The 72,089-nt window shown below is 44.7% G+C and overlaps 1 protein-coding gene across 1 annotated transcript; it reads left to right on the forward strand.

Moving 5' to 3' along the window:
• Positions 1–11,754: 11,754 nt before the first annotated feature.
• LOC140724524 (growth hormone secretagogue receptor type 1-like) lies at positions 11,755–33,596 on the forward strand. Its single transcript, XM_073038971.1, has 2 exons — positions 11,755–12,645; positions 33,165–33,596. The coding sequence occupies exons 1-2, from the start codon at positions 11,877–11,879 to the stop codon at positions 33,467–33,469; spliced, it is 1,074 nt and encodes a 357-aa protein (XP_072895072.1). The 5' UTR covers positions 11,755–11,876; the 3' UTR covers positions 33,470–33,596.
• The last annotated feature ends 38,493 nt before the right edge of the window (positions 33,597–72,089 follow it).

Consider the following 72,089-nt stretch of genomic DNA (forward strand, 5'->3'; position numbering starts at 1 on the left):
GTGGGGCTCAGCACCAACAACAATGAGACGGCCAACAGAGGGGACGTGCAAGAGCTCGAGGCCTAGTGCCAGCAAAGAATCTTAGCTCCTGTTGCTCTGGAAATCAAAGTTATCTAAGCTCTCAAAGTTCAAAGAACATTTATAATCCAAGTCTATACTATACCGTGAGGTTCATCTTCTTGCAGGCAGCCAGAAAACAAAGAAACACCATCGAATCGATAAAAAATCCCTCACCAAAGAGACAGTCGTACATCTGGTGTACAAAAGAGAAAGAACAAATCGTGAAAACAAATAAAAAAGCAAAAAGAAATCGACAGACCATGAACCACAGACACCTAGAGTGAATTCATAGACTATCACACACACACACACACACACACACACACACACACACTCACACACACACTCACACACACACACACACACACACTCACACACACACACACACACACACACACACACACACACACACTCACACACACACACACACACACACTCACTCACACACACACACACACACTCACACTCACTCACACACACACACACACTCACACTCACTCACACACACACACACACTCACTCACACACACACACACACACACTCACTCACACACACACACACACACACTCACACACACACACACTCACACTCACTCACACACACACACACACACACACACACTCACACACACACACACACACACACACACACACACACACACTCACACACACACACACACACACACACACACACTCACTCACACACACACACACACACACACACACTCACACACACACACACACACACACACACACACACTCACACACACACACACACTCACACACACACACACACACACACTCACACACACACACACACACACACACACACACTCACTCACACACACACACACACACACACACACACACACACACACACACATCATCCCTTGTCTAATTCACGTGCCGCACACATCTTTTCCAGAGGTCAGTTAACCTACCACATACGTGTGGGAGGACACAGAAGCTCGCGGTGACAGGGCGAGTGTGGAAAACATGTGCATGGACAGTGCCAAAGGTTGTGGAGCTACGAAGCAGAAAAGCCTCCTTGCCGGGACTTGAGGCACTGTGTTGTATGGAGAGGTCGGACGGGGGTGAGACTCGGGGTACAGGTGATCTTACAGAGGTGTATCAGGTCATTGGGATGGGGCATAGAGAGTGAGAATACACACGGATTCTGCAGGTGCTAACATATTTGAGTAACACATACAAAAAGCTGGAGGAACTCACCAGGTCAGGCAGCATCTACAGAGGGGAATAAACATCTGATGTTTCAGGACTGGAAAGGATGGGGGAAGAAACTAGAATGAGAAGGTCGGGGGGGGGGGGAGGAAGGAGCACAAGGTACAGGTGAGTCCAGACGAAGGTGCAGGTGGTAGGTGGGATGAAGTAATAAGCTGGGAGATGATAACTGGAAGAGGTAAAGGAAAAAAGATGGAATTTGATAGGAATTGAGATTGGACCTTGGACAAAAGGAAAGGATGAGGGGTCCAGAGGAAAGTGATGGACAGGTGAGAAGGGGTGAGAGATGAGATAAAATGCAGAAGGGAAGAAGATGGAAGCGGCAGGGTGGAGAATTTACCAGATGTTTGAGAAACCAATGTCTTTGCCATCAGGTTAGAGGCTAGCTAAATATCGTATGAAGTGTTGCTGCTCTGGCTTCATTGTGACTGTGGAGGAGTCGACCGACTGAAATGTTGGAAAGTTGAACTGTAATGGATGGCCACAGAGAGATAGATATAGATATATATAGAGAGGGATACAGAGGGAGATATATTGAGAGAGAGAGAGAGAGAGAGAGAGAGAGAGAGAGAGAGAGAGAGAGAGAGAGAGAGAGAGAGAGAGAGAGAGGAGAGAGAGAGAGAGAGAGAGAGAGAGAGATGTGCCAGACCAATTAATTTAGTAATCAGATGGCCATATCTTCCGACTTTCCCCACATTCATGACCCTATCTAAACACCTCTCGAGTCTCTAATGTATCCGCCTCTACCACCTCCCCAGGCAGCACATTCCAGACACCCACCCCTCTCTGTGTAAGAAACCTGCCCCTCACATCTCCCTTCAACTTAACCCATCTCTCACCTCCTATACATAACAAGTGACCTTGCGTCTATGCGGTCCGCAGGTCTGCAAAACAAAGTTGCAGATGCTGAAAATCCGAAATGAAAGCGAAAGGTGCTGAAAGGGTTTTTGATCTGAAGCATTAACTCAGATTCTCTCTTTACTGATGCTGCCTGACCTGCTAAGTGTCTCCAGCAATTGTTTTTCTTATTTATTTCCATGAACCTGTGAGTTCTTTGTACACTCAGTGGCCACCTCCTGTACCTAATAAGTATGTTCATGGTCTGCTGTAGCCCATCCACTTCAAGGTTCAATGTGTTGAACATTCAGAGATGCTCTTCTGCACACCTCTGTTGTAACGCGCGGTTATGTGAGTTACTGTCTGGACATTCTCCTCTGACCTCTTGCATTAACAAAGTGTTTTTCACCCACAAAACTGCCAGTCACTGGATGATCTTTTGCTTTTCACACCATTCTTTGTAAACTCTGGAGACTGTTGTGTGTGAAAATCCCAGGAGACCAGCAGTTTCTGAGATACTCAAACCACCCCGTCTGGCACCGACAATCATTCCGTGGTGTTCACATTTCTTCCCCACGCTGATGCTCGGTCTGAACAACAACCGAATCTCCCGAGCATTTTTGGCACTTTTTAACTTTTAGGCACTGAGTTGTTGCCACACAATTGGCTGAATAGATATTTGCATTAATGAGCAGGTGCACCTGATGAAGTGCCCATGTTTGGTATTATATCTGGATGTGGATGGAATTGAAGTCCGGGGATGAAATCAGAATCAATGACAGCAGTAATAGTGCAGGAGTAATGGATATCCGTCTCCCCAGCCATCGTAGGTGTTCAATGTAAATTTATTGTCCAAGTACATTCTGTATATGTCACCACGTGCCACCCCGAGACGGGGTTCTTGCAGGCACTTTCACTTGTTCACTATGTTCACTTTCGTGCAGACATTCACAGAACAACGGAACCAATGAGACGGACAAATTGTGCAGATAGAACGAGAAGCAACTCAGGAAAAGTGAAATAGATACGTAAATAAATAAATAGTCAACCAATCAAATAAATGAATTAAATACAAGTAATTAAATAAATATATAGACAGGTTATTAGATAGAACTTAGAAATATAGAAACATAGAAAACCTACAGCACAATACAGGCCATTCAGCCCAAAAATCTGTGCCGAACTTGCCCTTACCTTAGAAATTACCTACAGTTACCCATAGCCCTCTATTTTTCTATGCTCCATGTACCTACCCAGGAGTCTCTTAAAAGACCCTATCGTATCTGCAGAAAGACAGACAGATAGAGAGATAGATGGCCAGATAGTAGATAAATAAATAAATACATAGATAGATAGATAATACTGAGAACATGAGTTGTAACCTCCTTGAAAGTGAGTCTGTAGGTTATAGAATCAGTTCATTGATGGGGTAAGTGAAGTTATCCCCCCTGGTTCAGGAGCATGATGGGGTAATAAATGTTCCTGAACCTGCTGGTGTGGGACCTGTTATTAGTCCCATGTTTATGGCTATTTAACAATAAAGCCCCCTGCCCATTGTATCTCGTTAGATACAGGATTATGATCAGATGGTGCACAGATTTTTTCACATGTTGCATACTCTTTCCCTCTCTGCCTCTCTCTCTGACGCTGTGAGAGCTAGCGGGGAACCTATCAGTCAGCAGAGCGCTCTCCCCGGCAGACAGCAGTGGGCTGGCACTCCCTGTTTACCAGAGAGCAGTCTGATCCCAGGCTAGCTTCTACACATCCCTACAGCTCACTTCTCACACACGGACCATTTTGTATGAGGAGTGGACTTTGTTTAAGGAGTGAATGGATGTTTGTTCAGACTCAGTAAACACAAAAACTCTCTCAGCGGGCCAGTTAAAATCTGCACAGAAGGTAAAAACTCGTTGGTTATTGGAGGAGAGTGCCACTTGTCCAGAGATTGAGGTACTCACTATTTCTCATTATTCTGCTTTTACCAAAGTCTAACTGCAACTGTTAGTAAGTTTAATCGCACTGTTAGTTTCTGATTCATGGCATTGCTTTTATTTTCTACCTAATCCATGTGTGGGATTGTTTACCTCATGTGTGGGACTTTGTGATGAGTCTCTCTGCCTCTCTTCAGCTTTGCCTCAATCTCTCTTTCTGCCCACCCTTACATCAGCCTTACCCTCTGTCTCTCTCTCTGTCTGTCTCCAGCTCCCCATTAACCGCTCTGTCTTTTTCACTGGTCCTTCGGTCTATCTCGCTGTTTCTCTCTCTCTGTCAGTCTCTGTTTCTCTCTCTCTCTGTCTTTCTCACTCTCTCTCTCTTTGTCTCTCCCTCTCTGTCTTTCTCACTCTCTCTCCCTTTGTCTCTCTCTCTCTCTCTCTATGTCTTTCCATTTCTCTCTCTCTCTCTCATAAACACAGGAGATTATATAGATGCTGGAGATCCAGAGCAACACGCACAAAATGCTGGAGGAACTCCGCAGGCCAGCAGCATCTATGGAGATGAATAAACAGTCAACGTTCTGGGCCGAGACCCTTCTTCGGGACTGGAAAGGAAGGGGCAGAAGGCAGAATAAGATGTTGGGAATAGAGGGCAGAGTAGTGCCGAGTGTTTATTCGTCTCTGTAGATGCTGCTTGCCCTGTCTCTCCCCTTCCCTCCCCCTCTTTCTCCATCTTTCCCCATTTTTCTATTGCTTTAGTTGTTCAGTGAACATTATTCCACTCTGGGCACTCGGCTTTCTTCCCACATCGGAAAGGTGTGCGGGCTGTCAAGTTGATTGCCCCTGTGGGAGAGTTTGGAAATAGGGGATTTGGATAAGGATGGTGTGAAGGGGATGTTAATGGTTAGTACAGACTCGATGGGCTGAGGGGCTGTGACTTAGCTTTCTTATATCCCTCCTTATAACTCAACATCTTTCCCCATTCCTCTTTCACCCTCTGTCTATCACTATGTGGCTCTCCTGAGGATTTCTATCTTTCCATTCCCTTCTCCCTTTCCACTCTCTTTCCCTCCATCTCCATCCCTGTTTACTCTATCTTGCTTGGTAATCCTCTCTTTCCCTCTCTCTCTCTCACCCTCTTCCCTTCCTCACCCTCTCTCTCGTTCTACCCTCATGTTTCTCTCTCCAGATCCACAGGGTTCATTCACTCTTGCTTGATGCCTCTCCTGTCCTCCCTCTTTCTATGCATCTCCATGTCTGTTTCTCTTCCTGACCCCTCTCTCCTCCCCTTTTTCTCTTCCTCTCTCTCACCTCTTCCCCCTGTCTCTAAACCCTCCCATCCTTTCTCCCCAACTCCCATCCCCATCTCTCTCCCCCTTTCTCACCTCTCCCACTCTTTCTCACTCTCCCTCCCTGTGCCCTCTCATCCCCCTCTCTCCCTCCCCATGCCCCTCTCTCTCTCCCCTCCATCACCTCTCCCTCCCCGTGCCCTCTCTCCCTCCCATACCCTCTCTCATCCCCCTCTCCTCCTTCTTTCCCTTCACCTCTCTTTTCTTTCTCTCTCCAAATCCAACCCACTTTTTTCACTCTTACTTGGTCTCTCTTTCCATACCCCCTTCTGCATCTCTCTATCTCTCTCCTTCCCCACCTCTCCCTCTCCCTCACTCTCTCCCCTCCCCTATTTCCTTTCCCGTCTCCCTCTCCCTCAATATGGGAGTACACCTCTGTAGAGAGATCTGTGTATATTTAAGCTTGTAGTCAGGTTCTTCCTTTACAAACGCAGAATGTGTTGTGGCTTTGAGAGACTCAGCATCTCCCCACTCTGACCCTGAAAGCAGGAAATAGAATTTGAAAGAAAATATTTTGCACCGGGGAGAGAAGGGAAGAAATGAATCGCTGGAAAGGAGGGGGTGCTGGAAACAGAAAAGGAGAGAGAGAGGGAGGGGGAGAGAGAGAGGGGGAAGAGAGGCAAAGGGAGTGAGAAGGAGAGAAAGAGGTAGAGAGAGAGAGGGGGATAAAGAAAGATGGGGAGAGAGAGAAAGTGTGAGGGAAAGAGAGAATGGGATGCAGATAGAGAGAGTATAGAGGTGGAAGAGAGAGAAAGATGGGGAGAGAAAACGAGAGGAGTGAGGGAAGGATAGAGAGGTGAGGAGAGAGGAAGGGAAAGAGAGAGAGGAGGGGAGAGGAAAGAGTGGGAGGAAGAGAGGGCAAGGGGGAAGAGAGAGGGAAAGAAAGTAAGAAAGGGGAGGGAGAGAGAAAGAAAGAGGGAGGAATGAGATAGAGAGAGGGGGTGCAGACAGAGAGAGTATAGAGGTAGGGGAGAAAGGAAGAGAGGGAGGGAGAGAAAGAAAAGAAAGAAAGAAAGGATGGGGAGAGAAAGAAGAAGAGAGGAAAGAGACAGAAAGAGGAGGAGGAAGAGGGAGGGAGAGAGGGAAGGAGAGAGAAAGGGAAAGAGAGAAAGGGAGAGAGAAGAGAGGGAGGGAGAGGAAGAGGGGGGAGAGAATGTGAGGGAGAGAAAGAGTGGAAGGGAGAAAAAGAGTGAGGGAGAGAGGAGAGAGGTGGGATTAGAAGAGGAAGGGAAGGGGTGGAAGAAGGAAGGGGTAGAAGGAGGCAGAGAAGGAAGGAATTGAATGATTCAGTGGCAATGAGAAGAAGAAAAGGGTTGGGTGAGGGAGAGAGAGGGGGTGAGAGGGGTGAGAGGGAGGGAGAGGGAAGGAGAGGGAGAGAGAGGGAAGAGAGGGAGGAGGGGGGAGAGAGGGGGAGAGGGGAGAGAGGGAGGGGAGGGGGAGAGAGGGGGAGAGAGGGGAGAGAGGGAGGGAGAGGAAGAGAGAGGGGAGAGAGTGAGGGAGAGGGAGAGAGGGAGGGAGAGGGGGAGAGAGAGGGGGGAGGGGGAGAGAGGGGAGAGAGGGAGGGAGGGGGGAGAGAGGGGGAGAGAGAAGGGAGAGGAAGAGAGGGGAGAGAGTGAGGGAGGGAGAGGGAGAGAGAGGGGAGAGAGGGGGAGAGAGGGGAGAGAGGGAGGGAGAGGAAGAGAGAGGGGAGAGGAGTGAGGGAGGGAGAGGGAGAGAGGAGGGGTGAGAGGGGTGAGAGGGAGGGGAGGGAGAGAGGGAGGGAGAGAGGGGGAGAGAGGGGGAGAGGGGGAGAGAGTGGGGGAGAGGGGGGATGAGAGGGAGGGAGGAGGAGAGAGAGGGAGAGTGAGGGAGGGAGAGAGGGTGAGGGGGAGAGAGGGGTGAGAGGGGTGAGAGGGAGGGAGAGGGAGAGAGGGGAGGGAGAGAGGGGGAGAGAGGGAGAGAGGGGGAGAGGAGGGAGAGGGGGGTGGAGAGAGTGGGAGAGAGGGGGGAGAGGAGGAGAGAGGGGAGAGAGTGAGGGAGAGGGAGAGAGGGAGGGAGAGGGAGAGAGAGAGGGGAGAGAGGGAGGGAGAGGAAGAGAGAGGGGAGAGAGTGAGGGAGGGAGAGAGAGGGGGAGAGGAGGAGAGAGGGGGAGAGGGAAAGAGAGAGAAACAATTGGAGATAGAGATCTGTGGGCCCAACACACCAATGCAATCACAAGGATAACATGCCAGCATCTTTACTTTCTTAGACGGTTGAGGTTCAGCTCGTCAGTAAACACTCCCTCAGATGAATTATTGAAAGTGTCCAGTCTGCTATGGCAAACCAAATGTGCAGAAACGTAAAGATCTGCCTAATATGTCACAGGCACGTCCCTCCCCACTATCGGTTAGTATCTACAGGAGGTGCTGCCTCGAGAAGGTAATGTCCATCACCTGGGCCACCCCATCTTGTCGCAGCTGCCATCGAGCAGGAAGCGCAGAACACTGAACAACCCTTCAACCATTCGGTTCCTGAACCACCCAGCCCTGATCACTGCAGCTTAGAGCACCAGCACTGCAATCACTGCAGTGAAACAGACATCTTTCTGGTTCTAACTGTGTTGTAAATTGTGTAAAATTTAAGCTTTATTTAGGCTTCTTGTGAGGTTTGCCTATCCGATGCTGAGTGTCTGTGATGCTGCTGCATGCGAGCCTTTATATTCTAGACCTCTTGAAATTAATACTAACATCACATTTGTTTTCCTCACCACCAACTTAACCTGCAAATTAACCTTCAGGGAATGCTGCACAAAGACTCCCATGTCCCTTTGTGCTTCAGATTGAATTTTCTCTCCATTCAGAAAACAGTCAAACCTTTCATTTCTTCTACTTAACTGTATGACCATACACTTCCCAACACTGTATTCCATCTGCCACTCCTTTGCTCATTCTCCTAATCTGCCTAAGTCTTTCTGTAGCCTCTCTACTTACTCAAAACTACCTGCTGCTCCACCTATCTTTGTATCATCACCAAAATTGGACACAAACCCTACAATTCTGTCATCCAAATCATTGATATATACAAACCCCATTTCCAGAAAAGTTGGGATATTTTCCAAAATGCAATAAAAACAAAAATCTGTGGTATGTTAATTCACGTGAACCTTTATTTAACTGACAAAAGTACAAAGAAAAGATCTTCAATAGTTTTACTGACCAACTTAATTGTATTTTGTAAATATACACAAATTTAGAATTTGATGGCTGCAACACACTCAACAAAAGTTGGGACAGAGTTAAAATAGGATTGAAAAGTGCACAGAATATTCAAGTAACACCGGTTTGGAAGACTCCACATTAAGCAGGCTAATTGGTAGCAGGTGAAGTATCATGACTGGGTATAAAAGTAGCGTCCATCAAAGGCTCAGTCTTTGCAAGCAAGGATGGGTCGTGGCTCATCCCTTTGTGCCAAAATTTGTGAGAGAATTGTTAGGCAGTTCAAAAGGAACATTTCTCAACGCAAGATTGCAGAGAATTTAGATCTTTCAACATCTACAGTACATAATATTGTGAAAAGATTCAGAGAATTCACAGACATCTCAGTGCATAAAGGGCAAGGTCAGAAATCACTGTTGAATGCGCGTGATCTTCGAGCCCTCAGGTGGCACTGCCTAAGAAACCATCATGCTACTGTGACAATTATAGCCACCTGGGCTCGGGAGTACTTCGGGAAAACCATTGTCACTTAACACAGTCCATCGCTGCATCCAGAAATGCAACTTGAAACTGTATTACGCAAGGAGGAAGCCATACATCAACTCTATGCAGAAACGCCAGCGAGTTCTCTGGGCCCGAGCTCATCTCAGATGGACTGAAAGACTGTGGAACCATGTGCTGTGGTCAGATGAGTCCACATTTCAGCTAGTTTTCGGAAAAAAACGGGCGTCGAGTTCTCCTTGCCAAAGATGCAAAAGGTGCAAAAGCCAGCATCTGTGATGGTATTGGGGTGCATCAGGTGCCCATGGCATGGGTGAGTTGCATGTATGTGAAGGTACCATTGACTGAGGTGTATATTAGGATTTTAGAGAGACATATGTTGCCATCAAGGCGACGTCTCTTCCCGGGATGTCCATGCTTATTTCAGCAGGACAATGCCAGACCACATTCTGCACGGGCGACAACAGCGTGGCTTTGTAGACACAGAGTGCGTGTTCTTGACTGGCCTGCTGCCAGTCCAGATCTATCTCCTATTGAAAATGTATGGTGGATCATGAAGAGGAGAATCAGACAACGGAGACCACGGACTGTTGAGCAGCTGAAGTCTTATATCAAGCAAGAATGGACAAAATTTCCAATAGCAAATCTACTACAATTAGTATCCTCAGTTCCAAAACGATTAAAAAGTGTTATTAAAAGGAAAGGTGATGTAACACAATGGTAAACATGCCTCTGTTCCAACTTTTGTTGAGTGTATTGCAGTCATCAAATTCTAAATTTGTGTATATTTACAAAATACAATTAAGTTGGTCAGTAAAACTGTTGAAAATCTTTTCTTTGTACTTTTGTCAGTTAAATAAAGGTTCACATGAATTAACATATCACAGATTTTTGCTTTTATTGCATTTTGGAAAATATCTGAACTTTTCTGGAAACAGGGTTTGTAGTATATAAAGAATTGGTCCCAACACAGATCCCTTACTAGTCATTGTCAGCCAACTAGAAAAGGCTCCTTTTATTCCCACTCGCTGCCTCCTGCCAATCAGCCATTGCTCTAACCATGTCTGTATCTTTCCTGTAATACCAAGGGCTCTTAACTTGTTAAGCAGTCTCATGTGTGGCACTTTGTCAAAGGCCTTCTGAAAATCCAATTACACAACTTCCACCGATTCTCCTTTGTCTATTCAGCTTGTTATTTCTTCAAAGAATTCCAACAGATATGTCAGGCAAGGTTTTTCCTTGAGGAAACCATGCTGACTTTGGCCTATTTTATAATGTGCCTCCAAGTACCCTGAAACCATATCCTTAACAATCTTCCCCAACAGCTTCCCAACCATTGAGGTCAGACTAACTGGCCTATCATTTCCTTGTTTCTGCCTCTCTCCCTTCCTGAAGAGTGGAGTGACATTTGTAAATTTCCATTCCTCCAGAACTATGCCAGTATTAATTGATTCTTGAAAGATCACTATTAATGCCTCCATAATCTCTTCAGTCACCTCTTTCAGAAACCTGGGATGTAAACCATCTGGTCCAGGTGACTTACCTACCTTCAAACCTTTCAGTTTCCCAAGAACATTCTCCATAGTAATGACAACTTCACACTCTTCTGACCCCTGACACTCTCGAACATCTGGCATAGTGCAAGTGACTTCCATAGTGATGACTGATGCAAAATACTTAGTCAATGAATCGGCCACTTCCTTGGTCCCTCTATTACTACCTCTCCAGCATCATTTTCTAGCAATCCAATATCCACTCTTACCTCTTTTTTTTTACACTCTATGCATCCGAAGAAATGTTGGGTATCCTCTTTAATATTATTGGCTAGCTTACTTTCATATTCCATCTTTTCCTTTATGACTTTTTTAGTTGCCTTCACTTGGTTTTCAAAAGCTGACTCCCAGTAAACTTTACTATTGCCCTCCCTTTGGCTTTAATGTTGGCTTTGACTTCTCTTGTCAGCCACGGTTATGTCATTTTGCCTTTAGAATACTTCTTTCTCTTTGTGATGTACATATCCTGTGCCTTCCGAATTTCTTCCAGAAATTCCAGCCATTGCTGCTCTGCCAGCATCCCTGCCAGTGCTCTTTTCCAATCAATTCTGACCAGCTCCTCTCTCATGCCTCTATAATTCTCTTTACTTCACCGTAATACTGCTACATCTGACTTTAGCTTCTCCTTCTCAAATTTCAGGGTGAATTTGATCACTTGTCCCTGAGGATACTTTTACCTTAAGCTCGCTAATCAATTCCCATTCATTGCACAAGACCCAATCCAAAATAACTGATCCCCCAGTGGGCTCAACTATGAGCTGCTCCATCTTGTAGACATCCTAGAAATTCCCCCACACGATTTTCTCAATCTCCTTGCATATAGAAATCCCCCATATCTTTCACAACACTGCCCTTTTGATATGCATAGAATGTCAAAAAAGGAGAGAGACAGAGATACAGAGAGAGAAAGATTGAGAGAGAGACAGAGAGAGAGATTGAGAGAGAGAGAGGGGGGAGGAGGAGGGGGAGACTCAGCAGATATGCCCTCAGAGAGACCACCACATGGTCTTTCTGCACCTGCTAAACTTCTCCTTCTCTTGCATTGTAGGTTGGGAGTCCGGACTCTGGGCTTTTGGATGTCTCAGCACTCTATATCTTCAAACTCCTGCACCATTCCGACTCGCCTTGGCTGCTGTGATGGTGAGGTACCTCTCTGTCAGCCATTATTCAGTCTGACACCAGGGAGACATACTTCTGCCATCTCACATCCTAGACTGGAGACTAGCCATGTTCAACCATTTGGCCACCATGAACTGCACCCAGAACTGCAGCCTCCACACTGTGGACTACTTGGATTATGACATTAACCTCTTCTCCACCCCCATCCTGACCGTGGTCACCACCGCTTGTGTTCTGCTGGCGTTGATAGGGATTAGCGGCAACGTTCTGACCATTCTGATTGTGCTGAAGTTCAAGGACATGAGGACCACCACCAACTTCCATCTGTCTAGCATGGCACTCTCAGACTTGTTCATTTTTCTTTGCATGCCTTTGGATTTGTATCGCATGTGGAAAGAGAGACCGTGGATTTTTGGAGATTTGCTCTGTAAGCTCTTCCAGTTTGTGAGTGAGAGCTGCACCTATTCCACGATCCTCAGCATCACTGCTCTGAGTGTGGAGAGATACTTTGCCATCTGCTTCCCACTCCAGGCCAAAATGGTCATCACCAAGAGTAGAGTCAAGGTGCTCATCTTCTTCCTCTGGTCCTTGGCATTCGCCTGTGCCGGACCCATCTTCATCCTGGTTGGCGTAGAGGTTGAGAATGGGACTGACCACCTTCTGACCAGCGAATGCAAGCCAACAGACTATGCCCATGAATCAGGCCTTCTCAGCACCATGGTCTGGGTTTCCACCTCTTTTTTCTTCTTGCCTGTCTTTTGCCTGTCAGTTTTTTATAGCCTAATCGGGAAGAAGCTCTGGAGGCAGAGGAGAGTTGACTTGGCATCCAACATTAGCAACAGGGAGAAGAGCAACAAGCAGACAGTGAAGATGTTGGGTGAGCTGATCTCAGTCTATCTATCCTCAATCCCTCTGTCCCTCTCTCTGGAACTTCCACATGAACCAAAGAGTTCACAAATGATGGAGCTGTTGTTCACCATAGTCAATGAAATAAGATCAGGAGAAGATCAGGAGATCAGGCAGCATGGTAGTGTAGTGGTTAGCACAATGCTTTACAGTTCCAGCAACCTGGGTTCAATTCCCACCACTGTTTGAAGGAGTTTGTAGGTTCTCCTGGTGATCATGAGTTTCTCCTCCAGGTGCTCCGGTTTCCTCCCCCAGTCCAAATGTGTAATGGTTGGTAGATTACTTGGTCATTGCATGTTGTCCCGTGATTAGGCTAGGATTAAATCGGTGGTTTCTGGGCAGTGTGGCTCGAAAGGCTGGAAGGTCCTATTCTGCGCTGTATCTCAATAAATAAATAAAAAGGTCATACTGAGAGAACTTTACCGGAGACTCTCCTTCCAGTGACACCGATCAGACCCTGTGGAGACCTACACAGTCCTCCTTAGACATAACTATAGATTCTCAGAAGGAAGCGCTTTGTTCATTCTGCACTGACTGGCCACTTCTCTCAGTACCTCCTTCACCTGATAAAGTGGCCACCGAGTGCATGCTGCTATAGCCCATCCACTTCAAGGTTTGACGGGCTGTGCTATCTGAGACCTGCTGAGTTCCTCCAGCAGCTTGTGTGTGTGTGTTGCTCTGGATTTCCAGCATCTGCAGAATCTCTCGTTATTAGATGCTGCCTGACCTGCTGAGTTCCTCTAGCATTGTGTGTGTGTGTGTGTGTGTTGCTCTGGATTTCCAGCATCTGCAGAATCTCTTGCGTTTGCACTTTGTGTCCATACTCTTTTCTCGGTTCCCCTTGCAATTCAGCTCAACAAACTGTTCATAATGGCATCATAGAATGTCACAGTCATACAGCACTGAAACAGGCCATTTGGCCCAGCTGGCCTATGCTAACCATCCAGTCCCCATTTACACTAATCCTACAATAATTCCTTTTGGTACACCCGTGTTGGCGTGTGGCCAAGTGGTTAAGGTGTTGGTCTAGTGATCTGAAGGTCACTAGTTCAAGCCTCAGCTAAGGCAGCGTGTTGTGTCCTTGAGCAAGGCACTTAACCACACATTGCTCTGTGACGACATCGGTGCCAAGCTGTATCAGCCCTTGCCCTTCCCTTGGACAACATCGGTGGCCTGGAGAGGGGAGACTTGCAGCACGGGCAACTGCCCATCTCCCATACAACCCTGCCCAGGAGCTTTCCAAGGCACAAATCCATGGTCTCTCGAGACTAACGGATGCCTATATGCCCATCAATTTCCTCTCAATCATCACTGAGTCTATTTCTGTATGTTCATGATCTTCAGCTGCTGTACCCCATCTACATCAAGTTTCAACGTGTTGTGCATTCAGAGATGCTCTTCGACACACCACTGTCATAACACGCGTCTACTTGAGTTACTGTCACCTTCCCGTCAGCTTGAACCAGTCTGGCCATTCTCCTCTGACCTCTCTCATTAACGAGGAATTTTCAGCCACACAACTGCTGCTCACTGAATGTTAATTTTGGTTTTCTCACCATTCTCTGTAAACTCTAGAGACTGCTGTGTGTGCAAATCTCCGGAGATCCAGTTTCTGAGATACTCAAACCACCCCGTCTGGCACCAACAATCTGTCCACGGTCAAATTCACTTAGATCACATTTCTTTCTGATATTTGGTCAGAAGAACAACTGAATCTCTTGACCATGTCTGCATGCTTTTATGCATCGAGTTGCAGTCACATGTTTGGCTGATTAGGTATTTGCATTAACGAGCAGGTATATAGGCGCAGCTAATAAAGTGGCCATGAGTGTGTACTAGCTTAGAATTTAGAATTTTATTTAAATCTTACATCCATCTCGCAATGTGAGGGAATAAAAAATCTTTGCGTTATGACTCCATCGCAATGTACACGCATGTGAATTTAAAAGTCTAATGGCTTGTAGAGAGAAGCTGTCCCGTAGCCTGTTGGTCCTGACTTTAATGCTGAGGTACCGTTTGCCAGACAGAAACAGCTGAAACAGTTTATGGTCAGGGTGACTGATGTCCTCGATGATCTTCCAGGCCTTCTTTCTGCACCTGCTGCTATCAATGCCCTCAGTGGAGGGAGTGGTATAGCTAATATAGTGAGGGGCATTGAAGGTGATTGGAGGAACGTATAGGGGGGACGTCAGTCATGGGTCTTTTACACAGAGAGTGGTGGGTGTGAGGAACACCCTGACAGGGGTGATGGTAGCGGCAGATACACTAGGAACATTTCAGAGCACATGGGTGACAGAAAAATAGAGGGCTATGTGTAATACAAGCATTAGATTAATCTTGTAATATGTTAACGATCAGCACAACATTGTTGGCTGAAGTGCTTGTACTTTCTTGTACCGTTCTATGTCCTATGTTCTGGAGAAGGACAGTGGAGGAAGCAGGGAGTCTACAGAAGGGCTTAGACCGGTTGGGAGAATGAGCAAAGCAGTGGCAGATGGAATACAGTGCAGGGAAGTGTACACTCATGCACTTTGCAAGAAGGAATAAAGGCAAAGACAATTTTCTAAACAGGGAGAAAATTCAGAAATCAGAGGTGTAAAGTGTCTTCAGAGTCCTGATGGCTATCCTGACGAAGGGTCTCGGCCCGAAACATCGCCTGTACTTCTTTCTATAGATGCTGCGTTCCACCAGAATTTTGTGGGTGTTGTTTGAATTTCCAGCATCTGCAGATTTCCTTGTGTTTGGGAGTCCTTATGCAGGATTCCCTGCATAATTTGCAGGTGGAGTTGGTGGTGAGGAATACAAATGTAATGCATTAGAATTGGCATTAATTTCAAAAGGACTGGAATATAAATCCAAGGATGGAATACTGAGGTTTTATAAGGCACTGGTCAAACAGCACTTGAGCAATTTTGGGCCTCTTAACTAAGAAAGGATACTCTGACATTAGAGAGGGTTCAAAAGAGGTTCTCAGTTGTCATCTGAGGAGCGTTTGATGGCTCTGGGCCTTTACTCAATGGAGTTTAGAAGAATAAGGGAGGATCTCATTGAAAACTATCGAATGGTGAAAGGTGAATTGATAGAGTGGATGTGGAGAGGATTCAGTAGGTTTCAATGAGATTCCCCTCATTCTTCTAAACTCCAGCAAGTACAGGCCCAGAGCCATCAAACTCTCTCATATGTTAACCCCTTCATTCCTGAGATTATTCTAGAGAAATTCCTCTGAACCCTCTCCAATGCCAGCACGTCCTTTCTTAGATAAGGGACCGCATGAACAATTGACCTAGTAGCCGATTCGTCTTTGCAATGCGGGAGAAACCTGGAGCACCCGGAGGAAAGCCACTCGGTCATGAGGTGAGCATGCAAACTCCTTACAGACAGCTCATTGCCAGGATGGTACCGGGGTCACTAGTGCTGTGACAGTGTGTGGCCCCAAACCTTTTTCGCGGAGAGTGACAGGTACTTGGAATAAGCTGCCTGGGGCGTCAGAATCCTTACTGGCGTATGTCATGAATTTTTTTGTTTTGTGGCGGCAGTACATTGCATTACATAATAATAAAAATTATAGATTACAATAGAAATATATCTAACAGAGCAAAAAAGAGAAGAAAGTAGTGAGGTAGTGTACGTGGGGTCATTGTCCATTCAAAAATTGATGGTGGAGAGGAAGAAGCTGGTCTTGAAACATTGAGTGTGTGTTTTCAGGCTCCTGAACCTCCTCCGTGATGGTGGGTACAATACAGTGATGGTAATGAAAGTGCTTTCAGGTGAATTTCAGGGATTGGAACAATGTGAAGCATTAATTCCATCTGCACTATGGTGGGCACAGTCTTTATGAGTCAAAGGGTCTTCTCCTATGTGGCATTGTTTTATTTTAGAAACATTGAAAACCTACAGCGCAGTACAGGCCCTTCAGCCCGCATTGCTGTGCCGAACATGTACTAACTTTAGAAATTACCTCGGGTTACCCATAGCCCTCTATTTTTCTGAGCTCCATGTACCTGTCCAGCAGTCTCTAAAAATACCCTATTGTATCTGCCTCCACCACCGTCACTGGCAGCCCATTCCACGCACTCACCACTCTCTGCATAAAAAACTTACCCTTGATATCTCCTCTGTACCTACTTCCAATCACCTTAAAACTGTGTCCTCTCATGCTAGCCATTTCAGCCCTGGGAAAAAGCCTCTGACTATCCACACGATCAATGCCTCTCATCATCCTATACACCTCTATCAGGTCACCTCTCATCCTCCATCGCTCCAAGGAGAAAAGGCCAAGTTCACCCAACCTAATCTCATAAGGCATACTCCCCAATCCAGGCAACATCCTTGTAAATCTCCTCTGCACCCTTTCTATGGTTTCCTGTAGTGAGGAGACCAGAACTGAGCACAGTACTCCAAGTGGGGTCTGACCAGGGTCCTATATAGCTGCAACATTACCTCTCGCCTCTTGAGCTCAATCCCATGATTGATGAAGACCAAGGCACTATACGCCTTCTTAACCAGACTCAACCTGCGTAGCAGCTTTGAGTGTATTCTATGAAGTCATTTTCTATGAATTTCTAAACTTCGCACAGCCTGTGAAGTGCTTTCTGAGGTACATTCGCTCTTACAAGGATTGAAGGGTGCAGTTTTATTCACTGTGGGACCTTGAGTCTTTTCTGTAAGGTACAACTGAGCACCTCTTCATGAGGTGGCCATGTGTGTGAATGGCCACAGGAAAGTTCTGCTCCTGGTCTCTAAGCATCGGTCACAGAGCTGACTTCATAATGGGAACTTTAGAGACTTCAAAATACAAGATTAATTCCCTGAAGTGACATTCTGAAATGTGATTCTAAGTGCAGACTGTTTTAAAGGCTGTGTAACTCTAGAAACAATTAGATTGCTCTCAGTTCTAATAAATACAGAAAAGAATCAGATCATAGAATTGTTATGAAACTCAAAGAGGATGTTTGACCCATTGAGACCATACTAGGTTCTAGTAGAGTCATCGCCTACCCTTTATAGAGTCGTAGAAGAGTACAGCACAGAAACAGGCCCTTTGGCCCATTGGGTCCATACTGAGCCATTTTACACTGTGTACTCCCATTGAGCTGAACCACGACCAAAGCTCTCCATATCCCTACTGTCCACGTACCTATCCATCCTTCTCTTAAACATTGAAACTGAGCTCGCATGCACCACCTGCACTGGCAGCTGATCCCCTTTAAATTTCAAGTTTATTTATTTTTTATTTGGAGATACAGTGCAGAGTAGGCCCCTCTAACTCTTCGAGCCCCAGCGTCCAGTAACACCCGACAGCCCTGATTAAATCCTAATCTAATCACGGAACAAAGACCAATGAACTTACCCAGTACGTCTTTGGACTGTGGGAGGAAACCGGAGCACCCGGAGAGAACCCACGCAGAGGATGTACAGAGACTCCTTACCGAGAACACCAGGACTGAACTCCGAACTACAACGCCCTGAGCTGTAATAGTGTCACGCTAACCTGCCTCACTACCACCGCACCCACAAGGTGACAAGACAAGCTTAATGAAAGTTTAATACAGCTAAATGAAACATCGTTCCTCTGGAACCAAGGGGCAAATCACACCATGATTGCTCTTAGCAAATTTTTCTATAGAAGAGTTTGCCATTGTCTTCATCTGGTCAGTGACCGGAACCGTTCTCAATACTCTTCAGAGATTGTCTGCCTGGCAATGGTGGTCGCATAACCAGGACTCGTGACATGCACCACCTGTTCCCATGGCTTCACGTGACCCTGATCAGGGTGGGAGGGGTAGCTAAGCAGATGCTACACCTTGCCCAAGGGTGACCTGCCGGCTAGCAGAGGGGAGGAGCACCTTACACCCCTTTGGGTAGAGACGCATCTCCACCCGTGCCACACCAGGACCACCAGACTCAAAAATATTTACTTTCCCCAAATAGGAAGGCTGATCAATACCTCCACCTACCAACCCACCCCCAATTCCTTTATCATTTCCTGTCAGTCACATTACGTACAGACACTCCTGTGCCTAGTGTTACTTTATGGACGTATGAACTATCTTACGTATTTATATTTATTCTTTTTTTTATTATTGTGTTCTTTACCTTATTGTGTTGTTTGTGCTGCATCGGATCTGGAGTAACAGTTATTTTGTTCTCCTTGATGCTGGTGTACTGAAAATGTTGGGTGGTGGGGTGGAGATACGTCTCTATCAAAGGAGGTGTAAAGTGTTCCTTCCCCTTGGCTCAAAGGGCTAGAAGGCCCATTCTATACTGTGCCTCAATCGTAAATAAACCTCGAACTGTACAGCACAGGAACAGGCCCTTCAGCCCACAGTGTTGTGCTGACCAGTTACACTGGTAATCAAATGGCTGACTAAACTCATCCCTTCTGCCTACACAATGTCCACGTCCTTCCATTCTCCTTACATTCACGTGCCTATCTAAACACCTTTTACCATGGGCTTAGCGGTTCGCACGGTGCTGTTCCAGCTGGAGGTATTCCAGGTCCAGAGTTCAATCCTGATGCTGTTTGTAGTCCCTATGGAATGTGTGGAAACTCCCCGAGCGCTAGGAGCTTCCTCCCACAGTCCAGAGACCTACCAGCTCAGAAGATTAGCCATTGTAAAATTGTCCCAAGATTAAGCTAAGGTTGATCGGGTTTGTTGGGGGTTGCTAGTGCTGTATGGCTCCAAGGGCTGGTAGGGCCAACTCCTCTCTGTATTGCAAAACTCCCCAATGTTGCTGCTTCTACCACCTCCCCAGGCAGCTCATTCCAGCCACCCACCCCTCTCTGTGTAAGAAACCTGCCTCTCACATCTCCTTTGAAATTACCCCCCTCACCTTAAATGCACATCCTCTGCTGTTAGACATTCCAACCCTGGGAAAAAGCTACACTCTGTCTACCCCAGGCAATAGAACAAAATTCCCCTTAAATCTTTCACCCTTAACCTATGGCTTCTAAGGCGGGAATGGGGAGCTCAATCACACAGGAAGAGATGGAAGTAGGCTGCCCACTGCCACAGAGAGGTTGGACTGAAGAGTGGAGAGAGACTTCAAGGGATTTGGAATCGCAGGAGATGGAGAGGGGAAAGATGAGCACAAGGGCTGCGTGTCCCAACATCATAATGTACAGTATCCTAGGTAACCAGGGAGAAGGTCAGGAGAATGATCCCAGGAATGGAAGAGTTAATGTATGAGGAGTGTTTGATGACTCTGGTCTGGGGTTTTGAAGAATGAGAGGGATCTCATTGAATAATGAAAGGCCTAGATAGAGTGAATGAGGAGAGGATGTTTCCTGTAGCGGGAGAGTCTAGGACCAGAAAGCACAGAGTCAGAATAGAGGGACAGCCATTTAGAACAGAGGGTGGTGAATCTGTGGAATTCATTGACATAGACGGCTCTGGAAGCCAAGTCACTGAGTATATTTAAAGTGGAGGTTGATAGATTCTCGATAAGTAAGGGTGTGCAGTTGAGAGGGATAATAAATCAGCCATGATGGAATGGTAGAGCAGCCTCAATGGGCTGAATGGCCTGACTATGCTCCTATGTCTTATAGTCTTATGGTCCTACATCGTTATGTAAAATATCCTCGGCAAAGCATCCAAATATTTAAGTCTTTCCAGAAGATCACAATTTTGCAGGACTTCCTTTGCATTTAGAGACAGTATATGACCATTCAAATTATGTGGAAAGAAATCTTCTTGTGAATTTAAACTGTATTTAACCAAAGGAAATTATTGTCCACATTGTAGCCAGCCATCTGTCCCTGTGTCAATCCTTGTAAACTTTAATGATTTTTGTGTATTTTTTTCTTGAGGTTAAAAAAAATGTTGGCTTGGATGAACCTTGGTCAGTAGTGTTTGAGCCCACTAGGGCAAAGAGAGCTCAGTCCACGCTGATCCAACGCTCACAGTCAGGGCAAGGACAGTATGACTTAGATACAGACTAGAGATCCCTCTACACTGATCCAGGGCATGCAACATAGAACATACAACACGGAACACGGCAGCACAGTACAGGCCCAAACATGCAAAAAGCTACTTACTGCTGAATGCCTGATGGGGACCAAACGTTAGTGAGCTGCCCCAAATGGACACTAGGAGCCCCTTCACCAGAGGGGTTACACCTCTCTAACAATGACTATTTGACATTTTATTCTCATGACAAAGACTCTATCTACCCTATTGACACTCAGTTGCCACTTTATTATGTACACTCTGCACCGAATAAAGTGGCCACTGACTGCATGTTCATGGTCTTCTGCTGCTGTAGCCCGTCCACTTCAAGGATCGACGTGTTGTGCGTTCAGAGATTCTAACTCCTTGTTATTTCAGCTACTGTCAACTTCCTGTCAGCTCGAACAGTCTGGCCGTTCTCTCATTAACAAGAGGATTTTTGCTCTCAGAACTGCTACTCACTGGATGATTTTATTTATTGTGCCATTCTCTGTGAACTCTAGAGACTGTTGTGTGTGAAAACCCCAAGAGATCAGCAGTTTCTGAGATACTCAAACCACCCCATCTGGCACCAATCATTCCATGGTTAAAGTCACTTGGGTCACATTTTCTGCTATTTGGTCAGAACAACAACTGAACCTCCTGACCATGTCTGCATACTTTTATGCATTGAGTTGCTGCCACATGATTGGCTGATCAGATATTTGCATTAACAAGCAGGTGTACAGGTGTACCTAATAAAGAGGCCACTGAATGTATATTTCTCATAATTTTATATACTTCTGAAGTATATAATTTTATATACATTTGGGCATAAAATAAAATGTATGAATAATGAAATTCCTCCTCACGTTGACTAGGTGAGCATCATATGTCCCAATGTGTGGTTCCCATACTTTTACAATCTGTACCAACCTAACTAAGTGGGCAGATGGAATATAGGATGGAAGAATTGGAAGTGATCTATGTAGAATAATTTTGTAAACCTCTATCCGATCTCCCGTCAGCCTCTGCCACTCCAAAGAAAACAATCCCAGTTTATCCAACCTCTATGCAGGCAGCATCCTGGCGAAGCTTTTCTGCACCCTCTCCAATGCCTCCACATTCTTCTTATCGACGGGTGACCAGAACTCAGTGTAATAATCCAGAAGTGGCCCAAGTAGAGTTATCAGGACTCCCCTTCAGCCTCTGCCATTCCAGAGGGAACATCCAAGTTGGTCCAACCTCTCGTTACGTCTTTCCCCAATCCAGGCAGCATCCTGGTGAACCTCTTCTGCACCCTCTCCAAAGCCTCAACCCCTCACATCCCTCCTGCAATAGGGCAACCAGAATCGCACACAATACTCCAAATGTGGATGAAAATCTGAGAAATAGAAGAGACTGGAAACAATCAGCAGGTCGAGCAGCATCCATGGAGAAAGAGACAATTAATATTTCAGGTCAAAGATCTCCTTTACTTTCCCTCCCTGGAAATACTCAACATGGGTCAGGCCAAGAAGACAGTTCTTTCGAGGAAGTAGTTGTATTACAGGTTGAATATGAACACATCAGGAACCTGAAGGTCCAAAATCATCATTTTAAGAACAGCCTCTTCTCCACTGCCATCAGATTTCTGAATAGTCCATGAACCCATCAACACTACCTTGTTATTCCATTGTTTTTTGCACTTTTTATTTATTTTTGTAAATTTGGCAGCATGGTAGCATTGCGGTTAGCACAACGCTATTACGACACCAGCAATCCAGGTTCAATTCCGTTACTGTCAGTAAAGAGTTTGTACGTTCTCTCCATGCCACATGGGTTTCCTCCCACATTCCAAAGACGTACAGGTTTTTTTGCTCACTTTTCTTTGCTCTCTTTTTGTTTTTTTATGTATCTGTACTTATTTATAGTTTTTATATGTATTGCAATGTACTGCAGCCATGAAACAACAAATTTCACGAAAGATGAAGTGTTATTAATCCTGATTCTGATTCTGTTAGTAGGTTAATTGGTCACATGGGTGTAATTTGGTAGCACGGCCTTGTTAGCCTGCAAGGACCTGTCACCGGGCAGTATCTCTGAATTATATTATTCTTTTATGTCTTGCACTGTCCTGCTGCCTCAAAACAACAAATTTCTTGGCAGATGTCAGTGATAATAAACCTGATTCTGATTCTCAAAGGCTCTAGTCTGGCACCCATGGGAGCTGATGGGTGCTGGGCCAGAGAGTGTCAAATTAGAGAGTTAGGGCCAATCATAACTTCACTCAGCTCAACATTGAAGAGATTCCACAACTGATGGACTCACTTTCAATGACTCTACAACTCACTACTAATTATTCATTATTATTATTTTTTGTATTTGTACAACTTGCTTTCCGTTGCACATTGATTGTTGTATGACTTTGTTCAGCTGTAAATACCTGCAAGAAAATGAACCTCAGGTGACATTTACACTCAGTGGCCACTTCATTAGCACACCTGCTTGTTAATGCAAATATCTAATCAGCCAATCATGTGGCAGCAACTCAATGCAGAAATGCATCATACATGGTCAAGAGGTTCAGTTGTTCAGACCAAACATCAGAATGGGGAAGAAATGTGATCTGAGTGACTTTGACTGTGGAATGAATGTTGGTGCCAGATGGGGTGGTTTGAGTATCTCAGAAACAGCTGATCTCTTGAGATCTTTGCAGGCGTCAGCCTCTAGAGTTTACAGAGAATGGTGCAAAAAAACAAAAGCACCAGTTCTGTGGGCAAAGAAAGCTTTGTTAATGAGAGAGGTCAGAAGAGACTGGCCAGACCTGTTAAAGCCGACAGAAAAGTGACAGTAACAGTGGTGTGCAGAACAGCGTCTCTGAATACACATTACATTGAACATTGAAGTGGATGGGGTATGGTTGAAGACCACGAACATACACTCAGCAGCCACTACATTTCGTGACTCCTGTAACTAATAAAGTGGTCTCTGTATGTAAGTATTTTGATAGTAAATTTGCTTTGAGCTTTGAAACTGTGGTTCCCTTGTAAGGAATCCCAAGTTTAAAGCCACGCATGGGAAATAGTTCTTCATTCCCTTTTCTCCAAAAACAACCAGCATTTCTAACCTCGATTGTTCACCTTTGCTATATACATTTGCAGAAAGCCCTGTTGTTCGGGGATCTTGGTTAACCTTTCTCTGTCCTGTAATTTTCTGCAGTAATCTGATTCTTTGAAGTATCCTTTGACAGCTCATTCATTGTGTCAGGAATTCTCCCAGATGGTTGAACTATAAATACCATGGAGAAAGACTTAATTGAAAGGTCAAAATACCTCTCACTACACTCTGCTTGGTCTCGTTCATTATAAAGGGAGACTATTACTAGCATCAACAATGAATTTTCTTTCTTCTGACGTTCATAGATTTCAGTGATTATTAATGATATTCTTTGAAGGTCTTCTCATGATCTCAACCTCTAAATATTTTCAAATTTTCTTTTCCATATACACACCAATCTTATCCCTTCCGCCCCTGAGCAGAATCAGAGTCAAAGTTCAAAGCACCTTTATTATCAAAGTACATACATGTCACCATATACAACCCTGGGATTCATTTTCTTGTGGACACACTCAATAAATTCATTGAATTATAACCATAATAGAATCAATGAAAGACCAGACCAACTTGGACATTCAACCAGTGTGCAAAAGGCAACAAATCATGCAAATATAAAATCAAAAGAAATAATAATAATAGATAAATAACAACTTATATCGAGAACATGTCTGGTCCCAATCCACTACTTTTTGTTGGACCTTCCATTCAAAAAAAACTTCCCCTTCAGATGTCTTTTTAAAATTCCCCCTCTCACCTTAACTGCATGTCCTCTGGTATTAGGCATTTGAACCCTGGGAAGAAGATATACTCTCTGTCTGCTCTATCTATGCCTATCATTGTCTTATAAACCTCTATCAGATCTCCCCTCAGCCTCTGCCGCTCCAGAGAAAACAACCCAAGTTTGTCCAGCCTCTGGTTACAGCGCATGTGCTCTAATCCAGGCAGCACCCTGCTAAACCTCTTCTACAGCCTACTCACAAGGTACTTGGACAGGTAGAGTCATAGAGCCATAGAACATTACAGCACAGAAACAGGCCCTTCAGCCCATCTAGTCTGTACTGAACCATAGTTCCAATGACCTGCACTTGGTTCAGAGCCCTCCATTCATTTCCCATTCATGTACTATCTAAATGTCTCTTAAGTGTTGAACTCACACCCGTATCTAACACATCTACTGGCTGCTCGTTCTGGAGGCTAAGGGGCTGGTTGACAGGACATACAGGGAGGTAGTTACCTCTTAGGTGCAGTCAAGGGGAAAATTTTTGCCTGACAAATCTTTTGGAATTCTTTGAGGAAATAACAAGCAGGATAGACAAAGGAGAGTCAGGGGATGTTAGTTACTTGGATTTTCAGAAGGCCTTTGACAAGGTGCTGCACAAGAGGCTGCTTAGCAAGAGCCCATGGTATTACAGAAAAGTTGGTTAAATCAGTGGCTGATTAGCAGGAGGCACTGAGTGAGAATGAAGGGGGCCTTTTCTGATTATCTGCCAGTGACTAGTGGTGTTCCACAGGAGTTTGTATTGGAACTGCGTATTTTCACGTTGTATGTCAATGATTTGGATGATGGAAATTGATGGCTTTGTGGCCAAGTTTGCAGACGATGTGAAGATAGGTGGAGGGGCAGGTAGTGTTGAGGAATCAGGGAGTCTGCAGAAGGGCTGAGACAGACTGGAGGAATTGATGAAGAGGTGGCAGATGGAGTAATGTGGTAGAAGGAATAAAGGTGTAGACTATGGAGAGAAAATACAAAAATCAGAGGTGCAAAGGGACTTGGGAGACCATGTGCTGGATTATCTTAAATGTTGAAATTGACTCCAGTACATGGATAAGAAAAGTTTACAGGAAGACGGGGCTAATGTGGACAAATGGGACTAGCTTAGATGGGAATCTTGGTTAGCACGGACCCATTGGGCCGAAGGGCATGTTTCCATCCTGTATGGATCTACCCTTATTCCGTACCCTTACTTTCCCTCTTTCTCTTGATGTTTATACGAGGAAACTGAAAAGCCGAAACTAAGAGCAGAGAACTTAAAATGGTCCATTTATACTGGTGGGAGATATTTAAACAGGATTAGCCCTGTCATAACAGAATATCTTGTAAACAGTATATCCAATTTAATTAGGATGTAGTCTATGCAGGGCTAAAATGATATTTATCACCATCCGCATACTGGCAAGATACAACTGCAGAACTTAGAGTCCAGGAGGAAGATAAATTTTCAATTAACAATTTCCCTAGCAAATCAAAACAAATTAGAGTACATCAGTGGCCACTTTATTAGGTACACCGTACACCTGCTTATTAATGCAAATCTCTTATCAGCCAATCATGTGGCAGCAACTCAATGCATGAAAGCATGCAGACATGGTCAAGAGATTCAGTTGTTGTTCAGACCAAATATCAGAATATGGAAGAAATGTGATCTAAGTGACTTTGACTGTGGAATGATTGTTGGTGCCAGACAGGGTGGTTTGAGTATCTCAGAAATTGCTGATCTTGTGGGATTTTCACACACAACAGTCCCTGGAGTTTACAGAGAATGGTGTGAAAAACAGAAAGGAAAATCCAGTGAGCAGCAGTTCTGTGGGAAAACTGCCTTTTTAGTGAAAGAGGTCAGAATAAAAAGAACAAAATAATTGTTACTCCAGATCTGATATCACACAAAAAAACACAATAAGATTAGATTAGATTCAACTTTATCGTCATTGTGCCAAGTACAGATACAAAGCAAATGAAATGCAGTTAGCAGCTAACCAGAAATGCCAAAGAATAGTGTTATTTACAAAACAACTGTGAATAAAAAGTGCTACAGCACACAAATATAAAAGTACTGAGACAGTACAATATGGGTGCAATACTGCTTAGTGCTGTGATGTGAGGTTCAGCAGGGTCACAGCCTCAGGGAAGAAGCTCTTCCTGTGCCTGCTGGTGTGGGAGTGGAGGCTCCTGTAGCGCCTACCGGATGGGAGGAGAGTAAAAAGTCCATGGTTCGGGTGAGATGCATCCTTGATAATGCTTTTCGCCCTGCCCAGGCAGCGTTTATGGTAGATGTTCTCAATGGTGGGCAAATGGGTGCCGATAATCTACTGGGCAGTTTTCACCATTCACTGGAGTGCTTTGTGGTCCGATACTGGACAATTGTCATACCACACTGAGATGCAGTTGGTGAGTATGCCCTCAATGGTACAGCGGTAAAAGTCTGTCAGTATCCTGGGACAGAGGTGAGCTTTCTTGACGCTCTGCAGGAAATAAAGGTGCCGTTGCACCTTTTTGATCAGGATGGAGGAGTTCAGGGACCAGGTGAGATCATCAGAAATGTGGACACCAAGGAATTTGAAGCTTGATATATGCTCCACTACAGCTCCGTTGATGTAGATGGAGACGTGAGTGTGGCTCCTAGCATACCTGAAGTCCACAATGATCTCTTTGGTCTTCTGGGATTATGCACCCAAGGGTGACTGTTGCTTTAAGTGGCTTACCATTAACCCTTCAAAGTTCTCCAGCCTCACTCCATCTCCCAGACCACGCCCCATTTATATTCTTCGTTCATGGATCCTGGTGTGAACAGAGCGGCCCTCACACATGCCTGAACAAATAGGTGGTAAGTTAGAAAGGAACTGCCTGAAGATTAAGAACACAATAATAATAAAAATCAATAATATAAGTACGTAGCATAGCTTTTTACATAGTTTGGTTTGATGTCCATTCTGTAGGAACAGAATGAGGCCATTCAGCACACCGAGTCTACTCCACCATTCTGCCATGGCTGATCCATCATCCCTCTCAGCCACACTCTCCTGCCCTCTCCCTATAACCCCTCATTCCCTGACTAATCAAGAAGCTATCAACCTCTGCTTTATATATACCCAATGGCTTGGCCTCCACAGCTGCACTTGGCAACAAACCCCACAGATTCATCACTCCTTGGCTAAAGACGTTTCTCCTCATCTCAATTCGAGCACGCACTCACGCGCACGCGTGCACACACACACACACTCCTTCCTTTCCAACCCCTTGCACATCCTGTACTCTGAGCTCTGGAATTCCCTGCCAGAACCTCTCCTCTTTTAAGACCATCTTTAAAACCTGCCTTTTGAGTGAGCGAATCGTATCCAGATTTGATATTTGTTGCTCTGGCAACCAGACCGGATAGGCTTAAGCAGTTCCTTTCTAACTTACTACCTATTTGTTCAGGCATGTGTGAGGGCCGCTCTGTTCACACCAGGATCCATGAACGAAGAATATAAATGGGGCGTGGTCTGGGAGATGGAGTGAGGCTGGAGAACTTTGAAGGGTTAATGGTAAGCCACGTAAAGCAACAGTCACCCTTGGGTGCACAGACTTGTTTTGTGGCCACTGTTACGAATACTAATGGATTCTAATGGAAAATCTTTGGGATTTTGCCAAAATTCCTTAATGTAAGAACAGAATTCTGGAAATAGATGTTCACTAAAGTGTACACTTTATCCCTCAGTAATTTTGCATTGCTTAATGGTTTTATCTAATGGTCTGGAATTAATCTGAAATATTTTCTTTACAAGGATGTTGCTGAGATCGGAAGACCATTCAGGGTTGTGTATGGTGACATATACATACCTTGATAATACATTTACTTTGAACTTTGAGTTAAAGCAAAAGTTTGAATAGGTTAAACTTAATTCCCTGGAGTGCAGGAGAATGAGGGGAGATTTGATAGAGGTAGACAAAATTAGAAGGGTACAGGTAGGGTAAACACAAGTAGGTTGTTTTCCACTGAGGTTGCATGGGACTACAACTGGAGGTTATGGGTTAAGGGTGAAAGGTGAACTGTTTGAGGAGAACTTGAGGGGAAACTTCTTCACTCAGAGGGTTGTGAAAGTGTGAAACGAGCTGCCAGTGAAAGTGGTGCACACAGGTTCAATGTTAGCATTTAAGAGGAGTTTGGGTAGTTACATGGACGGGAGGGGCATGGAGGAATATGGTCCCGATGCATGTTGATGGGATTTGGGAGAGTAATAGTTTACACAGACTAGATGGGCTGAAGGGACTGTTTCTGCGCCATTGCACTCTTTGACGTTCCAGTGTTGGGTTTAATTGTCTCTGGCAGCCAAAAGGGGTGAGGTTAATAGTGGTAGGGTTGCCCTGGAAATTTGTGAGAACTTAACAAGAGGGAATTGCCAGAGAGAAACAAAAGCAGCTGACACAATGAATTGTGATCAAGGACGAATTACTTGTTACACAGATCTACCATTGTAATAATAATCAGCGAGACACAGAAAGATCTGTATTTACTGACAGGCACCTGTACTGCCTCCACGGAAGGACACGTGAACTTACACAACCAACACCTGCATGCAAACTAACTAAGTTTTCCTGACCTTCCATGAACAGTCAGAGAACAGAGAATATATTAGCCATTAAAAATGAATTTCTGCTGCTGGCCACACGTTCTTCGTAGTCCCGTTTCGAATCTCCACATGACTGTGGGGCGACTCACATCCGTGATAGTTGGTCTCCAACAGAGTTACTGCTGCCAAAACACTTGAAGCACCTGCCTTTATATTTATTTCTGACCAATTCAAAGATTGCACTCCGGTGTCCTTGCCTGTAAGACATGTGCCTGACCTTAACACCTTCTTATTGGCTCTGCTCCAGGCCAGCCATTTATTATCGCCCTCTTCCCAGCAAGTGACAATCGGTAATTTATGGCTCTTTGTTCTCAATCAGCAACCAGTTTGAATCAACAACACACACAAAATGCTGGTGGAACACAGCAGGCCAGGCAGCATCTATAGGGAGAAGCACTGTCGACGTTTCAGGCCAAGACCCTTCGTCAGGGCTAACCGAAAGGAAAGATAGTAAGAGATTTGAAAGTAGTGGAGGGAGGGGGAAATGTGAAATGATAGGAGAAGACCGGAGGGGGTGGGGTGAAGCTAAGAGCTGGAAAGGTGATTGGCGAAAGTAATACAGAGCTGGAGAAGGGAAAGGTTCATGGGATGGGAGGCCTAGGGAGAAAGAAAGGAGGGGGGAGCACCAGAGGGAGATGGAGAACAGGCAAACAACTAAATATGTCAGGGATGGGGTAAGAAGGGGAGGAGGGGCATTAACAGAAGTTAGAGAAGTCAATGTTCATGCCATCAGGTTGGAGGCTACCCAGCCGGTATATAAGGTGTTGTTCCTCCAACCTGAGTTTGGATTCATTTTGACAATAGAGGAGGCCATGGATAGACATATCAGAATGGGAATGGGACGTGGAATTAAAATGTGTGGCCACTGGGAGATCCTGCTTTCTCTGGCAGCCAGAGCGTAGGTGTTCAGTGAAATGGTCTCCCAGTCTGTGTCGGGTCTCACGAATTAAAATGTGTGGCCACTGGGAGATCCGAATTAAAATGTGTGACCACTGGGAGATCCCATTCCCATTCTGATATTTCTATCCATGGCCACACATCCCATTCCCATTCTGATATGTCTAGATATATGAGAGTAGAAAGGACAGGCTGGTCAGTGATTGGTTGAACTGGGAGAGGGGGAGGGGTGAACTAAAGAGCTGCGAGGTTGATTGGTGGAAGAGATAAAGGGCTGGAGAAGGGGGAATCTGATAGGAGAGGGTAGAAGACCATGGAAAAAAAGGTAAGGGGGAGGAGCACCAGAGAGAGGTGATGGGCAGGTAAGGAGATAAGGTGAGAGGGGGCAACAGAATTGGGGAATGGTGAAGCGGTGAGGGGGACAATTTACCAAAATCTATGTTCAAGATATCAGGTTGGAAGCTACCCATACAGGATATAAGGTTGTACTCCTGTGGTCTCATCACAGCAGTAGAGGAGGCCATGGACTGACATGTTGGGAAGTCAAGAGATAGGAATGGGAAATAAAATTGAAATGGGTGGCCACTGGGAGATCCCACTTTTTCTGGTTGATGGAACGTAGTTGCCAGGGGCTGGATTAGAAGGTAGAGCGTAAGGTAAGGTTGGACATAGAACATAGAACAGTACCACAGGAACAAGCACTTCGGCCTACAATGCTGTGCTAAATCAATTAAATTAGTAATCAATTGGCCAACTAAACTAATCCCTTCTGCCTACACAATGTCCATACCCTTTCATTTTCTTCACATTCATGAGCCTGTCTAAACGTCTCTTATGTTTCTGCCCCTACCACCACCCCAGGTAACGCATTCCAGGCACTCACCCCTCTCTGTGTAAAAAAACGCCCCTCACTTCTCCTTTGAAATTACTCCCTCTTGCATTAAATGTCCTCTGGTATTAGACATTTTTACCTGGGAAAAAGATGTTCTCTGTACTCTATCTTATTCATATGTGGTTTGCGTCATGTGCCGTAGGCAACCATGCTCCTTCCATGACCATGATTGTTCTTGCCAAATTCTTCTGCAGAAGTGGTTTACCGTTGCCTTCTTCTGGGCCGAATCTTTACAAGACAGTTCACGCCAGCCATTATCAATACTCTTCAGAGATTATCTGCCTGGCGTCAGTGGTCGTATAACCAGGATTTGCGGTATGCACCGGCTGCTCTTACGACCGTCCACCTCGTGCTCCATGGCTTCACGTGATCCTGATCGGGGCTAATCTGGTGCTACACCTCACCCAAGGGTGACCTGCAGGCTAGCAGAGGGACAGGGCACCTTATACCACCTTTGGTAGCAACATATCTCCACTCTGCCACCCATCTACTCTGTCTATGCGTCTCATAATCTTATAAACCGCTATCAGGCCTCCCCTCGGCCTCTGTTGCTGCAGAGAAAACAATCTGTTTGTCCAACCTCTCGTTGTAGCACACACCCTCTAATCCAGACAGCATCTCTTCTGCACCCTCTCCAAAGCCTGGACATCCTTCCTGTACTGGGGCAACCACACCTGTGTACACTCCAGATGCAGCCTAACAAGCTACAACTAACTTCCTGACTTTTGAACCCAGTGCGAGCTTGCCATATGCCTTGGCACGCTGGAGCCGTTCTGTGTGGGTCCTCAGAGGCCGAGGGGAGACCTCACTGACAGTTTTGGAGTTATGCAAGGCACCGATAGGGTGGACAGTCAGTAACTTTTCCCCAGGGTGGAACTGCCAAACACCGGAGGACATGAGTTTAAGATTAAAAGGAAAGGTTTAAAGGTGGCGTGAGGGGCAGGTTCTTTACACAGAGGGGGTAGTAATCAAAGCCCCATTCCTCTGTCCCACACTCTCATACACAAGGATGGCCTCCAACCTCCAGCAGACTCGTAGATTCACAGACGCTGGGACCCGACTTCCTCCGTGGACAGACTGGGACCTGCCTGACTTCCTCCAGCACTTTGTGTATGCTGCTTCAGATTGCACTGTTCCGTTGTATTTGTTATCACTAAAGTTCAACGTTCAATATATTCTGTAAGATACAGGAGCCGAAATAGGCCATTTGGCCCATCAAGTCTGCTCTGCCATTTCGTCATGGCTGATCCATTTTCCCTCTCAACCCCAATCTCCTACCTTCTCCCCGTATCCCTTCATGCCCTGACCAATCAACCTCAGCCCTAAATATACATAAAGACTTGGCCTTCACATCCACTTGCAGCAAAGTTCAATAAGTATCATTAAAGTACGTATGTCACCACATCCTACCATGAGATTCATTTTCTTGCAGGCATTTACAGGAAAAATTTAAAAACTACATTAAAATCAATGAACCACCACACGTACACAGAGACAGTAAATAAATGAATACTGAGAACACGAGTTGTAGACTCCATGAAAGTGAGACAGTAGGTTGTGGAATGGGTTCAGAGTTGCGGTGAGTGAAGTTACCCACCCCGGTTCAGGAGCCCGACGTCAGAGGGTAATAATTGTTCTTCAGCTTGGTGGTGTGAGACCCAAAGCTCCTGAGCCACTGATGGTATCTGTGAGGAGAGGGCATGTCCTGGATGATGGGAGTCTTTGATAATGGATGCTGCTTCCTTCCTCCTTGTAGATGTGCTCCCCTGTAATGGAATGGGTTGTGTCACCTCTTAATGTGGACTTTTCCATTCCTGGGCATCAGTGCTTTCATACCAAGCCATGATGCAACCAGTCAGGGTCCTCTCCACTGTGCATCTGCCAAAGTTTGTCAAAGTTTTAGATGGCATGCTGAATCTGTGCAAACTTTGAAGGAAGTAGAGATGCTGTTGTGCCTTCTTGGTGCTGGTCCCAGGGCAGAACCTCTGAGATGATAAAGTCGAGGAAATTCGTTACGCTGTTCACTCTGTGAGCAACGAATTATGTTGTACCTTGCTGTACATGACAACATGACAATAGTGCCCTCTCCATGACTGAGTGGATTTCCTCCGGGTGCTCCAGTTTCCACCCACATTCCAAAGACATACGGGTTAATTGGTTAACTGGGCATTGTAAGTTGTGTGATCAGGCTACGGTTAAGTAAGTGGGTGTCTGGGCTGGAAGGGTCTGTTCCACACTGTATCCCTAAATAATTAAAATAATTTGATCTGCTCTCATCCCTTGCAGCTGTGGTCATCTTCGCCTTCGTTCTTTGCTGGCTGCCGTTTCATATTGGGCGATACCTTTTCTCCAGAGCCTCTGAGGAGTGGTCTGAGCACATGTACCGGGTCAGCCAGTATTGCAACCTGGTCTCCTGTGTTCTCTTCTACCTGAGCGCAGCCATCAACCCCATCCTCTACAACGTCATGTCCAAGAAGTACAGAGTGGCTCTCTTCAAGCTGTTCCACCTCACCCAGGACCTGAGGAGGACTCTGTCAAAAAGCAAGGACCATAACTTACCGAGCTGGACTGAATCCTCGGGAAGCACTTGACCTCGCAACATCCCCCAGCTGGAAAGGCCACAATGTCCATGCACCTCACTGCACGTAGTAAGGCGGACTCGGTGAGATGGACAAAGTGGTCAGCCATGGGATGGGTGGACGTACATGGTTTTGGTCAAGTCATGTTGTGTCATTGTACGCACAACAGCAACTGAATAAAATAAACCTTGCAATTCTAAGGGATTTCTATCACTTTACCTGTCAAGACCACTTATAAACTCTCAAACTGTTCTTTGTTGCAAACATACACTACACTCAGTGGCCACTTTATTAGGTACCTCATGGCTAATAAGGTGCTCACTGAGTGTATGTTTGTGGTCTTCTGCTGCTGTAACTCATCCACTTCAAGGTTCAACGGGTTGTGCATTCAGAGATAATCTTCTGCACACTCACTCACTGTCGTAACACGTGGTTATTTGAGTTACTGTTGCCTTAATTTCAGTTTGAATCAGTCTGGCCACTCTCCTCTGACCTCTCTCATTAATGAAGTATTTTTGCTCACAGAACCTCCATTCACTGGATGTTTTTTTTTTGTTTTTCGTACCATTCCCTGTAAACTCTAGAGGCTGTTGTGTGTGAAAATCCAAGAAGATCAGTCTTCGAGATACTCAAAACCACCCTGTCTGGCACCAACAATCACTCTGCTGTCAAAGTCACATAGATCACATTTCTTCCCCATTCTGATGTTTGGTCTGAACAACAACTGAACCTCCTGACCACGTCTGCATGCTTTTATGCATTGAGTTATGCCACATGATTGGTTGATTAGATTTTTGCATTAATGAGCAGGTGTACAGATGTACCTAATAAAGTGGCCACTCGGTGGCTGAGCTGGGGGTGGTATGGCTATATCGTGGTTAGCGTGGTTTAGCCCCTGTGACTTAGGTTCAATTCCCTCCACTGTCTGTAAGGAGTTTGTACGTTCTCCCCGTGACCACGTGGACTTCCTCCGGGTGCTCCGGTTTCCTCCCACAGTCCAAAGACACACTGGTGAGTGGGTTAATTGGTCATACGAGTGTAATTGGGCAGCATAGTAACACAGTGGTTCACACAATGCTTTACAGCACAAGCAATCACCGATCAGGGTTCAATTCCCGCCTCTGCCTGTAAGGAGTTTGTATGTTTTTCCCGCGACCACGTGTGTTTCCTCCGGGTGCTCCGGTTTCCTCCCACAGTCCAAAGATTAATTGGTCACATGGGTGTAACTGGGCGGCATGGGCTCGTTGAGACGGATGGGCCTGTTACTGTGATACGTGCAGTGTTCCGTAATACTGAGGCGGAAAAGATTCCCTAGGATGTGGTCAGGGTGCTGATTGGCAGGTGTCTCATCCATATGCACTATCTTTCAACCGTGTGTGGTGGAGATCAGTTGACATGAAAATGCAGGCATTGGGTTCCAATCTCTGAAGGCTGTAAGACCATAGGAGCAGAATCAGGTCATTTGGCCCATCATGTCTGCTCCATCTCCCTCTTAACCCCATTCTCCTGCCTTCTCCCCATAACCTTTCACGCCCTGGCTGATCAAGAAAATTGGGATCAATGTTTTTCATAGATTGATATTCATAGCGTTATACATCAGAGAAACAAGCCCTTCAGCCGACGTATCAATATCCATCTAAGGCATCCAAAGTGGACCAACTCAGACTCTGCAGTAACCATCTCACATCCAGAAGCCGCTCAGGATCTGGGTGATTTTTGGATCAGATTAAAAGATTAGCTTTATTTGTCACAGGTACATTGTAACATTTAGACATCCAGTGAGCTGCATCCTTGGCAATCAATGACCAACAGAGTCTGAGGATGTGTTGGGGGCAGCCCACAAATGTTTCGATGTTTCCAGCACAAACATAGCATTCCCTCAACTTATTAACCCTAACCCGTACATCTCTGGAACGTGGCAGGAGACTGGAGCCCTCGGAGGAAATTCACGCAGTCACAGGGAGGACATACAAACTCCTTACAAACAGCAGTGGGAATTTCAATCTTCAGCACTGCCAGGGGATGTGGCGATTCTGTTCATGATCAACTAGTTTCCAGAAGCACAAAGAAAACTGAGCAGCCATATGGTAGCATTTGGATCGTCAGCACTGGGTCTTTGAAATCAATATGGAGGATGCTAGAAACACTTCTCAGGTCAGGCACTTTGGGAGAAAGAGAAACAGGGTCAACATTTGAGGTCCAGAACCCCTCACCAGAACTAGGAAAAGGAGAAGACAAAGTTCTAAATGGCAAAGGTGATGGGGGGGCGGGGGGGTGGGTGGAATGGATAGGACAAATGGAATATACACTCCGTGGTCACTTTATTAGGTACACCTGCTCATTAATGCAAATATCTAATCAGCCAATCATGTGTCAGCAACTCAATACATAGAAGCATGCAGACATGGTCAAAAGGTTCAGTTTTTGTTCATAATAGGGAAGAAATAGGGAATCAGAATTGGGAAGAACTTTGATCTAAGTGACTTTGACCATGGTGTCAGATGGGGTGGTACGAGTATCTCTAGAAACTGCTGATCTCCTGGGATTTTCACACACAAGTCTTTAGACTTTACAGAGAATGGTGCAAAACACAAAACAAAAACATCCAGTGAGTGGCAAACATCCAAGTTATTGTTGGTGCCAGACAGGGTGGTTTGAATATCTCAGAAACTACTGATCCCCTGGGATTTTTAAACACAACTGTCTCTAGCACTTACAGAGAATGGTGTGAAAAACAAAAATCATCTAGTGTGTGGCAGTTCTGTGGGTGAAAATGCCTTGTTCATGAGAGAGATCAGCGGAGAGTGGCCAGACTGTTTCCAGCTGACAGGAAGGTGACAGTAACTCACATAACCACCCGTTACAACAGTGGTGTGCAGAAGAGCATCTCTGAATGCATGACACATCGAACCTTGAAGTGGGTGGGCCACAGCAACAGAAGATCACCAACATGCACTAAGTGAAAATAGCAGATGTGTCTGAAACTTGTCCTCAAGTTTACCCATGTCTTGACCATGTCTGCATGCTCCTATGCATTGAGTTGCTGCCACATGACTGGCTGGTCAGGTATCTGCATTAACGAGAGTTTTAATGAAGTGGTGCTGAGTGCATACCCTATCCTGGGTTCTAGGTTTATCAGTAATTGGTTTTATTGTTGTCAGATGTTCCAAGGTACAGTGAAAAGCTTTGTTTGATTGCCATCCGTCTGAACAGGGGTTTCCAACCTTGTGTATGTTTATGGACCCCAGGCCGGGATCCCCTGGTAGGTGAAGAAGCACAAGTTGTCTGCCAGTGCAGACTCACACAGCTAATTTTATTTATTTAGAGATCCAGCGTGCAACGTCCTTCTGGCTCAATGAGTCACAACGCCCCTCAACCCACCAGCGTAATCCATCCTAATCACGACACAGTTTACAGTGACCACTTAACCTACGAACTGGTACGTCTCGGCCAGTGGGAGGATTCAGAGCACCCAGAGAAAACACATGCACTTATGGGGAGAAGGTACAAGCTACTGACAGATGACACTGGAATTGAACTCTGAACGCCTAAGCTGGAAGAGCACCACACTAACCGCTGCACTACCGTGGCCCCCGCCGACGTATTGCCCAGCACGCAGATCTATTGAGATACTACCAGCACAGATGGAGAGCACTCTGCCGATTATGTCTGTGCTCACCCACTGGTAGCGATCTCATATTATCCTCGTGTACTATTTTTACTTATACTTGCCATTAGCAGAGTCTTAGAGTCATGTGGTGTGGAATCAGGCCCTTTGGCCCAGTAAAAAGGCACTGGCCCATTTAGATTCTCCCCATGTACTCATCAACTGCCCCCAGATTCTACCACTCACTCTCCTACCTACTTGCTGAGGGCAATTTACAGTGTTCAATTAACCCAGCAACCCCCATACGTTACATCTGAGGTTCAGACCCCTCTGAACATCACACTTCACGGGCCATTGTTGTTCACTGTTACCTCCAGACACAACTAGGTGACCCAAACTTTATTACCTCACACTGAGTTCCATCTGGCACCACTGTGCCCAATCTTCAAGCTTATCTCTGCCCCTCGATCTTTAAAGCAACCATCCTTTACAACTACAGCTCCTCCGACCTTGGTGAGGTCAGCAAACCGGGCCTACAGGCTGCAGACTTTCACACCCAGGCCATTTCCAGAAGCCCCAGTATTCATCGCGGGGTTCACAAATACCATAAGACATAGGAGAAGAATTAGGTCATTCGGCCTGTTGAATTTGCTCCACCATTCCATCATGGCTGATTTAAATCATAAGACTAGGACCATAACATATAGGAGCAGAATACTCCATAAGACCATAACATATAGGAGCAGAATACTCCATAAGACCATAAAATATAGGAGCAGACACAATTCAGCCCATCCGGTCTGCTCTGCCATTACATCAGGGCTGATTTATTATCCCTCTCAACCCCATTCTCTTGTCTTCTCCCCACCCTGCCTAATCAAGAACCTATCAACCTCCACTTTAAACTTACCCAATGCCTTGGCCTCCACAACTGCCTGTGGCAAAGAATTCCACAGATTCACCAGCCTCTGGCTAAAGAAATTCCTCCTCATCTCTGTTCTAAATGGGCGTCCCTCTGTTCTGCAGCTGTGCCCTCTGGTCTTGGATTCCTCCACATCCACTCTATCTAGGCCTTTCAATAATCGACAAGTTTCAGTGACATCCCCCTGTACGCTTCTAAACTCCAGCAAGTACAGGCCTGGAGCCATCAAACACTCTGCATATATCAAGAATCATTCTTGTGAACTTCCTCTGGACGTCCTCCAATGCCAGCATATATTTTCTTAGGTAAGGAGTCCAAAACACAGCCACGATAGGAAACACCCACTCTACATCCACAGATGGTCAGTGTTGGATTATTGGATGCTGTTACCCATGGCAACCAATTTCAAAGAAAAGGGCTTCAATTTTTTACTTCAGTGACAATGAGAAAAATAAATGTAACATTCCTTCACGGGGCACAGGGATCTGAACAAAACTCCACCTGTTCATTCTCCCATCCCAAAGCAGTGACTGGAATGCATACGCACTGTGTCTGTAAGTCATTTAACATCTAAATATTTAAAGCTGCATAACTTCCAGCAAAAAAATTTATCTTCACGATTTGTGGCAAAGTGTCAATGTAGCCGAGTGCTGTACATTTTATTGAAGTACATGTGAAGTGGTTTTGTTGTGAGCAGATCTTTACTAGACGTGCACGTGTCTTTCATCTGCTGGATTCAACTTTTAATTGAATAAATATTCTGAAATTCAACTTCAAATTCTTGCTGATTTCCTCCAGTGCTTTCTCTGTTGCTTCAGTTTCCATCACTGACGTCTCCACCACCCCATTCCCACACCAACATGTACAGACTAGATCACTGCAGCACATTTTTTACTGGCCTTCCAAAACAATCTACTGACAACATTCAACCCATTCAGAACACCACTGCTAGACTTTCAACCAAAACCAGGATGAAGGAACATATCACCCCCTTCCTGCTTGCTCTGCAATGGCTTCCTCTATCTTTTAGAATTGATTTTAAAGTTCTCTTACTTGTTTTTAAAGCTCCTAGTGGTCTGGGACCAGAGTACATCACAGTATCATTTTTGTTTTATAATCCTGCTCGAGATCTCAGGTCTTCTTCTGATGGTCTCTTAAATTTAAACAATCTCCCTCGAAATAATAAATCAGCTATGATAGAATAGTGAGGCTGTCTTGATAAACTGAATGACCAAATTCTGCTCTGAAGTTTTATGGTTTTCTGGTCTAAAAGATAATTGGCAGGTCAGCTTTTCTGAACTATGCTCCAAAACAGTGGAATTCAATAGCTAAAACTGTAGGGGATGTGGACTCTGTTAAACACCAGCTCAAAGCCTATTTACTTAACCTTGCTTTTAATGAACACCTTTTTGTCTTTTATTTTCATGTTTATTTTTGATCTTATCTTCATGTTTGCACCTTTATCCCATTAAGTAGGTGCTGGGCATTGCAGCTCATTGGGCGGAAAAGGCCTGTTCTGTGCTGTGAAATGAAAACTAAATAAGCAAATTCAAGTTTATTGTCATATGTACAGATGTAAACCACCAAATAAAACAAAGTTTCTCCCGATCAAGGTACGTGCTCAGACCGATGGTTTGAGATGTATCTATTTTGGTGCGTGGAGTGTTATAAGTAAAGCAAGTGAGCTTGGAACGTGGATCCGCGCTTGGAGCTATGATGTTGTGGCCATTACAGAGACTCGGATGGTGCAGGGGCAGGAGTGGCTATTTTAAGTGCCAGGCTTTCGATGTTTCAGAAAGGAGAGGGAAGGAGGCAAAAGAGGTGGGGGCGTGGCACTGTTGATCAGAGATAGTGTCACGGCTGCAGAAAAGGAGGAAGTCGAAGAGGGATTGTCTACAGAGTCTCTATGGGTGGAAATTTGGAATAGGAAGGGGTCAATAAGTATGCGTTTTTTTATAGACCATCCAATAGTAACAGGGATATCCAGGAGCAGATAGGGAGACAGATTCTGGAAAGGAGTAACTTCTGGAAAGTACTTGATCTGGTATTGAGAAATGAACCTGGTCAGGTTGTGATAAACTATGTATACCTGTCTGGACACGCCCCTCTGCTGACTGCTCCTGTGGCTCCTCCCACAGACCCCTGTATAAAGGCGATTGGAGGCACTGCTCCTCCCTCAGTCTCCAGGATGTTGTGGTCTCTTTTGCTGCTAATAAAAGCCTATCGTTCGCCTCCTGTCTCTGAGAGTTATTGATGGTGCATCAATTTTATTAGCAGCAAAATCAAAAATGATAAAATTTTGAGGTGGAGAATAGAACTCTCCACCTACAACTATGATATCCTGTACCGGCCTGGAAGGCTCAATGAGCCCCCTGATGCCCTATCCCGGGGAACATGTGCCAGCACGCAGCTCGACCGGCTATACACCCTCCATGCACATCTTTGCCACCCGGGGGTCACCTGACTTTACCATTTTGTGAAAGCCCGGAACCTGCCTTACTCCCTTGAGGAAATCAGGATGATGACCAGGGACTGCCAAGTCTGTGCTGAGTGCAAACCGCACGTCTACCGTCCTGAAAAGGCACACCTTATCAAGGTCACCCACCCCTTTGAGCGACTGAGTGCCGACTTTAAGGGCCCTCTTCCCTCCACCGACCGCAATGTCTACTTTCTCAACATAATCGATGAGTACTCGCGGTTCCCCTTTGCCATCCCCTGCCCCGATACCACTGCCACGTCCGTCATAAAAGCCCTGCGCCAGCTCTTTACTCTGTTCGGATATCCCTGCTATATCCACAGTGATAGAGGGTCCTCGTTTATGAGTGATGAGCTGCGCCAGTACCTGCTGGCTAGGGGCATTGCTACTAGTAGGACCACAAGCTATAATCCCGGGGGGAACGGACAGGTGGAGAGGGAGAATGCCACTGTGTGGAAGGCCACACTCTTAGCCCTTAGGTCAAAGGGATTGCCGGTCTCTCGCTGGCAGGAGGTCCTCCCCGAAGCACTCCACTCCACCCGCTCCCTGTTATGCACGTCCAACAATGCCACCCCTCATGAGCGACTCTTTTCTTTTCCCAGGAAGTCTGCCACTGGGACCACCCTACCGGCTTGGCTGATGTCCCCAGGGCCGGTGCTGCTCCGGAAACATGTGAGGAGCAATAAATACTCCCCAATGGTCGAGAGGGTTCACCTACTTCATGTGAACCCCCAGTATGCCTACGTGGTCTTATCTGATGGGCGGGAGGACACGGTCTCTGTCCGCAACCTGGCGCCCGCAGGAGCAGCAGACCCCTACCCTGAACACTCCACGGTGACTATGAACCCTGTACCCACCGATGTATATACCCACGAGACACCGCACACACCAAGCCCTACACAGACTCCTCACGACACTCCCATACCGGGCGCCTCGCACACGCATGAGGTATTACTGATGCCTAACGGGTTGGCATCTCAAGTCAGGCCGGAGCCAGCACAACCACCGTCACCGGTGCTACGTAGATCGCAGCGGCAGACTCGACCGCCTGATAGACTTAACCTGTAAATATACTTGCAAGAAACTTCACCCCGTGGGGACTCTCTTTTAAAACAAAGGAGAGGTGAATGTGGTAAACTATGTATACCTGTCTGGACACGCCCCTCTGCTGACTGCTCCTGTGGCTCCTCCCACAGACCCCTGTATAAGGGCGATTGGAGGCACTGTTCCTCCCTCAGCCTCCAACATGTTGTGGTCTCTTTTGCTGCTAATAAAAGCCTATCGTTCGCCTCCCGTCTCCGAGAGTTATTGATGGTGCATCACAGGTGTCATGTCTCTCAGTGGAAGAGCATTTTGGAGACAGTGATCACAATTCTATCTCCTTTAGCATAGCATTGGAGAGGAATAGGAACAGACAAGTTATAGAAATGTTTAATTGGAGTAAGGGGAAATATGAGGCTATCAGGCAGGAATTTGGAAGCATAAATTGGAAACAGATGTTCTCAGGAAAATGTACGGAAGAAACGTGGCTAATGTTTAGGGGATATTTGCATAGGGTTCTGAGTAGATATGTCCCAATGAGACAGGGAAAGGATGGTATGGTCCAAGATCCATGGTGTACAAAGGCTGTTGTAAATCTAGTCAAGAAGAAAAAGAGCTTATGAAAGGTTCAAAAAACTAGGTAATGATAGAGATCAAGATTATAAGGCTAGCAGGAAGGAGCTTAAGAATGAAATTAGGAGAGCCAGAAGGGACCATGAGAAGGCCTTGGCGGGCAGGATTAAGGAAAACCCCAAGGCATTCTACAAGTATATGAAGAGCAAGACGACCAATCAAGTGTGACAGTGGAAAAGTGTGTATGGAAACGGAGGAGATAGCAGAGGTACTTAATGAATACTTTGCTTCAGTATTCACTACAGAAAAGGATCTTGGTGATTGTAGGGATGACTTACAATGGACTGAAAATCTTGAGCATGCAGATATTAAGGAAGAGGATGAGATGGAGCTTTTGGATAGCATCAAGTTGGATAATTCACCGGGACCAGATGGGATGTATTCCAGTCTGCTGTGGGAAGTGAGGGAGGAGATTGCTGAGCCTCTGGCAATGACCTTTGCATCATCAATGAGGATGGGAAAGGTTCCAGAGGATTTGAGGGTTGTGGATGTTGTTCCCTTATTCAAGACAAAGAGTAGAGATAGCCCAGGAAATTTTAGGCCAGTGAGTCTTACTTCAGTGGTTGGTAAATTGATGGAGAAGATCCTGAGAGGCAGGATTTGAGAACATTTGGAGAGGCAAAATATGATTAGGAATAGTCAGCATGGCTTTGTCAAGGGCAGGTCGTGCCTTATGCGCCTGATTGAATTTTTTGAGGATGTGACTAAACACATTGATGAAGGTAGAGCCGTAGATGTAGTGTATATGAATTTCAGCAGGGCATTTGATAATGTACCCCATGCAAGGCTTATTGAGAAAGTAAGGATACATGGGATCCAAGGGGACATTGCTTTGTTGATCCAGAACTGGCTTGCCCACAGAAGGCAAAGAGTGGTTGTAGATGGGTCATATTCTGCATGGAGTTCGGTCACCAGTGGTGTGCCTCAGGAATCTGTTCTGGGACCCTTACTCTTCGTGATTTTTATAAATTACCTGGATGAGGAAGTGGAGGGATGGGTTAGTAAGTTTGCTGATGACACAAAGGTTGGAGGTGTTGTGGATAGTGTGGAGGGCTGTCAGAGGTTACAACGGGATATTGATAGGATGCAAAACTGGGCTGAGAAGTGGCAGATGGAGTTCAACCCAGATAAATGTGAGGTAGTTCATTTTGGTAGGTCAAATATGATGGTAGAATATAGTATTAATGGTAAGACTCTTCACAGTGTGGAGGATCATAGGGAACTTGGGGTCTGAGTCCATAGGACGCTCAAAGCTGCTGCGCAGGTTGACTCTGTGGTTAAGAAGGCATACGGTGTATTGGCCTTCATCAATCATGGAGTTAAATGTAGGAGCTGAGAGGTAATGTTGCAGCTATATAGGACCCTGGTCAGACCCCACTTAGAGTACTGTGCTCAAATCTGGTCACCTCACTACAGAAAGGACATGGAAACCATAGAAAGGGTGCAGAGGAGATTTACAAGGATGTTGCTTGGATTGGGGAGCATGCCTTATGAGAATAGATTGAGTGAACTCGGCCTTTTCTCTTTGGAGTGATGGAGGATGAGAGGTGAACTGATAGAGGTGTATAAGATGATGAGAGGCATTGATCAAGTGGATAGTCAGAGGCTATCTGACTATCCAGGGCTGAAATGGCTAGCATGACAGGGCAGTTTTAAGGTTCTTGGAAGCAAGTACAAAGGGGATGTCAGGGGTAAGTTTTTTTACACAGAGAGTGGTGAGTGCGTGGAATGGGCTTCCAGCAGCGGTGATGGAGGTGGAAACGATAGGGTCTTTTAAGAGACTCCTGGATGGCTACCTGGAGCTCAGAAAATAGAGGGCTATGGGTAAAGCCTAGATAGTTCTAAGGTAGGGACATGATCGGCACAGCTTTGTGGGCTGAAGGGCCTGTATTGTGATCTACGTTTTTCTATGTTTCTATCTTTCTAATGCTTCTCTGGATCAAGGTGTATACCACCAAATAAAACAATGTTTCACTGGATCAATGTGTAAACCACCAAATAAAACAATGTTTCACTGGATCAACGTGTAAACCACCAAATAAAACAATGTTTCTCTGGATCAACGTGTTACCACCAAATAAAACAATGTTTCACTGGATCAATGTGTAAACCACCAAATAAAACAATGTATCACTGGATCAACGTGTAAACCACCAAATAAAACAATGTTTCTCTGGATCAACGTGTAAACCACCAAATAAAACAATGTTTCTCTGGATCAACGTGTTACCACCAAATAAAACAATGTTTCACTGGATCAATGTGTAAACCACCAAATAAAACAATGTATCACTGGATCAACGTGTAAACCACCAAATAAAACAATGTTTCTCTGGATCAACGTGTAAACCACCAAATAAAACAATGTTTCTTTGGATCAATGTGTAAACCACCAAATAAAACAATGTTTCACTGGATCAATGTGTAAACCACCAAATAAAACAATGTTTCTCTGGATCAACGTGTAAACCACCAAATAAAACAATGTTTCTCTGGATCAACGTGTAAACCACCAAATAAAACAATGTTTCTCTGGATCAAGGTGTAAATGACCAAATAAAACAGGGGTGGCCAACCTTTTATATTCCATCTGTCAATTTTTTCACGTACGGGTTCAGATGCGCCATACAACTCTTGTACCCCCATTCAATTCTTGTAAAAATGTTAATATAGACATATTTAGCATTTTTACATGATATATTGATTTAATATAAAAACAAGATAAACATTACTTATCTTAATGAGACTTTTAATAAATATATTTTGTCTTCTTTTGATTTCTTCCTTTTACTTAATCACATATTCTTTCCGTAACTCAGAACCAAGCACTACCTTCAGTTTTCCTTCTGGTTCAGTCTGATGTTGTGTTTTATAGCTGTCTATTAAGATCATGTCTTGTATTATCTGAGAAAGTATTTTCACAAACAATGCACAACAGTTTTCCTGACGGACCTGCTATAAATAAGAATTCATTTTCCCACTGTTCATTGAATTCATGCTTACTATCACTTTCTGCTTTTTTTTTGCTCACTTTCTTTTGCACTGTGATGGGTAACTGAATGTAAAAACAAGACTTAATTTTTGAAAAAGTACAAAACTGCAAATGTTCACAAAGGACGAACAAAGCACAACACCTTAGTGCACGAGTGTCAATTGTAAATTGACTGGCAAAAACCTGCGATGCACCGCTGGTGCAGACACCCGGCGCCTCAGAATCAAACAAGTATCAAACGTGTATTCAACAGTTATGGAACGACTGAAGAACAAAAGCCCTTCTTTCCTAGTTTGACTCATTGAACATTTTTTAAAAATTGAAACCAGATTAAAGTGAAAGAAGATAACTTATGCCAAAGATGTGCACGAAATAATAAAATTGCTAAAAATAATTGCTAAGTTTTAGATTTATTCTCAGTAAAACCCATTTCTAGATCTGAGCTACATGAATTCCTGTTATAGATTATTTTTCTACAAATTGGTTTTTGGTTAATACTTTTTGCATGAGTAGGCTTATTTTTTATTATTATCACTGGGTGCAATGCGCCGCTTCTGATCATCACTTTTGGTGCATGCACCATAGGTGGGCCGTCCCTGAAATAAAGCAATGTTCCTCTGGATCAAGATGTATACCAACAAATAAAACAATGTATCTCCCGATCAAGGTGCAAACCACCAAATAAAACAATGTTTCTCCCGATCAAGGTGTAAACCACCAAATAAAACAATGTTTCTCTGGATCAATGTGTAGACCACCAAATAAAACAATGTTCCTCTGGATCAAGGTGTAAACCACCAAATAAAACAATGTTCCTCTGGATCAACATGTAAACCAACAAATAAAACAATGTTTCTCTGGATCAGCGTGTAAACCACCAAATAAAACAATGTTCCTCTGGATCAACGTGTAAACCACCAAATAAAACAATGTTCCTCTGGATCAACGTGTAAACCACCAAATAAAACAATGTTTCTCTGGATCAGCATGTAAACCAACAAATAAAACAATGTTCCTCTGGATCAACGTGTAAACCACCAAATAAAACAATGTTCCTCTGTATCAACGTGTAAACCACCAAATAAAACAATGTTTCTCTGGATCAAGGTGTAAATGACCAAATAAAACAATGTTTCCCTGGATCAACGTGTAAATGACCAAATAAAACAATGTTTCTCTGGATCAACATGTAAACCACCAAATAAAACAATGTTTCTCTGGATCAACGTGTAAACCACCAAATAAAACAATGTTTCTCTGGATCAAGGTGTAAACCAACAAATAAAACAATGTTCCTCTGGATCAACGTGTAAACCAACAAATAAAACAATTTTCCTCTGGATCAACGTGTAAACCAATAAATAAAACAATGTTTCTCTGGATCAAGGTGTAAACCAACAAATAAAACAATGTTCCTCTGGATCAAGGTGTAAATGACCAAATAAAACAATGTTTCCCTGGATCAAGGTGTAAACCAACAAATAAAACAATGTTTCTCTGGATCAAGGTGTAAACCAACAAATAAAACAATGTTTCCCTGGATCAACATGTAAATGACCAAATAAAACAATGTTTCCCTGGATCAACGTGTAAACCACCAAATAAAACAATGTTCTTCTGGATCAATGTGTAAATGACCAAATAAAACAATGTTTCTCTGGATCAAGGTGTAAACCAACAAATAAAACAATGTTTCTCTGGATCAACGTGTAAATGACCAAATAAAACAATGTTCCTCTGGATCAACGTGTAAATGACCAAATAAAACAATGTTCCTCTGGATCAACGTGTAAATGACCAAATAAAACAATGTTTCTCTGGATCAAGGTGTAAATGACCAAATAAAACAATGTTTCTCTGGATCAACGTGTAAACCACCAAATAAAACAATGTTTCTCTGGATCAAGGTGTAAATGACCAAATAAAACAATGTTTCTCTGGATCAACATGTAAACCACCAAATAAAACAATGTTTCTCTGGATCAACATGTAAACCACCAAATAAAACAATGTTTCTCTGGATCAACGTGTAAACCAACAAATAAAACAATGTTTCTCTGGATCAACGTGTAAATGACCAAATAAAACAATGTTTCTCTGGATCAAGGTGTAAACCACCAAATAAAACAATGTTTCTCTGGATCAACGTGTAAATGACCAAATAAAACAATGTTTCTCTGGATCAAGGTGTAAACCACCAAATAAAACAATGTTTCTCTGGATCAACGTGTAAACCACCAAATAAAACAATGTTTCTCTGGATCAAGGTGTAAATGACCAAATAAAACAATGTTTCTCTGGATCAAGGTGTAAATGACCAAATAAAACAATGTTTCTCTGGATCAACGTGTAGACCACCAAATAAAACAATGTTTCTCTGGATCAACGTGTAAATGACCAAATAAAACAATGTCTCTCTGGATCAACGTGTAAACAAACAAATAAAACAATGTTCCTCTGGATCAACGTGTAAATGACCAAATAAAACAATGTTTCTCTGGATCAACGTGTAAACCACCAAATAAAACAATGTTCTTCTGGATCAATGTGTAAATGACCAAATAAAACAATGTTTCTCTGGATCAAGGTGTAAACCAACAAATAAAACAATGTTCTTCTGGATCAATGTGTAAATGACCAAATAAAACAATGTTTCTCTGGATCAACGTGTAGACCACCAAATAAAACAATGTTCTTCTGGATCAATGTGTAAATGACCAAATAAAACAATGTTTCTCTGGATCAAGGTGTAAATGACCAAATAAAACAATGTTCCTCTGGATCAACGTGTAGACCACCAAATAAAACAATGTTCCTCTGGATCAAGGTGTAAACCAACAAGTAAAACAATGTTTCTCTGGATCAACGTGTAAATGACCAAATAAAACAATGTTCCTCTGGATCAAGATGTAAACCAACAAGTAAAACAATGTTTCTCTGGATCAACGTGTAAATGACCAAATAAAACAATTTTCCTCTGGATCAACGTGTAAACCAACAAATAAAACAATGTTCCTCTGGATCAACGTGTAAACCAACAAATAAAACAATGTTTCTCTGGATCAAGGTGTAAATGACAAAATTAAACAATGTTCCTCTGGATCAACGTGTAAATGACAAAATAAAACAATGTTCCGCTGAATCAACATGTAAACCAACAAATAAATCAATGTTTCTCCCGATCAAGGAGTAAACCAACAAATAAAACAATGTTTCTCAGGATCAACGTGTAAATGACCAAATAAAACAATGTTCTTCTGGATCAAGGTGTAAACCAACAAATAAAACAATGTTTCTCTGGATCAAGGTGTAAATGACCTAATAAAACAATGTTTCACTGGATCAACGTGTAAATGACCAAATAAAACAATTTTCCTCTGGATCAACGTGTAAACCACCAAATAAAACAACGTTTCTCTGGATCAACATGTAAACAAACAAATAAAACAATGTTCCTCTGGATCAATGTGTAAACCAACAAATAAAACAATGTTTCTCCCGATCAACGTGTAAATGACCAAATAAAACAATGTTTCTCCCGATCAAGGTGTAAACCAACAAATAAAACAACGTTCCTCTGGATCAACGTGTAAATGACCAAATAAAACAATTTTCCTCTGGATCAACGTGTAAACCACCAAATAAAACAACGTTTCTCTGGATCAACATGTAAATGACCAAATAAAGCAATGTTCCTTGGGTCCAAGGTGCACAACACATTACATATAACTCACACACAACACACAAATAAATTGACAACTAACAAGGTGCAGTTATGATGTAAGTTAAAAAGTTAAATGGTATAATGTGACTGTTGCTAGTGATGAGACCTGGGTGGTGGCAGTGATTTCAGTAGTGTCGTGGCCTGGGGGGAGAAGCTGTTTCCCATCCTAACAGTCCTTGTCCTAATGCTAAGGTATCTCCTGCCTGTTGGTAGGGATTATTGACAATGTTAAGCAATTTATAAAGTTCTTCTTGTTAAATGCTGGTGGGAAATGTACAGGCAGAATTACTCAACTGCACCCACTATCTCTCCTTATCCCACCAGCTACAATGTCTTTATTCCATGGACCATTGTCAGTGAGACCAAGAAATTGATTGTGGACTTCAGGAAGGGGAAGTCAAGAGAATTCACCAGTCCTCATCGAGGGGCTATCAATGGAAAGTGTGAGCAGTTTCAACATCTCTGACATTAATCCTGGGCCCTACACATTGATGCATTTATGAAGAAGGCGTGTCAATTGTTATATTCCATTTGGAGTTTGAGGAGATGAGTGTGCCACCAAGGACTGGCAAATGTACCATGGAGAGCATTCTAACTGGTTGTATCACTGTCTGGTATGTAGGGGGCACTGCACAGTGTTGGGAAAAGCTGCAAAGAAAATTGTGAACTCAGCCAGTTCTACCATGGGCACTAGCCTCCCACTGTCGAGGACATCTTCAAACAATGATGCCACAAGAAGGTGGCATCCATCACAGAAGAGATTCACCTTCTGGAAAATGCCCTCTTCTCATTACTATCATCAAGGAGGAGGCACAGGAGCTTGAAAACACACTCTCAAAGTTTTATAAATACCTTCTTCCCCAACACCATCAGATTTCTATGAATTATACAAAATTTCTACAGGAAAACACAATTAGAACAAGAAAAACTAAATCTACAGAATTTTAGCGCAAGATTGCCAAAATGTAGCAATTAGGGTTTTGCTGGTCAAGACCGAATGGTTAAAGGGTAGTAGCTATTCCTGAACCTGGTGGTGTGGGACTTCAGGCTTCTGTATCTGCTGTCCAAGGAGAACTGCGAGAAGATGGCATGAACTGGATGATAAGATTTGCCCTCTTGAGGCACCTCCTTCTGTATAGTGTGGAGGGATGTGCCTGTGACGTCTTGGACTCAGTTCACTACTCTTTGCAGCTTCTGACAATCCTGTGCCTTTGGATCACCATACCAGACCATGAGGCAACCAGTCAGGATCATTTCAGCAGAACATCGGAGAGTTTGCTAAAGTATTCAGCGACAAGTTAAGATGCCGCTAAACAGCGACTCCTTTGCTTGCATCTTCGGAAACAGCTCTATTTCCATCTTTAATATCTTTATTTTTCCCTTTCAGGAGTTACATGCTGACTTTGGTTCTTTGCAGGAATGGGACCTGTTCTTGGAGTTTCAGGACTGGCCAAGGGTTCGGTCTGAGTCTGGCTCGGAATTGGAAACCTAAGATTTGGGGCTCTGGAGACGGGTGGATGAAGGGTCGGTGTCACGGCAGGAGACACGTGTGTCATCAGGGGAATCAGAAAATCTACTGCTGTGGGCCCAAAGACCCGGGATCTTTGCAATATTCAGGTACAGAGCTAAAAAAAAAAGCAACATAACGGACTTTTAACATCGTAAACCAGTGAGTTGTTTGTTATGTCTCCCCACTCGCTGGAAAAATGGAGACACCCCCTTCTGCCTTATTAGGGAAAGAAAGAACTTGTGATATGTCGAATACCAGGTGAAACGCAAAGTCTTTGGGGTAACTGTGTCTGTGTCCTTGCTATCGCTTTGCTCACTCTGGAGTGCTTGGTGGCAGTGTCGATGATTGCTTTTTTTTGCCGATGGGTGGAGGGGGGAATGTTGCTTGCTGCCGCTTACAAATGGGAGGGGGAGCTGGGGGGGACTTTGGGGTTCTCACATTTAACTGTCGTTCATTTTTTGGGGCACTTCTCTGTTTTCATGGATGATTGTGAAGAAAAAGCATTTCAGGATGTATATTGTATACATTTCTTTGACATTAAATGTACCTTTGAATCTTTGAACAAGCCGAACCTTGTTAACATTCAAAGAAAGTAAAGGTGATGCTGTACTTTGTCTCACTAGATGAGGGGGACCTGTACAGAAGAGACGGTTTGCACCTGACCTAGAACTGGAAGAATGTCCTGGCGGGAAGGTTTGTTAATGCTGCACAGTGGGGTTTAAACTAGAGCTGCAGGGGGATGGGAACCAGAGTGCCAGAACAGTTAGCAGAGAGGTTGTGAAGACAGATGTTGGTAAGACCTCAGACAAAGGTAGGAATCAAAAGGTTGAGCATGGAGTGACTGGTGTCTGGAGATGAGTATATTTCAATGCAAGAAGTACCGTAGGAAAGGCAGAAGAGTGCAGGGCACGGATCATCACCTGGTATATTGCAGCCATTAGTGAGACTTGGTCGCAGGATGGGCAGGACTGACATCTTAATATTCCGGGTTCCATTGTTTTAGATGCAACAGAGCAGGAGGGATGGCGTTACTAGTCAGGGAAAACATCACGGCAGTGCCCAGTCAGGACAGACTGGAGAACTTGTCTAGTGAGGCGATATGGGTGGAACTGAGGAATAAGGAAGGTATGACCATGCTAATGGGGCTATGTTACAGACCACCCAGCAGTCTGCGGGATTTAGGCAATCAAATTTATAGAGAGATCACAGACTGTTACAAGAAATATAAGGTTGTTAATAATAGGTGACTTTAACTTTTCACATATTGACATGGAATCCCACACAAGGACTGGATGGGATAAAGTTTGTCAAATGTGTTCTGGAAGGTTTCCTTATTCAGTACCAGAGGTCCCAACAAGAGAGTGTGCAATACTTGATCTGATTTTAGGGAATGAGTCAGGGGAGGTGACAGAAGTTTGTGCAGGGGAACACTTTACGTCCAGCGATCATAATGCTGTTAGTTTCAAAATAAATATGCAAAAAAATAGATCTAGTCCATAGGTTGAGGCTCTAAATTGGAGAAAGGTCAATTTTAATGCTATTAGAAGAGGGCCTGGCAAGGGCGGACGGGGGCAGGCTGTTTTCTGGCAAAGGTGTACTTGATAAGTGGGAGGCCTTCAAATGTGAATTTCTGAGAGTACAAAGCTTGCATGTCCCTTTCAGAATAAAAGGTAAAGATAAGAGATGTCGGGAACCTTGGGTTTTCAGAGATATTGGGACCCTGGTAAAAAAGAAAAAGGAGGTGCACTACAGGATCAAATGCTTATGGAGTACAAGAAATGTGAGAGTACACTTAGGAAACCAGTCGGGGGGCTAAAAGATGGCACGAGGTTGCTCTAACTGAGAGGGTAAAGGAGAATCCTAAGGGGTTCTACAGATAAGTTAAAAACAAAAGAATTTCAAGGGACAAAATTAGTGCTCTAGAAGATTAGAATGGTAATTCATGTGTAGAACCAAAGAGATGGGCGGATCTTAAAGGAGTTTTTTTCATTCATTTGTATTTATTCAGGAGACGGACACAGAGTCTATAGAAGTGAGGCAAAGTGGTATCAACTTCATGGACCCTGTACAGAGGAAGAGGTGTTTAATGTCCTGAGGCAATGGTGGATAAACCCATAGGGCCTGACAAGGTGTTCCCTCAGATCCTGAGGAAGCTCGGTGTGGAAATTGCCTGGGTGCAAGCAGAGATACTTAAAACATCATTAGCTACAGGAGAAGTTCCAGAGGATTGGAGGATAGCCAATGTTCCGTTGTTTAAGAAAGGCTCTAAAAATAAACCAGGAAATTACAGCCCAACAAGTCTAACATCAGTGTGGGAAAGTTATTGAAAGGTGTTCTCAGGACATGATGTATAAGGATTTGGATAGCCAGGGACTAATTAGGGATAGTCAGCATGGCTTTGATCATGGTAGGCCATGTCTAACCGATCTTTTAGGGTTTTTTGAGGAAGTTACCAGGAGAGTGGATGAAGGCAAGGCAGTGGGTGTTGTGTATATGGACGTTAGCAAGGTCCCACATGGGTGGTTGGTCAAGAAGGCACAGTGGCTCAGCATTCAAGATGAGGTAGTAAACTGGATTAGTCATTGGCTTTGTAGGAGAAGCCAGAGTGGTAGCAGATATTTGTGATGTAAAATCTGTAAAAATAAAATGTGGCAATTACTGAGATGTACTATAGGCCTCCAACAAATCAGTGGAAAATACAGGATTAGATTTGTAGGTAAATCACACAGAACTTTCAGAATTATAAGGCTATAGCAGTGGAGAATTTCAAATTCCCCAATATTAACTGGGATCATTTTTATTGTGAAAGGGATTTTGGAGGTGGAATTTTATGTGCCAATAGTTGAACAGATGTACAAGAGGTCGTATAAGGAGGGGTTGAACAACTAGGATTGCTCTCTCTCCAGCACTGGAGGCTGACGGGTGATCTGGTAGAAGTATATACAAATATGATCAGGGAGATAGCCAGAGTCTTTTTTGTCTAGGATGGAAATGTCAAAAATTAGAGTGCGCAGGATTATAATGAGAGGGAGGAAGATTAAAGAAGATTTACATGGCAAGTTATTTACACAAGGTGCCTGAAATGAGCTAGAGGGAAATAGCAGAAACAGATATATCATTTAAGAGGCTTTGACATAGGCAGGTGAACAGACAGGAGCTGAGGGATACTCACCATCTGCATGCAGTTATGCAGTTTTATTTGGCATCTTTGTCAGCACAGGTATTAATGGCCAAAGGGCCCACTCCTGTGCAAACTTTTATCTGGCAGGTATTGGAAAATGTCAGAAGGAGCACATTTTGGTAATAGTGACAGAATCTTTGTAAGTTTCGAGGTAGTTACGGATAAATATAGGAACAATCTAGAAGTTAAGGCTCTGATTTGGGTAACAGCCAATTTCAATACCATAAGCCAGGACTTGGACAAATGGAGAGTAGGAGCAGTTACAGTAGAAATAGAGGCAGAGGTGGAGATAGAGAGGAGGACAGAGATAGAGATGTTAGAAATGGAGACAGAGACCAGGATAAAGATAGAGGTAGAGGAAGAGATACAGGCAGAGGTGGGGGCTCAGATACAGATAGAAATGGAGTTAGAAATAGAGATGGAGATGGTGATAGATGAAAGTGGAGATGGATGTGGAGATAGAGGCAGAGGTTGAGGTACAGATATAGTACAGATAGAAAGAGAGAGAGAGAGAGAGACAGATAGTAGAAAGAAGTGGGGAGAAGGAGTGGAGGTTGAGCTGGTGGGTGATAGGTGGATCCAGGTGAGGAAGAGGTGAAGGATGAGGAGAATGGAAATGATGTCAGAGCTGGGAGTTGACAAAGGGCTGAAGACGATGGACTCTGACAGGAAAGAAGGTGGACCACAGAGTAAAGGAAAGGAGTACGTGGACAGTATGCAGATGGAGAGGGCTATGGAGGGGAATGAGATGGGATGATGGGGCCAGTGGATAAAGGAAAACAAAGGGGAGGCTTCAAGGCTTCTGACCCCTACCTTTCCAGTCCTCATGAAGTTTTTGGCACTGAAAGGTCGACTGTTTATTCCCCTTCATAGATACTGCCTGACCCGCTGAGTTCCTCCAGCATTTTGTGTGTGTTACTCAAGATTTCCAGCACCTGCAGAATCTCTTGCATCTCAAATCACTACATGGTGCATTGAGTCGTACAGGGAGAACAAAAACAGAATGCAGACTAAAGTGCAATGGTTACAGTGAAAGCGCAGTGCCAGGCGATAATAAGATGGAGGTCATAACCAGGTAGATTGTGAGAACAAGAGTTTGTCATATCATACTAGGAGATGATCCAATAGTCTTTTCCTTAGCATGGTGCTACGCACTTTCAGGCTTTCGTATCTTCTGCCCAGTGGGAGAGGGGAGAAGAGAGAATGTCCAGGGTACGAAGGGTCCATTATTATGCTGCCTGCTTTATAGAGGCAGTGAGAAGTGTTGACAGACAACACGGAGAGAGGGGGTGTCCTGACTACTATTCCTGTGCCCCTGGAATGCCTGAAAGTCACTACATTTCATTAGGAGTTTGAGGAGATTTGGTATATCACCAAAGACACTTGCAAATTCCTATAGGTGTATTGTGGAGAGCATTCTAATTGGCTGCATCACCAGTTGGTATGGGGAGGGCAGGGTGGGAGACAGACACCGCACAGGGTCAGAAAAAGCTGCAGGAAGTTGTAAACTCAGCCAGCTCGATTATAGGCACGAGCCAGGACATCTTCAAGGAACAATGCCTCAAAAAAGACGGCATTCATCAAAAGACATGCCCTCTTTTCATTGTTACCATCAGGGAGGAGGTAAAGGAGCCTGAAGACACACACTCAATGATACAGGAGCAATTTCTTCTCCTCTACCATCCAATTTCTGAATGGATGTTGAACCCATGAAAACTACATTGTTTTGCACTATTATTTTATTCAACTTTTTAAATATATATATAGTGTATAAACCGTAATTTAAAGTTTTTATTATTTATTGCAAAGTACTGCTACCGCATAACAAACTTCACGACATCTGCCAATGATATTAAACTTAAGGCTGATTTTAAAATAAGTAGATACTTGAGGAAGAAACAAGTCCTGTGAATCTCTACAAGTCCGCTGGGGAGATCAGAGCAAGTCTGCAGGGTCGACTCTGGAGGCTGGAGACCTATCCTGAGGTTAAAGGACTGAGTATATGCCTGGGCAGGAGGGAGGACTGGGCTTGTTTTTGCTGTTGTTGGTTTAAGGCTTGCTGTGTTCTGTGTTGTCCTACTGAGCATTGTAGCCATGCTCTGTTTGTGCCAGAATGTGTGGCGACACTTGCAGCCTGCCCCCAGCGCATTCTGACGTGTGTTGGTAGTCGTTAATGAAAACGACACACTTCGCTGAATGTTTTGATGCACATCAAATGAATAGTTTGAATCTTGAGTAGGAATGTGAGAGGGTAAAGATCCACTGTCCATCGATCAGCGGAATAATGCTTCAGGATGCACTGAGGTGATTTTAGATGTTTTTTAAGGGCCAGTAACACCATAAAGGATCCCACCAACCCTGCTCATGGAATGTGTGTCCCATTCCCATCAGGAAGGAGGCTATGTAGCATCCACACCAGGACCACCAGACTCAAAAACAGTTACTTCCCCCAAGCAGTAAACCTGATCAACACCTCCACCCACGAACCCACCCCTCCACAACCCCAACCACCATGACGTTATCATTTCCTGTCAGTCACCTTATGGACATACAATCAATCTATGTATATAGGCTATTTTATGTATTTATATTGATTCTGTTTTTTTATTGTTGTGTTTTTTGTGCTGCATCAGATCAGCAGTAACAAAGGTCTTGTTCTCCTTTACATGAGGGCACTCTTGAGTCTAGAATCCTTTGCAAGTTCCATCGTCTCACACAAAAATAAGGTAACTCCAATGATCAGTGAGGCAGCTCCATTGGCTATAATTAACTGGGATATGCAGTGCGTGTCTGGCAATACCTGATACAATGATCGATTGGGCTTTTAGAGGAAGGAAGGTATAAACATCATTATGATACTTAAAAATAAAAGCTGGGAGATGTCTCAATGACTTGCAGCACAACCAGCAGGTCAGATACACCTCTGATGCTCTCAGCTTTGAGTGCTGAGTTCCGTCAGCCGACCCTCTGCGTTGTCATGGTCACCCAAGACAAAAACAAAGATTGGATAATTAGCCTTAACTAGTGGTAGTTGAGTTGTGTCATAACACCAACCTTCCATTCAACACTGGTTATTCCGTTGGGTGTGCTCTTTCATTGATTTATAGTTGTCGGTTTTACTGTGAATGCCTGCAAGATAAAGAATCTCAGGGTTCTTTCATTCAGAGTTATATATGAAAAGATGTGCTGCCAGTGGAGAAGGTCTAGAGGAAGAACATTTGATGGTTCTGGGTCTGTACTCACTGGAGTTTTGAAGAATGAGGGGGATCTCATTGAAACCTATTGAATACTGAAAGGCCTAGATAGAGCGGATGTGGAGAAGATGTTTCCTGTCGTAGGCAAGTCTAGGACCAGAGGGTACAGCCTCAGAATAGAGAGATGTCCATTTAGAACAGAAATGAGGAGGAATCTCTTTGGTCTGAGTGTGGTGAATCCGTGGAATTCCTTGCACTGATGTCTGTGGAGACCAAGTCATTGAGTTTATTTCAAGCAGAGGTTGATAGGTTCTTGATTATTCAGGGCGTCAATGGTTACGGGGAGAAGAAAGAAGAATGAGGTTGAGAGGGATAATAAATCAGCCATGATGGAATGGCAGAGTAAACTCCATTGGCCAAATGGCTGAGTTCTTTGCTATATCTTAAGCAACATTTTGGGCTGAGACCCATCATGAGGACTGGAAAGAAATATGTCAGAAGAACGAGTTGAGGAGAGGGGAAGGAGCACAAGCTGGCAGATGATAGGTGAGGGGCAAAGGCAGGTGAAGAAGCTGGGAGGTGATAGGTGGAAGAGGTAAAGGCTGAAGAAGAAGGAATTTGATAGGAGAGGAGAGTGGACCATGGGAGAAAGGGAGTAGGAGGTTAACCAGAGAGGAAATGATGGACAGGTGAGTAAAGGGAAGGGGTAAGAGTGGAGCCAGATTGGAGAATGAAAGAAGTGAGAATGGAGGGGGGGGCAGTAATTACTAGAAGTTGAAGAAATTGATGTCCTTACCATCAGGTTGGAGGTTACCCAGATGGAATATGCAGTGTTGCTCCTCCAACCAGAGTTTGTCTTCATCTTGGCAGTAGATGATGCCATAGACAGACATATCAGAATGGGAATGGGAGGTCAATTTGAAATAGGTGGCCACGGGGGTTCTAGCCAGAGGTCATAGGTTAAGGGTGAAAGGTAAGAAGTTCAAGAGGAACATAATGGGAAGCTTCTTCACTCAGAGTGTCGTAAGCTGAGTGTTGCGAACTTGATTTCAACATTTAAGCGAGGTTTGGATACATACGTGGTAGTAGGTGTGTGGAGGGCTATGGCTCTGGTGTGTCGATGAGGGTAGGCAGTTTAAATGGTTTCAGCATAGACTAGATGGCCTGTTTCTGTGCTGTAATATATGACTCTAACGATGCCCCTATTTTCACTAACATTCTGCGATTTTTCAATACCTCATTCATTTTTCTGAGGTTTAGCACAGTGTTATTCAGGAGATGAAGTCTTTATATTGAATGCAGAGGAGAGTGTTATGTTGAAGTTGTATAAGACATCCATGAGGCCTAATTTGGAGTATCATGTGCAGCTTTGGTCACCTACTGACAGGAAAGATGTAAATAAGGTTGAAAGAGTACAGGGAAACATTGAATAGGTTAGAACTTTGGTCCCTACAATGTAGAAGATTGAGGGGAGATTTGTTACAGGTACACAAAATGACGAGGAGGATCGATAGGGTAAATGCAAGCAGGCTTTTCCCACTAAGGTTGGATGAGATTACAACTAGGGGCCATGGGTTAAGGGTGAAAGGTGAAATGTTTTGGGGGATGTAAGAGTGTGGAACGAGCTGCCAATGGTTACTGCTGGTTTGATTTCAACATTTAAGAGAAATTTGGATTGGTTAACGGATGAGAGGGGTATGGAGGGCTATGGTCCAGGTGTAGGTCGATACAACTTGGCAGATTAATAGTTCAGCATGGACTAGATGGGCCAAAGGGCCTGTTTCTGTGTTGTAGTGTTCTGTGACTCTATGACATTGCCTGGATTGAAGGATTTTTTTTATATATGGGGAAAGATGGGATGAGCTGGAGGCACAATACAGACTCCCTAATAGCCACTGGGATATCGGGGAACAGATAAATAATCAGATTAAGGAAGTGTGTAACAATAACAGGGTTGTTATCATGGGGGATTTCAATTTCTCTAATATAAACTGGACCTCCTTAGTGTAAAAGGTTTAGATGGGGTTTAATTTGTTAACTGTCTCGAGGTAGGTTTCTTAAACAACCTGTGGACGGTCCATTGAGAGGAGGGGCCACACTGGACCTGGTGTTGGGTCATGAGCCTGGCCAGGTGACTGACCTTTCAGTGAGTGAACGGTTAGGGAACGGTGACCACAACTGCTTATCTTTCAGGATAGCTGTAGATAAGGATAGGTATGGTCCTTGTGGGAGAGTTTTAAATTGGAGTAGGGAAAATTACAGGGCACTAGGCAAGATTGAAGAAGCTTTAATTGGGGACACCCTTACTCTGGCAAGTCCACATCAGAGGTGGAGGGAGTTTAAAGATCAATTGCACAGAGTACAGGAAAGGTACGTTCCTGTTAGAAGGAAGGACAGGAATGGAAAGATAAGAGAACCTTGGGTGCCCAGAGACGTGCTGAATTTAGTGAAGAAGAGAAAGGAAAAGTTTGTAAAGGTTTGGAAGTCAGGATCAAACAAAGCCCATGAGGAGTTCAAAGAAACTGGAAAAGCTGGATTTTAGTAAGGTGTTTGACAAGTCCCTCGTGGGAGGCTAATTTTGAAGATTATGATGCATGGGGTCCCTGGTGAATTGGCTGTTTCGATTCAGAACTAGCTTGCGCATGAAGACGGAGGGTGGTGGTTGAAGGGACTTACTTGCACTGGAGATGTATAATTAGTGGTGTTCCACAGGCATCTACTGTTTGTGATGTATATTAATGACCAGGATGAAAATCTAGATGGGTGGATTGGTAAGTTTGCAGATGATACCAAATTTGTTGGAGTTGTGGATAGTGTAGAAGACTGGCAAAGAATACAACATAAAATAGGCAGAGGAATGGCAGATGCAGTTTAACCCAGATAAATGTGAGGTGTTGCACCTCGGTAGGACAAATGCAAGGAGACAGTACACTGTTAAAGGCAAGATCCTTAACAGAGTTACTGAGTAGAGAGATCTTGGGATCTAATTTATTGCTCCATGAAAGTGGCTACACAGGTCAATAAGGTTTTAAGAAGGCTCATAGAATGTTTGCTTTTATTAGTCAAGGCATTGAGCTCAAAAGCTAGAAGGTTATGTTGCAACTGTTAAAACTCTGGTTAGGCCACATCTGGAGTGTTGCATAAGTTCCGGTCGCCCCGCTACAGGAAGGATGTTGCGGCTTTGGAGGGGGTGCAGAAGAGGTTCACCAGGATGCAGCCTGGTATAGCGGGCATGTGCTATCATGAGAGGCTGGATAAAATTAAACTGTTTTTTCTGAAGCTTCGGAAGCTAAAAGAGGTTTACAAGACTATGAGAGGCATAGATAAAGTGGAGAGAGAGTATCTGTTTCCCAGGGTTGAAATAATACCAAAGGACATGCATTATAGGTGAGAGGGGTAGGTTCAAGAGGGATGTGAGGGGTAAGTTTTTTTTCTCAGAGAGTGGTGGATTCCAGGAATGTGCTGCCTGGTATGGTGGTCCCATATACATTGGAGGCTTTTAAGAGATTTTAACTCGGCATATGGATGCAAGGGAGATGGGAGGATATGGACATGGAATAGGTAGGAGGAGGGATTAGTGTTTGGCTGATTTTTTGACTTATTTTTTAGCTGGTTTGGAACAACATTGTGGGCTGTATGGCCTGTTCTGTCCTGTACTGTTCAATGTTCTCTGTACTCTTCAGATCAATTAGCCAGGAGGTGCTTGAGAGGTCAGCGTAGAGTATAGAATTATGGTTTAGTTAGAAGCTGAACTGTTTGAAAAGAAATTAAAAACAGCGGTATCCTTGACAAGAAATTGCTTAATGCCAGTGAGCACAGGGAGAAAGGGTGAACAAACTTTGTTTGGGTTTTGTATGCCTGATACCATTAAGAGAAAATTAGATTACTAAAGTGAGGCAATTGCTAAAGTTTGACAATGGTTCCGAGTAAGATGAATTAGCCCCTAAAAGCTAATGCCTTGAATCATTTACAGCTCCTCATATTATAAGAATTCATAGCTGGATTTGAAGCTCTGAAAATAAAATAATGGCTTGGATAAAGTTACAAAGTGATTCACCATTTTATTGCCGATCCTGGCACTGGGCCGACAATGAGGAATATTGTCTGAAATGTCCACTTCAGAAAAATCAGGATGAATCCACTCCAGTTAATTAGCCCCGTTATTAATTTCTCAGTCCTTGTCAGAGTGCTGGAAGGTGTCAGGACAGAATGATCAGGTGGTTTTTACTCCCCTGTAATCTGTGGCCATTTTGCTACTTACCTTCTGGACCTAATGAAGTGGCCACTGAGTGTTTGTTCGTGGTCTTCTGTTATTGTAGCCCATCTATGTTCAGCACACCACTGTTGTAACGCATGGTTAGTTGGGTTACTGTCACCTTCCTGTGAGCTTGAACCAGTCTGACCATTCTCCTCTGACCTCACTCATTCACATGACATTTTGACCCACAGTGGGGCTGCTCACTCGATGTTTTTCACACCATTCTCTGTAAACTCTGGAGACTGTTACGTCTGAAAATCAAAGAAGATCAGCAGCTTCTGAGATACTCAAACCACCCCATCTGGCACCATCAATCATTCCATAGGAAAATTCACTTAGACCACATTTCTTCCCCATTCTGATGTTTGGTCTGACCATCAACTGAGCCTCTTTCCAATGTCTGCATGGTTTTATGAACTGGGTTGTTGCCACATGATTGGCTGATTAGATATTTGCATTAATGAGCTGGGTGTATCTAATAAATAGACCACTGAGAGCACTTCCCTCTTCCACAAGACTATAAGATTCACCATTTTCTGGCTAAAAATACTCCTCCTCATTTCTGTTCTAAAAGAATACCCTTCTGTTTTGATGCTCTGTCCTCTGATCCTAGCCTCTCCCACTACAGGAAACCTCCTCACCACATCTGCTCTATCTGTACCCTCTGATCCTAGCCTCTCCCACTACAGGAAACCTCCTCACCATATCTGCTCTATCTGTACCCTCTGATCCTAGCCTCTCCCACTACAGGAAACCTCCTCACCATATCTGCTCTATCTGTACCCTCTGATCCTAGCCTCTCCCACTACAGGAAACATCCTCTCCGCATCCACTCTATTTGTGTCCTCTGATCCTAGACTCCCACCACAGGAAATCTCCTCTCCACATCTGCTCTATCTGTACCCTCTGATCCTAGCCTCTCCCACTACAGGAAACATCCTCTCTACATCCACTCTATCTGCGTCCTCTGGTCCTAGACTCCCCCACTGTAGGAAACATCCTCTCCACATCCACTCTATCTGTGTCCTCTGTTCCTAGACTCCCCCACTATAGGAAACATCCTCTCCACATCCACTCTATCTGTGTCCTCTGGTCCTAGACTCCCCCACTACAGGAATCATCCTCTCCGCATCCACTCTATCTAGGCCTTTCAATATTTGATAAGTTCCAATGAGATCCTCTAAACTCCAGCAAGCCATCAAATGCTCCTGATATGTTAACTCTTTCATTCCCAGGATAATTCTTGCAGCCTTCTCACAGCTACCATGAGGCAGGAGGTACAGAAGCCTGGAGCCCTGCGTGACTAGGCTCAGGAACAACTACTTCCCTTCTACCATTCCCTTCCGTAACCAATCAGCACAGCCCGAATCACTACCTCAGTACAGCAACACCGTGAACACTTCACTACGATTTTTCTTCATCTAGTTGCGCTCTTTTTTGTATAATTTTGTATACCTTAGATTGTTTTCCTATGAATGCTGCTCATTTCAAAGTAAAATTTATCAGAGTACATGCATGTCACCACATACAACCCTGAGATTCCTTTTCCTGTGGGCATTCTTGGCAAATCTATAGAACAGTAACTGTAAACAGGGTCAATGAACAACAAACTGTGCAAATGCAAAGATAAATGAATAGAATAAATGACGAGAGCATTGCCAAACCAAAGACCGTGGATGAACCAGGAGGTATGGCGTCTGCTGAAGGCTAGATCTGTGGCATTCAAGTCCGGCAACCCAGGCCTGTACCAGAAAACCAGGTATGATTTGTGGAGGCTATTTCAAGGGCAAAGGGACAATATCAAACGAGGTTGGAGGCAACATCAGATGCATGGCAACTCTGGCAGGGTTTGCAAGACATCACTTCCCACAAAGCAAAACCCAATAGTATGAATGGCAGTGATGCTTCACTACCAGATGAACTCAACGTCTTCTATGCCCGCTTTGAAATGGAGAACACAACTACAGCTGTGAAGATCCCTGCTGCACCTGATGACCCTGTGACCTCTGTCTCAGAGGCCGATGTTAGGCTGTCTTTAAAGAGAGTGAACCCTTGCAAGGCAGAAGGTCCCTATGGAGTACCTGGTAAGGCTCTGAAAACCTGTGCCAACCAATTAGCGGGAGTATTCAAGGACATTTTCAACCTCTCACTGCTACGGGTGGAAGTTCCCAATAGTTTCAAAAAGGCAACAGTTATACCAGTGCCTAAGAAGAATAATACGAGCTACCTTAATGTCTATTGTCCAGTAGCACTCACATCGACAGTGATGAAATGCTTTGAAAGGTTGCTCATGACTAGACTGAACTCCTGCCTCAGCAAAGACCTGGACCCATTGTAATTTGCCTATCGTCACAATAGGTCAACAGTAGATGCAATCTCAATGGCTCTGCACACGGCTTTAGACCACCTGGACAACATAAACACCTATGTCAGGATGCTGTTCATCCACTATCATTCAGCATTTAATACCATCATTCCCACAATCCTGATTGAGACGTTACAGAACCTGAGCCTCTGTACCTCCCTCTGCAATTGGATCCTCAACTTCCAAACCAGAAGACCACAGTCTGTACGGATTGGCAATAACATATCCTCCTCGCTGACGATCAACACTGGTGCACCTCAGGAGTGTGTGCTTAGCCCACTGCTCTACTCTCTGTATACACGTGACTGTGTGGCTAAACACAGCTCAAATACCATCTATAAATTTGCTGATGATACAACCATTGCTGGTAGAATCTCAGGTGGTGACGAGAGGCCGTATGGGAGTGAGATATGCCAATAAGTAGTATGTTGCCACAGCAACAACCTGACACTCAACGTCAGTAAGACAAAAGAGCTGATTGTGGACTTCAGGAAGGGTAAGATGAAGGAACACATACCAATCCTCTCCGGGGTATCAGAAGTGGAGAGAGTGAGCAGCTTCAAGTTCCTGGGTGTCAAGATCTCTGAGGATCTAACCTGGTCCCAACATATTGATGCAAAACAGTGGCTATACTTCATTAGGAGTTTGAAGAGATTTGTCATGTCAACAAATACACTCAAAAACTTCTATAGATGTACCGTGGAGAGCATTCTGACAGGCTGAATCACTGTCTGGTATGGAGGGGCTACTGCACAGGACAGAAAGAAGCTGCAGAAGGTTGTAAATCTAGTCAGCTCCATCTTGCGCACTAGTCTACAGAGTACAAAGGATATCTTTAGGAAGTGATGTCTCAGAAAGGCAGCGTCCATTACTAAGGACCTCCAGCACCCAGGGCATGCCCTTTTCTCACTGTTACCACCAGGAAGGAGGTACAGAAGTCTGAAGTCACACACTCAGCGATTCAGGAACAGCTTCTTCCCTTCTTCCATCTGATTTGTAAATGGACATTGAACCTTGGACACTAAATCACTTTTTTTTTAATATACAGTATTTCTATTTTTGTACAATTTAAAAAACTATTGAATATATGTATACTATACTTGATTTACTTATATATTATTATTGTTGTTTTTTCTATATCATGTATTGCATTGAACTGCTGCCACTAAGTTAACAAATTTCATGTCACATGCCAGTGATAATAAACCTGATTCCAATTCTGAAATAACAGGATAAAGAGTCCTTAAACTGAGACCATCAGGAATGGAATGAGTGCAGTGATGCCCTTTTGCTCAAGAGCCTGATGGTTGAGGGGAAGTAACTCTGCTTGAACCTGGCGGTGCGAGTCCTGAGGCAACTGTACCTTCTGTCCGATGGAAGCAGGGAGAAAAGAGTATGGCGTGGTGGTGAAGATCTCTGATGATGGATGCTGCTTTTCTATGGCAACGTATCATGCAGATGTGCTCAATGGGAGGGCTTCACCTGAGATATATTGGGCTGAATTCACTACCAGAAAAAGAATTTCCAGATGTACGTTGTATACATTTCTCTGACATTAAATGTACCTGTTGAAACCTTTTGTAGGATTTTCCACTTTGGTGTTCCCATTCCAGCCAGTAAGCACACTTTCCACCACACAACTATAGACGCTCTATTTCTGATGCTTTGTGCCTGTGATGCTTCTGCAGGTAAGGTTTTCATTGCACCTGAGCGTACATGCACTTGCACAGACGACAATAAACAGGACTTTAACACTGCTCCCGCTGAGCTGTGCAGTAACTGGGGCTTTGTCGCTGCGCAGGTCGAACTGAATGCAGCTACAAAACATTTATGAAAGGTGAAAGATTTTCTTTGTTATACTGTATCAAAACTATGTGATTTTTCAATTTTCATTCTAAATATTCTAGGTTCAACGTTCAAAGTAAATATATTATCAAAGTATGTATATGTCACCATAATCAACCCTGAGATTCATTTTCCTGTGGGCAGACTCAATAAATCCATTGCAGAATAATAACCAGAACAAAATCAATGATAGACTGCACCAACTTGGGTGTTCAAATAGTGTGTAAAAGAGTGTGCAAATGCAAAACGAAAGAAATAATAATGAATAAATAAATAAATAAGCAATAAATATCAAAAACATGAGATGAAGAGACCTTGAAAGTGAGTCTGTAGGTTGTGAAAAAGTTCAGTGATGGGGTGAGTGAAGTTATCCACACTGGTTTGAGATCCTGATGATTGAGGGGTAATAACTGTTCCTGAACCTGGTGGTGTGGGACCTGATGGTTGAGGGGTAATAACTGTTCCTGAACCTGGTGGTGTGGGACCTGATGGTTGAGGGGTAATAACTGTTCCTGAACCTGGTGCTGTGGGACCTGATGGCTGAGGGGTAATAACTGTTCCTGAACCTGGTGGTGTGGGACCTGACAGTTGTAGGGTAATAACTGTTTCCGAACCTGGTGGTGTGGGACCTGATGGTTGAAGGGTAATAACTGTTCCTGAACCCGGTGGTGTGGGACTTGATGGTTGAGGGGTAATAACTGTTCCTGAACCTGGTGGTGTGGGACCTGATGGTTGAGGGGTAATAACTGTTCCTGAACCCGGTGGTGTGGGACCTGATGATTGAGGGGTAATAACTGTTCCTGAACCTGGTGGTGTGGGGCCTGATGGTTGAGGGGTAATAACTGTTCCTGAACCTGGTGGTGTGGGACCTGATGGTTGAGGGGTAATAGCTGTTCCTGAACCTGGTGGTGTGGGACCTGATGGTTGAGGGGTAATAACTGTTCCTGAACCTGGTGCTGTGGGACCTGATGGCTGAGGGGTAATAACTGTTCCTGAACCTGGTGGTGTGGGACCTGACAGTTGTAGGGTAATAACTGTTCCTGAACCCGGTGGTGTGGGACTTGATGGTTGAGGGGTAATGACTGTTCCTGAACCTGGTGGTGTGGGACCTGATGGTTGAGGGGTAATAACTGTTCCTGAACCTGGTGGTGTGGGACCTGATGGTTGAGGGGTAATAACTGTTCCTGAACCCGGTGGTGTGGGACTTGATGGTTGAGGGGTAATAACTGTTCCTGAACCTGGTGGTGTGGGACCTGATGGTTGAGGGGTAATAACTGTTCCTGAACCCGGTGGTGTGGGACCTGATGGTTGAGGGGTAATAACTGTTCCTGAACCTGGTGGTGTGGGGCCTGATGGTTGAGGGGTAATAACTGTTCCTGAACCTGGTGGTGTGGGGCCTGATGGTTGAGGGGTAATAACTGTTCCTGAACCTGGTGGTGTGGGACCTGATGGTTGAGGGGTAATAACTGTTCCTGAACCTGGTGGTGTGGGACCTGATGGTTGAGGGGTAATAACTGTTCCTGAACCCGGTGGTGTGGGACCTGATGGTTGAGGGGTAATAACTGTTCCTGAACCCGGTGGTGTGGGGCCTAATGGCTGAGGGGTAATAACTGTTCCTGAACCTGGTGGTGTGGGACCTGATGGTTGAGGGGTAATAACTGTTCCTGAACCTGGTGGTGTGGGACCTGATGGTTGAGGGGTAATAACTGTTCCTGAACCTGGTGGTGTGGGACCTGATGGTTGAGGGGTAATAACTGTTCCTGAACCTGGTGGTGTGGGACCTGATGGTTGAGGGGTAATAACTGTTCCTGAACCTGGTGGTGTGGGACCTGATGGTTGAGGGGTAATAACTGTTCCTGAACCTGGTGGTGTGGGACCTGATGGTTGAGGGGTAATAACTGTTCCTGAACCTGGTGGTGTGGGACCTGATGGTTGTGGGGTAATAACTGTTCCTGAACCTGGTGGTGTGGGACCTGATGGTTGAGGGGTAATAACTGTTCCTGAACCTGGTGGTGTGGGACCTGATGATTGAGGGGTAATAACTGTTCCTGAACCTGGTGGTGTGGGACCTGATGGTTGAAGGATAATAACTGTTCCTGAACCCGGTGGTGTGGGACCTGATGGTTGAGGGGTAATATCTGTTCCTGAACCTGGTGGTGTGGGACTTGATGGTTGAGGGGTAATAACTGTTCCTGAACCTGGTGGTGTGGGACCTGATGGTTGAGGGGTAATAACTGTTCCTGAACCTGGCGGTGTGGGACCTGATGGTTGAGGGGTAATAACTGTTCCTGAACCTGGTGGTGTGGGACCTGATGATTGAGGGGTAATAACTGTTCCTGAACCTGGTGGTGTGGGACTTGATGGTTGAGGGGTAATAACTGTTCCTGAACCTGGTGCTGTGGGACCTGATGGCTGAGGGGTAATAACTGTTCCTGAACCTGGTGGTGTGGGACCTGACAGTTGAGGGTAATAACTGTTTCTGAACCTGGTGGTGTGGGACCTGATGGTTGAAGGGTAATAACTGTTCCTGAACCTGGTGGTGTGGGACCTGACAGTTGTAGGGTAATAACTGTTTCTGAACCTGGTGGTGTGGGACCTGATGGTTGAGGGGTAATAACTGTTCCTGAACCCGGTGGTGTGGGACTTGATGGTTGAGGGGTAATAACTGTTCCTGAACCTGGTGGTGTGGGACCTGATGGTTGAGGGGTAATAACTGTTCCTGAACCCGGTGGTGTGGGACCTGATGGTTGAGGGGTAATAACTGTTCCTGAACCTGGTGGTGTGGGACTTGATGGTTGAGGGGTAATAACTGTTCCTGAACCTGGTGGTGTGGGACCTGATGGTTGAGGGGTAATAACTGTTCCTGAACCTGGTGGTGTGGGACCTGATGATTGAGGGGTAATAACTGTTCCTGAACCTGGTGGTGTGGGACCTGATGGTTGAGGGGTAATAACTGTTCCTGAACCTGGTGGTGTGGGACCTGATGATTGAGGGGTAATAACTGTTCCTGAACCTGGTGGTGTGGGACTTGATGGTTGAGGGGTAATAACTGTTCCTGAACCTGGTGCTGTGGGACCTGATGGCTGAGGGGTAATAACTGTTCCTGAACCTGGTGGTGTGGGACCTGACAGTTGTAGGGTAATAACTGTTTCTGAACCTGGTGGTGTGGGACCTGATGGTTGAAGGGTAATAACTGTTCCTGAACCTGGTGGTGTGGGACCTGATGGTTGAGGGGTAATAACTGTTCCTGAACCTGGTGGTGTGGGACCTGATGATTGAGGGGTAATAACTGTTCCTGAACCTGGTGGTGTGGGACCTGATGGTTGAGGGGTAATAACTGTTCCTGAACCTGGTGGTGTGGGACCTGATGATTGAGGGGTAATAACTGTTCCTGAACCTGTTGCTGTGGGACCTGATGGCTGAGGGGTAATAACTGTTCCTGAACCTGGTGGTGTGGGACCTGACAGTTGTAGGGTAATAACTGTTTCTGAACCTGGTGGTGTGGGACCTGATGGTTGAAGGGTAATAACTGTTCCTGAACCTGGTGGTGTGGGACCTGATGGTTGAGGGGTAATAACTGTTCCTGAACCTGGTGGTGTGGGACCTGATGGTTGAGGGGTAATAACTGTTCCTGAACCTGGTGTTGTGGGACCTGATGGTTGAGGGGTAATAACTGTTCCTGAACCCGGTGGTGTGGGACCTGATGGTTGAGGGGTAATAACTGTTCCTGAACCCGGTGGTGTGGGACCTGATGGTTGAGGGGTAATAACTGTTCCTGAACCTGGTGGTGTGGGACCTGATGGTTGAGGGGTAATAACTGTTCCTGAACCTGGTCGTGTGGGACCTGATGGTTGAGGGGTAATAACTGTTCCTGAACCTGGTGGTGTGGGACCTGATGGTTGAGGGGTAATAATTGTTCCTGAACCTGGTGGTGTGGGACCTGATGGTTGTGGGGTACTAACTGTTCCTGAACCTGGTGGTGTGGGACCTGATGGTTGAGGGGTAATAACTGTTCCTGAACCTGGTGGTGTGGGACCTGATGATTGAGGGGTAATAACTGTTCCTGAACCTGGTGGTGTGGACCTGATGGTTGAAGGGTAATAACTGTTCCTGAACCCGGTAGTGTGGGACCTGATGTTTGAGGGGTAATAACTGTTCCTGAACCTGGTGGTGTGGGACTTGATGGTTGAGGGGTAATAACTGTTCCTGAACCTGGTGGTGTGGGACCTGATGGTTGAGGGGTAATAACTGTTCCTGAACCTGGTGGTGTGGGACCTGATGGTTGAAGGGTAATAACTGTTCCTGAACCCGGTGGTGTGGGACCTGATGTTTGAGGGGTAATAACTGTTCCTGAACCTGGTGGTGTGGGACTTGATGGTTGAGGGGTAATAACTGTTCCTGAACCTGGTGGTGTGGGACCTGATGGTTGAGGGGTAATAACTGTTCCTGAACCTGGTGGTGTGGAACCTGATGGTTGAGGGGTAATAACTGTTCCTGAACCCGGTGGTGTGGGACCTGATGGTTGAGGGGTAATAACTGTTCCTGAACCTGGTGGTGTGGGACTTGATGGTTGAGGGGTAATAACTGTTCCTGAAGCTGGTGGTGTGGGACCTGATGGTTGAGGGGTAATAACTGTTCCTGAACCTGGTGGTGTGGGACCTGATGGTTGAGGGGTAATAACTGTTCCTGAACCTGGCGGTGGGAGTCCTGAGGCTCCTGTCCCTTCTGCCTGGTGGCAGCAACGAGAAGAGAGGATGGTGGGGGTCCCTGATGAAGGATGCTACTTTCCTGCAACATCATTTCATTTAGATGTGCTCAATGGTGGGGAGGTCTTCACTCGTGATGGACTAGGCTGTATCCACTACTTTTGTAGGATTTTCCACTCAAGGACATTGGTGTATCAAACATGCATATTACAAGAAAAATACATTCAAAGTGCCACACAGTTTTCAGTCTGTGTAAATATTTCCTGCCCAGAGCAATGGTTGGTCTGCACAGCTGTAAAATCAAATTAGGGGGGGATGTTGACTTTAATTTTGAGGTGCAAATGCCTGCCCTGACAGTATATTATGGAATGAGGAATCAAGATGCAACACTGAAACAAGCCAACAAGCATCAAGGAGTAAACCCAAGCTTCGTTGGATTACTTGGCCTTGGACTTTTCTCCTTGTGCTTGGCCTTTTCCTCTTGGAGCGACGGAGGATGAGAGGTGACTTGATGTAGGTGTATAGATGATGAGGGGCAGTGATTGTGCGGATAGTCAGAGGCCTTTTCCCAGGGGTGAAATGACTAACACAAGGGGGCATAGTTTTAAGGTGCTTGGAAATAGGTACCGAGGGGATGTCAGGGGTAAGTTTTCCACACAGAGTGGTGTGTGCGTGGAATGCACTGCCAGTGAAGGTGTTAGAGGCAGATGCAATAGGGTCTTTTAAGAGACTCTTAGATAGGAACATGGAGCTTAGAAAAATAGAGTGCTATGTGCTAAGGAAATTCTAGGCAGTTTCTAGAGTAGATGACATGGTCAGCACAACATTGTGGGCCGAAGGGCCTGTAATGTGCTGTGGCTAGGCATAGCTCAAATACCATATATAAATTGCTGACGATTTGTTGGCAGAATCTCAGGTGGTGATGAGAGGGCGTACAGGAGTGAGATATGCCAACTAGTGGAGTGGTGCCGCAGCAACAACCTGGCACTCAACATCAGTAAGACGAAAGAGCTGATTGTGGATTTCAGAAAGGGTAAGATGAAGGAACACATACCAGTCCTCATAGAGGGATCAGAAGTCTGATCCCTCTATACTTCGCTGGGAGTTTGAAGCGATTTGGCATGTCAACAAATACACTCAAAAACTTCTACAGTTGTACCGTGGAGAGCATTCTGACAGGCTGCATCGCTGTCTGGTATGGAGGGGCTACTGCACAGGACCGAAAGAAGCTGCAGAAGGTTGTAAATCTAGTCAGCTCCATCTAGTTTTAAAATTTATTCAATATGGGTATACTGTAATTGATTTACTTGTTTATTTATTATAATCATTATTATTTTATTTTTTCTCTCTCTTCTATATTGTGTATTGCATTGAACTGCTGCTGCTAAGTTAACAAATTTCGCGTCACATGCCGGTGATAATAAACCTGATTCTGATTTTGATTCTGATAAATTTCTATTTTCTATGTTGTATTAGGGTCTAAACTGTTATTATTCTTGTAGATCAACTTTCTTTATACTTGCTTATACATTCAGCGGGCACTTATAAAGTGCCACCAGCACCTCTCATACTGAATAAAGTAGCCAATGAGTGTATGTTCGGGGTATTCTGCTGGCATAACCCATCCACCTGCAGGTTCGATGTGCTGTACATTCAGAGATGCTCTCCTGCGCACCACTGTTGTAACGGGTGGTTATGTGAGTTACTGTCACCTTCCTGTCAGCTTGAACCAGTCTGGCCGTTCTCCTCTGACCTCTCTCATTAACGAGGCATTTTCACCCACAGAACCACAGCTCGCTGGATGTCTTTTTCTGACCATTCTCTGTAAACTCTAGAGACTGTTGTGCATGACAATCCCAGGGGATCAAGTGAAACTAATAAAGTGGCCACTGAGTGTACATTTGAGGTTCTATTTAAAATAACATCACTCTCATGCTATCGGTGATCATTACTGACTGGAGAGAGACTAACCATCTAACTTCAATAGTCAATGACACTACCATCACTGACCCCTCCATCATCGTACACTATCGAAAGCATCCTACTTAGATGCGATGTGGCCTGGTATGGCGACTCCTCCGTCTGTGACTGTCGAAAACGGCAAAGAGTTGTGGACACAGATCAGCACATCACAGGAACCAGCCTCCCCTCCAAGGTGTCTGTCTGTATTTCCCTCTG

The sequence above is a fragment of the Hemitrygon akajei genome, chromosome 3 (genome assembly GCF_048418815.1).
Source record: "Hemitrygon akajei chromosome 3, sHemAka1.3, whole genome shotgun sequence".
Taxonomy (NCBI): domain Eukaryota; kingdom Metazoa; phylum Chordata; class Chondrichthyes; order Myliobatiformes; family Dasyatidae; genus Hemitrygon; species Hemitrygon akajei.

Bases quoted from the DNA above. Each gene is read 5' to 3' on its own strand.
- LOC140724524 (XM_073038971.1), top strand. From the start codon at position 11,877: ATGTTCAACCATTTGGCCACCATGAACTGCACCCAGAACTGCAGCCTC. The intron at 12,646-33,164 runs GTGAGCTGATCT...CATCCCTTGCAG, and splicing joins GCAGACAGTGAAGATGTTGG to CTGTGGTCATCTTCGCCTTC.